Genomic DNA, 72,089 nt, shown 5'->3' with positions numbered 1-72,089 from the left:
AATGCAAAAATCAATGTAATAATGAGCAATACAAATGGGATATTTGTCACATCCCAAAACCCAGCCTAGTAGTTTTGGGTTAGTAAACCGGGTTTGAGTTAGGTATAAAAAATTAGGGTCATAAATGAATTATTAAATAATTAAAGTTACATATTTGGGCTTTTATTTTATTAACTAGCTAAAAAAAATTAAATTTTGAAGTCTAATTTGAAAAAAATATATATTTTAATTGATTTAGGAACTGTTTGGAAAAAGAGAAGAATTAGGAGTGTCCTAAAGTGCAAATTGTCTAATTTTTAAAAATCGGTCTCCTACATAGAGCCATTCACGTCTTCCCCTTCTTTTCAAAAACCGCAAGTCATTCAAAAGTTTTCCAAAACTTAAAATTAGAGAGCTTTTTCAAATTCAATTCATTACTTCAGATTTATTAACTTTCCAAACACTAGAACAACCTTAAATTTCAAAGGAAAATCACATTTTCTTCCCCAATTTTGTCATTGTTCTCCTTGAGTTCAAATCCTGAATTAACGTTGTAAATCATCGTTTTCAACAAGTTAATGGTTTAAATATAAAACTAAATGATATTTAGGATGTTCGAAATCGAAATTGAGGACTAGAAATGAGATTAGAAGGTTGAAACTTCAATTTTGGCAAAACTACCTAGTTTTCAGTAGTAAGAAATGAGAGGCTTAGATTGTGCTTTCCTTGTTTGGTCATGTTCAAGGCTGTTTTTGATGAGTTTGGAATGTGTTTGTTATGTGTGTAAAGTTTTAGATCAATCGGGAACCACTACGAGCAAGTCTAAAGGTAAAGAAAAGTTGTTTGTGCTTCGACTAAAGGGAAACATGATCGTTGAGTGTTCAGAGTCGCTACTAGTATGTGTGATTCGTAGTGTTAATCGGAAGCTTATTATTGTCCTAAACCTTATCCTAAGTTTAAAGAGCAAATATTTTTTTATAATTTTTGCCTTGTTGTGAGTTTATGTCTAATGTGTGATGAATTATGATATGTGATGATATTATGATAGGTAATATGTGACAGTACTTATAAGTGATATGTGATAAACTGATTTTAATGCACACATATATGGTTTGATATATGATGGCTCAATGAGCATTATTGTGGCACTTAAAGTGCAATTAAATGTGAAACTGATAAGCATGCATTATGTACGAAATTGTGATATGAATTGATGAATATGAACATAGGTTATGTACATTAAAATGGTAATTAATAATTTTTAATTATGGATATTCTGTTCTTGTGATATCTTGAAACCATTAGACATAGTCGGCATGCCATAGGATTGTGAGTACTTACATTTGTGTTTTGTGATTTGGGCGTTGAGGCCCAGGACAAGTTGGAGAGATAAGGGAATGTCGAGCTAAGCTTCATTCATTAGGACATGTTGGTTTGGTGGAGAGTGTTCAACTTAAAGCTACACTTATGGGACATGTTAGACTCTTTAAGTCATTGGTGTGATGAAGATCCATTTGTCAATGTGTGATGATAGAGTCTACTTTTTACGTTTCATAATCTCAAGTTGCCAAATTATCATTAAATGATTTATATATGAAATATGTTGTTTGGAAATGCATGTGAGAGTATATGCTAGCCTTGTGAGATAATGAAACATGGTTATATTATTTTGCATTGAGGAATATATGGTTGTGAATGTGCCTTAGTATGTTCCTGCTTAACTTATGCTGTTATGTATACTTTGCAATTATTCCAAACATTCACTAGGCTTATTTAAGCTCACACAATCCACATTAAAATTTTATAGATAAATAACATTTTCAGTGTGAGTGGAGTGGCAAAGGAAATAATCTAAAGCAAGACATAATTTTTGAATAGGTGGTTTTGCAATTCTTTTAAACACACTGGATAAAGGTAATGTGGGTTATAGTTTATAGTTATCAATATCATTATTATTATTTTGGGATTAAACTTATGAACTGTTAATGTTGTTTTCGGACTTTGGATGTAAACATATTTTTATGCTTGAGATTGATATTAGTAATGCATTCTATAGTTGCTTGACGAATATGTGTTAATGTAGCATGAAAAATGGTTGAAAGCTTGGTTGAAGTAGACATTATTTGTATATTGAGTAGGAATATGCTTTAAGCATGAAAAATATTTCAACTTGTGAATTTTTAGCATTTTGGGTAAAAGTAGCGATACTCAGGCTGGATTTCAAAAATTTTCAAAATGGTCCTTACTTATCAAATAATTCTATTTCTATTATTTCCAATTAAATGTTTAATTAATCATGATTACATCTCTAAAGGTTGATAGTGGTAGTCGTTGCTCTTATTTGAAACTGTGTATGCATGTGTATAAGTTCCGGTAGTTTTAGTAACATCTTGTAACTCGGGTCCAGCGACCGGACTCGGTCAGGGGTGTTACAATATTCCAATATCATAAATTACTGGCATAGTTAATCCTTTTTAACGTTGATGAAAATTATTACGAATAAATTGTGGCATAACTAGTGAGTTACTAATGTTTAATTTTAACTTACCTTCTCAGGCATCGTTACAATAGAATCATGTGAGTTAATAGTATAAGTCTAACTTGGAACAATTTAATCACTAATAAGATTATCTTGAAGTCACTACGTTTAGTCTTATAGGTTCATCGCATATCTCTATGTCAAATGCAACTCTAAAGACTATGTGAAGTAACAAAATTAAGTCTTTATTGAAACAAATTTAATCACACATTCCTGAGGTTATGTATAGTAGGTACCTCTCAACATAACTACAAAATTAACTAATCATCCTTAATTAATTAAACAAACACCAATTAAGCATCGTGTCAACAACCATCTTCTCAACTAAATATACTAACTTTGTTATTTATTTAACATCACGTAACGTCAATAAATATAAGTATGATTTTACTTAACTGCATAATACAACTAGATACACAGAATAATTTCAACAAGATATTATTAAATATAAACTAAAAATTCATAACAATTCTAGCATTAACAATATTAGAACATGGTAATTAACAATAACACAAAGTAATAATGCTTTCAATAGCATGAACACAATAGAAAAAAATTAAGGAAAGAAGAACTCTTGGTTGTTCACGGTGGTTGCTCGTGGTGGAACACATATCTCTTCCTCTTTTCCTTCTTTGGAAAGCTACAAGAAAAGCTTAAACAAGCTAATGTTGAACTACTCTCACTTAAAGAATGCTCTCTACTCTTGAAGAAAATGAGAGAATACTTGAGAGAATGGAAATGTTTGATGAATGAAATATGAGAGGAATGATGCTTGAGTTATGAAGTGAATAGCAACTTGATCCCCTTTTTACACTTGAAGCCCTCCAACGTCCATGGGTAAAAATAGCATGGAATTCCTCTTTTTGCTCCATGTGGTTACCGTCCATGCATGTATCAAAGAAGAAGTTTGAATGGTTTCTTTGAATCAAGTAAGGGGTTGAAGATGTTGAGATTTTCTTTGATTTTTTCTTCCCTCCTTCTAAATGTAAATAAATGGCACTGGTAGGCTTTAAAACGCACCAACAAAAAAGGAAAAACATTCATTTCTCTGAAGTTTTCAATATTACTCTAACAAAAAATAGTGGTAATTTATTTTAAGGATAAATTCTATTTTCTGGGAATTGAAATTCTACCGATTTCTATTTAAAGAGATTTACTTTCCCACTGAAAGTAAAGAAAATATTTTTGGTTCTGCATTTGATTCTATTTGTTCGAGTCTACACTCGAAGTAGTTCGTGGTATGAAAATAACAGAAAAGATCATTTTGTTGAAAACCAGGAATGACAAGGATCCGTCTATCCAAAAACACATGTATGATTTTGATCTAGGGTTTATTGCTATAAATATCACAAACCGAGTCGATTTTTAAAATTTTTATTTTCTGCTGTGTAAGAAATTCATTTTCAAACTAGTTTTTTTCGACAAGTACATGCTAGAAACCTTGTACCATTTCCATATTTGATTTTCCAAGTTCTAACTTTACAAAATCCAAAGATTGTGAACATCACTATAATATGTGAGAGGAAAGTTCCTGAGCTTAAGTTTTCTATTAAGTGGCTGAAGTTGAAGCATGTTAGTTTAGAGCCAGCAAAGCAAGCAATTGGAGAGAATGCTGAGCATATAGAACAAGTAAACCATGAAGCAATAACTACTGCAGTGGAAACAGAAATGCCGACTGGCCCTTTGAGCAATGATGAAGGATCTAACATAAGGATGATTGATCATCTGACATCATCCATTAAAGCTCATAATAGAGTGATAGCCATGATGAAGGCTGAGGTTGGGATCATACTACAGATAATGGATAGAAGCAGTAAGGAAGGATCTGTAGAGCAAGTGATCCCTGCACAATTGTTCGCTCAATCTTGTGATTTGTACTCCTGATTAGGTGAACTGACTTACTCCTACCTAGTTTTATTGTTTTAATCCTCATGTTCTTCAACATTTGTTTTACCTTGGTCTAGTTATTAAACAAAAAGGGGAAGTAGAGTATAGATGATGGGAGTAGTTAAGAATCTTTAGCATTCTGATTCGTAATTTTGTTGTTTTGTTGCTGTGTTGTGAGTGTTGTTGTATGGGAAGTAAATATCATTTTGTTGTTGGATGAAGCTGCTTACATTTCCTGAAGATGTTGTTGATTTTAAATATGCATAAAACTTTATGGTGGTTAATTCTTTTTTACTTTAGAATTCTTATTCCATCTGATCTATATAAGTGAGATAATGGTACTTATTTGATGATTCTAATGTGAATGTTGCGACATTTATTATTTTAAGCAAACAAATAATTTAAGGTAGGACCAAACACTTTTAATTGTCGGTATTGTACTTAATAATAATAATAATAATAATAATAATAATAATATATCAAATATGGATAAGAGAATATGCATAGATTAGTTTTGGCTAATGGCTAACAGCACTTGGTAGGGCTCCACACCACCATCTTTCTGAGTTAATTATGACATGAAATATATCCGTTAAGATGCTGAAAAGATAGCTCGCTATATTCTATACTAAATTAATTGAGATATTTAAAATTGATAAAGGTTATACTGTTTTTTTAATTATAATTAATTTTGGTTTTAAAAGATATTTATTTGATTGTTTAAATGGATAAAGAAAAAGTTATGCAAGTGTAGCAGAAGTATATTTGTATATCATTAATCGTTGGCAGTGTATGAATTCAAATATATTCAACATAATATGATTTTTAAATTTTGTTATTCTAGTTTAAACTTGAGAAAAACTTAAAGAGTGTTGGCTTAATTCTCCATTTTGGTTTTTAAATTATATTTTTTATTTTAGTATTTAAAATTATTTTGTCTAATTTTGCCCTTAAAATATACTTAAATTCTTAAGTATGCCTCACTTATATTTTTAGTCTATTCTTTTGCAAATGCTAAAAAATTCTTATAACTAATCACACAATCATGTGATGTCTTTTAAAATATATTTTCTTTTATTAAATATATATATACACATTAAAAATAGAAGTAAATATAAAAAATCATAATATATATATATATATAAAATCTAAAAATATATATAAATTATAAAAATATAAAAATAAAATTTAAAAATATATCTAAAAGAAATTGTTAAAATTAATAATATTACTAAAAAATGTACAAAATTATAAAAAATTGTAAATAAATTTAAAATTTTTAATAAAATTATAAAATATAAATAATTCTAAAATTTTAAAAAGTATTTAAATTTAATTTTTTTTGCAATTACTTGAAATTTTAATACATTTTAAATTTTATAACACCTTTCAATTTTATATATTATTTTAAATTTAAAAAATTATAATTATATATTTAGAATTTTATAAAAAATTTGTTTTAAACTTTTAAAAAAATTATATATTTTATATATGATATTTTATTTACATTTTAATCAACACCGTCAACAGTCAATGCTCAATCAAAATCAAAAGTATTTTTGATATTTAAATATTTAAAATTATAAATTTATTTTCTAATTTAGATTTAATATTTTATTTTTAATAATCTTAACTGTCACATGATTTTTTATTAGCAATATACGGCCTCGTATAATTTTATTGGTTAAAATTATTTAACAATTTTTTAACTTTCATTATAAAATAGATAAAAATAAAAGGAATCTATACTTTGTATATTAAAAAATTAAATATTAAAGTGGAGAATAAATATATTTAAAGATTAAGAAAAGATTTAGATAGATGATTAGATGTAATATGTTTAATTTAATTTTTATCTTATAATACAATATTATTATAATATTTACGACTATTTTATATTAATAATAAATAAATACACCAATTCTAAATCTTTGAATTAAGCCTAAACAAAATAACCAAAAAGCGGAAAGAACGAACAGTTGCTTTTTGACCAGAAAAACCAATCAAATCAAGGCTGAGACAATGAAACGATAGGGATGACATGCTCATGTCTTATCAACATTTTCCTTGGAATAATAATTACTCCCTAACTCAACCTAATACAATAGATTTTAAACATCCAAACTATATCCTTAAAACAAATAAAACTCATAATTACACATAAATTTTAATTTAATATTTAATTTAATACATATATATTAATTTGATATAATTATACAAATAAAATTTTGATTGTGGTTGTTAAGAATATAGAATACTTTAGTATCTCTGAGTTGTTAAGGAGTTGTTAGTCTGTTACTAAGTCTGTTAGATTGTTAAGCTAGTCATAACAGTCACGTATGTACTCTATAAATACTACTTATTCGTCTGTAATGTATATGATTAGGTTTCAAGTCTAAATTCAGAGATTCCTTATTTTTGAGTAAGCATATTCTTTTTACCTGAGTTCATTACAGTGGTTCAAATATATATATGAAATTTTAATTTTGATTTAATTATACACATTTAAAGAAATAAAATATCAATTTATTTTCATATTAATAAATATAATAATTTGTGTATGAAATATATGAATATAAAATGATGTTACATTAATAATTATGTTAATAATTTATAAAAATTAAATCAAATCAAAATTTCATATATAAAATTGTTCAAAATCTAAGTTTATGTGTAAAATACATATTAAATCAAAGTTCATATATAATTTTAAAATTTATCTCCAAAAGTCCAAATTATATAAACTAGTAACGTTTCACCCATTATTCACGTTGGATTGATTTTTTGGATTAAATTATAATGTAAAGATTTAAATGATACAATATGCTTGTACTTTTTATATAATTAAAATTTAGCCTTCATATATTTTTCAAGAACTCGTTCATTTATTTTTAAATTTTAAAATTCAAGTTTAGTTTGTAACATCGCTCCTCCCTTCACTTCGTAAATATATAACCAGTTGTACCAATTAAATTAAAATAAAACAATGTTTTAAATAAATAAAACTTTGTTATCAAATCATATGATTAATGATTGTGTTAGGCACGTATTGTTTTAGATCAAATTATGGTTATGGCCCATATACTGTGTTTAAATTTTATGTCATCATTTTAATCAAAATAGTGGATTAACTAATCTCATTACAAAAGTAAATGACCGAATCAAATTAAAATATAAAAATTAAAACCCAAATGTAAGCATAGCAAAGAATTTAAAATGGTAATATTATCAATATCTTAAAATAAAGGAATCATGACTAATTCAAATAATTAGCTACTTTAATAATTTTAGTAACTAACATGAGTTTTAAAAATAAACAGTACATTGACTTGGACATTTGCAAGTCAACTTTTTCTTTATAAACTTTGAGGAGAGTTACAACTCGTGGATAAATTCTTTATAAAAGAAAAACTCATTTTGTTCCTTTCTTCATTTGGGCTTTGATCAAGGGTTATTTAGATTTGATTTTGGAAAGAAATAGTTTGCTTTAAGAGTTGTCGGGACTTGATTTTAAAATTGAATTTGGCGAGATGCTTACTTGAGAATTTGATTTAGTTGGATTCAAAAGATTTTTAAGATTTCATCTTGAATTAACTGTCTATTTTAAAGGTTGTTGACACTTGATCTTGAAAACAAATTAGGACCTCTTTTCATAAATTGAATTGAATCGAAAGACAACTTTTTTTAGAATTTTTTTAGAAATAATTTTTGACTTTCCTCTTGACTAAATTGAATCGAAATGTGATTTTTCTTCAAAACGAGTATGGAGTTTGTCAGAAATTCTTCAATTTCCACAAAAAAAATTCAAGACTTCTTGAACTTGTGTCAGTCAATCAAATAAGGCAGAGTTCTTATAGAATTTAACTTTTCATTTGAGTGTTTTGCAAGAATTAAATTATTTTATTTATTATTATCTCCTATTAATATAATAAATTGATGATAAAAATCATTTAGTATTATCACACAATTAATTTAATTTAATAAATTTTTATTATTTATCTCTTAATTAATTAAAAATAATTATTAGACTAAATGATGTCATTATTTTCATCCACAATAATTTTAATTTAACCAACGTAATTTAATCCTAACAAGTGACGCTTTATAATTAATCCAAAGAAAAGTTTTATCTTCAAATACCACCTCTCAAGTACATAAAATTTGAGTTAGTTATTGTTGAACATCAAATTTTGGTCGGATGTGTCGTTTAATAATCAAATCATTCCAACAATGAAATGACATAAGGCAACTTTAAATTTGCATTTCTTGTAGATTCCACGTAAACAACCCAATTACTTCAACAAGCCATGCAAGTGATGATCATTTATTCTCCTACACATATACAGGTCTAAAAGCCTTGCAATAAGAATATGGGCTATCCACGCCCAACCCAAACCAAACTTCTAGCTGCTATCCCTTGCTACGGAAAAGGAAGAGGGATTATCGGAGAGAGAAAATCTGAGAGGATTGGCGAACAAACGGCTAGAAAATCCACACCGAAGAGGAGCCAAAGTCTAAGACAGAGTCATCTGTCATCGCCTCCGTCGAGCACGTTAAGGACACCGATGGTTGTAGATTCAATGCCTTCAAAACCGACTAGCGAAGGTTCGGTGCAACGTTATTGGCATCTCCATGTGCGAGCCTTTGAGGCCAAACGGCGACGGCGCACCACCTTGAGTAATGACCTTGTTGGGGCATTCAAAACAAAAACCGAAATAACTGGAATCGGTCCAGCGGCAAGAGAAAAGAAAAAAAAACTTCTAGGGAAGCAAGTTGTCACCATACGCCGGCAAAGGAAAACCGACACAAAAGAAAGGACAACTTCTTAGTTATTTTGTTTAGAAGAAAAGCAAAGGAAAAATGATCAATTACAGCGGTCGAAAATGTGAGTGGTACCGACCCTAGGGTCGGGCGGCCGCTAGAAAGGCCAAGGCAACAAAGGTAGGAGAAGGAAGGATTTGAGAGGGAGGAGAGAAAAGTCTTCTCAGTTAAAAGATTATCAACTTTTAATCTTACTAAGACCGGAACTATTGTAACAAAATAAATGCTTTCAATAAAATTTAAACTTAATACTTTTTATATATTAATTTATTCTTTAATAATCAATTTATAATTTACACAAATTAATAAATGATGTATGAAAATATAATAAAATATTTTAATATTAAATATAATAAATAATAAAAATAAGATGATTATTGTATACACATTTTTAAACTCCCAAGTAAATTATTAAATAAAGAACTCCACAAATAATGTAAAAATAATGTTCCTAAAATTAAATATAATATTTATTAAAAAAGAAGAAGAAGATATTTTTTTAACAACTTATTCTCTTAAATCTCATTTTGCTTCTTTTGAATCATATTCTTTTATATTCATAAACTTCGTTGAACAATTAGTTGGGATCATCAAAATCCCTAAATTTCTGTTTATCCATTTTATTATTTGATAGACTCAATTAGTTAAATTAATTTAAACAAAAATTAAGTAACATTTATATAATTAAAATTAACATGATAATATGAATTTTTTATAATGTGGGATATAATTTTATTTAATACATATTATATTACAAAAATAGTATACACACGTTTAACTACAAATAATATATTAATTTTATATATAAGTAAATTATGAATGTACAATAATTATTATATAAGTACGATATTATAATGTGCATTGTTTTATTAATGACATTCAACCTAAACCTTAAATGTGAAAATAATTTTATGGTAGATCATAATATATACAATTAACATTTTTATAATTAATGTATATTACTAATGATATGTATCCTATATACAACTATGTTATTATAATGTACATTTTATATTAATGATATGTAAGCTTAAACCCTAAACGTGTAATTAACTTGTGGTGATTATAATATTGTTAGCTTTGACCTCCCAAGCTTTTAATATACAACATTTAAGACAAATTTTATATGTATTATATTTCCTAAATCATTTGGTGAAAATATAATTAAAAATTTTATCAAGCATTTTCAAACACATGCAATATAATCAATAACAAGTTTTAAATGTGTTTTAATTTATCTAAATATTTTTGAGTTAATTCCAAAAGTGTTTTAAGGTGTCCAAAATGTTTTTAAGAGACTTTGATATGTACGTCTTGAGACATAAACATGTTTGTCTCAAGACAAACAAACTTCAAAGCTAAGGGTTGCTTCAGAGGAGCCATGTCTTGAGACATTTGAGTAATTGTCTCGAAACATATGGGCAAATGTCTCGAGACACATTAGTCATGTCTCGAGGCAACCTGCCAACAACTATGTAATGTCATAGTTGTTATTCCTGACTCGAGACAAGGGTTTAATGTCTCAAGACACACTGATGTGGACTGCATTAGATGAACGAAATAAATGCACCTAACGGCTAGAATTCATCCCCAACGGTTATAAACGTCCACAAACTTGTTCCTTGGTTTAAAAACAAGTCAAAGACACATCAAGACATAATAGATAAACATCCAAGTATAGAAATCAAGAGAAAAAATCAAATTCTTTATTTCTTCATTTTCTCTTATACATGTCTCTTAGGTGTTTATTGTTAGATCTTTCTATCATTCTCATTTCAGTTCTTTGAGATAGAAAAAAAACACTTGTAAACACACATCTTTGAGAGGCCTATTGGGAAAAATCCAGTCTGAAAACAATTTTCTTGCATAACAAAAAATTAAAATTTTGAAAATTGACCCGATTTGTGATATTTATAGCAATAAACCTTAGATCGAAATTGTACATGTATTTTCGGATAAACGAATCCTTAATACTTTCCAGCTTTCAAACAAATAATCTTCTCTACTATTCTCGTACCACAAGCTACTTTGAGTGTGGGCTCGAACCAATTGGATCAAAACACAAAACTAGAAAAAGTTTTCTTTTCCTTTTGGGGTGAAAACGAACATTCTCTCTTCTTTAATAGAAACCGGTAGAATTGCTATTATGGATAAATATATCTAATAGTTAAGAATAAATTCTCTCTATTGTTTGGCAAAGTAACAATCTCTTAAAGTTGCATAAATAGCTCTACCGGTGTTATCTATTTATAGGGAGAGAAGGTAGAACCCTTGTTGAATTGTAGAGGTTTATTTCAAATAGAAAAACAACTTCCTAGTTCAACTAGGAGAGGGAGAGGAGCTAATCAAGTGTGTTTTCCCTCATATGTATTATGATGGGGATTCAGGCATCTCATTGTGTTGGGTCTAATTATATGTGTTTTCTGAACTTTTAACCAAACACATATAATTTAATCCAACCCAAAACATATTTTTCTATTTTCCAAAATAAACATTAAATTTTCAATTAAATAATTTTCTCATTCCAATTTTACCTCCAGTAAAATTATGACGATTCCTGGTAAAATTTCCAAGAAAATATATTCAATATTTCATAACTCAAATTGTTTACTACGAACAAATGATTTATTTTCATTTTCGGGCTTTAAGACTGGTCAAAAACATGAACTTATTCTTCTGATCATTTTTTAGTAATCCATGCACATTTGGAAATGAATCATTTCTCAGTTTCATTTTTATTTCAATTTCCATTTTGAGAAGACCACATTCATTTCCAAATGATTACATTTCTCCATTTTGGAGAGAATATAATCATTTCCGAATGTTTTCCATTTCTCTATTTCTAGTCATTCTGTTCATTTTCGATTCAACACAAAATTCATTTTTGGTTTCAACGAACTAGCGAAGGGATCAATTAGACATATACAATTAGAGCTTAAATGATTTATAGTTAAGTTCTGGCTTTTTGCTTATTAATTATAACTCATTTAGTTACGAAGTCATTCCAATATAGTATCATGACTGAGTTCTCCCTAACGACAAAACCATTACGAATGCATCTACTTAGTGCTCGTCCAATGACCTTGTCATAAGTGTGTTACCCTCATAGAATATTCTTAATCTCTTTAGGATAATATCTGCTCTCTCAATATAATCATTTTTATCTCATGATAATCATTACATCTTTCTTCATTAAAAGTCAAATTACTATCAAACAGTAATCAAGTCATTCATCACAAAGGTGAATGACTCGTGACCATGTTTACTTTTCATCAACCATGAAATAATAATTGAAGGATATCATTTACCCATGTCTCGGGCTATGAATTCCACTGTTATGAATGACATTACATACTGCAGAAGTCGTACACCCAACGCACCAACCTTCGGTTCCTTATCTATTCTAACTCAGGCTTTTACTTACATCAAAGTGTACGAGTCACGCATACAAAGTCTGACATCCATTCAAGATTTAGGTATGTCACACTATGAACATCATAAGTGAATAAATCCATAAACAGATTCAGGATCTATTATGTTTGGGTCCAGTCCGATGTATTGTCAATCTAGTTAGTCATATCTATGTCTCTATCTTTTGGGAGTCATCCGCTCCGATGCCCAAGACAAAACATCTCCCCAATTAGACTTGGTAGACGACATATTAGTCTTTCAATCGGTTTGCTCATTTTCGATTAGACTAAAGACATTTTTAGGTTTGTCTACTAATATAAGTTGTCCTTTCGTATTACGATCCGACCACGTAATACTGCTTAGTATAAGTTAAACATTAGACAACCAATGAGAAATTTACTTCTATTTCGCTTTGCGTGCAAAAACCATGTGAGGACAATATACAAAGTAGTAATGTAATTCAAGAATAATTTTATTAATAAATCTGTTCTAAAAAATTACTAGTGTACTTAGACGAAAATACTACACTTAGAGCACCAGATCCAATAAGACCTTGATTTTTTACATATTTTCTTGTACTTACAAAAAGCTACTTAAGGTTTTTGAGGTATATAACCTTAAAGGGTTTTAGCTGATCCACAAAAACTAGGAAGGGTTCTAGTTTAACCATAAAAACTAAGGGGTGGTTCTATCTTAGCATTGTAAAAAATATGGGGATTGTAAATGTTATACCTTATCCTTGAAAGGTATCAATTCAAGTATAGTGAATTAGAAAATCCTTGGTTGAGGTAGACCAAGGTAGTAGAGGTAGGCTATTGGGGCCGAACCACTATAAATCAAAATGTCCAAACTTTTCTTTCATTTCTTCATCATTTAGAAAAGTTTGCAAATATTTTCAAAATACCAATTCTCCCATCTATTAGTATTTTCGTATCTAAATAATATTATAATGTACATTTTAATATTAATGATATTATAGCTACCTTACCTTGTCTATTTGCTTAAAATCAAAAGTGCAATGGAAGTGTTAGACTGTGATGGCCACTACGACTTGGCATTGAGAAAACTTTGCAAACACGAACTTAAAAAACACAAAGGTTTGTTACGCAGTTCAATTTCCCTATGTTAGCGGAGCTTAGCTCAGTGAGTAATTTCACTATATTTAATCCACAATACAACAAGTGATTCACACCCTTCCAAGTATAGAGATCTCACCTTTGTACCTAAAAACTAGAACAATCACCTCCAAATCCTCCCTCTAAGAACTTGGGCAGTAAACACTCAACAATGCTTTCAATAACAATTTGCACTCTCTTACAAAAATAGTTCCCCAATAAAAAAATTAGAATGCACTCAATAAGCTCTTATCGAAACCTATATAAGCCTCAAAGCATAAATCAATTTCGGTTTGCTAATATAAAACCTATGTGAATAAAAGTTAACTCCTTAAAAATAGCTAGTACATCAATAACAATCAAAGTACAATCAATCAAAAATATGCTCTCCAAAATTAACAACACTATCTTGATCAAATCTTCATATTCCAAGGTCTTTATTGATTCATATGAATCCAATCCAATCTTCAAATGCCAAAGATTGGTTTTCATATATGGACCAAAGTATCTTCAATGAAACAATACATAACTAAGTCTAGATTTTCTTCATTAAATTGGCAAACCAAATAAGGTAAGTTTTTAACCACCTTAGTGGCAGTCTGCATTTGGCACGTTGAGTACCACTTAGCAACTCTTAACTCATTTTGCCTCAATATTCTCCCCCTTTGGCAATTTGATAAACAAAATCAAACAATATAGGAAGCTAACTACCATAGTAAATAATAGCTCCCCCTCAGCACAAACCTATCTCTACTTAGCTCAACTTACTACATAATATAGTAATTTTAACTATCAATGATATATCTAGAATTCACACCAACAATCAAAATAATAAACTATAACTAAGAAGCAAATAAGATAAAGTGCAACAATGTAAAGCATACATCATAAAATAAAATCATCATAGTTCCAAAATAATTCGGCAATGCCACAACATCCACAAAATCAATATCAGAAAATAAGTATCATCATCTCACCTATACAAACCAGTTCAAAAGAAAAAAAAATCACCACTACAAGGTATGATGCATCTTCAATGTCTTCAACATCATCTTCTAGAAACATAATGTAACACACTAAACCCAGCCTAGAAGTTTAGACCGAATCCTGGATGCTACATTGATCGCCGAAGTGATCATAGGTAAATTTTTACAAATAAATTTATATTTTAGTTCATAATTCTTAATCGTTTAAAACCAGTCAGTAAAATTACAGTTAAGCTAGTATATATATATATGTAAGCGGAATAAAAACGATTAAAACTTAACTCGAAATTTGTACCATAACTTTATAAAAATCTTATAGTTCTAAACCAAATAATCAAATAGATACTGAAAATGCAAACCGATAATAATTTATTTTCACCGAGACTGTCCGAGACCTCTGCACATCGAGTCTAGCATTAGAATTCAGAAAAGGTACCTGAAAAAGAAACACTAAGAGGGGGTGAGCTACATGAGCTCAGTGTGAGTTCGATCAATATAAGAGATAGAATTATAGATTTTAAAATAGTAGCGTAACAGATTTTCAAAATACACAGAGTGAGAAAGCATACCTGAAACTAGTGACCCAACAGAGCTTAACAGTCAGAGCACATCAAGTTCACACAAAAGTTTCAGCACAAATGCTATTCAGACCAACAGACTATAGACAACTAATCTTACAGTCAGAACTCATAGATAGATGCGAATAAAATGCAATCAAATAAAAACCTACGTACCCAGCCAACACACCTCTCTGTCCCCCGATCGCACCCCAAAAGAGCTATCAAACTCATCCAATCCAACACATCAATTAGGACCTCGAAAGGCCCATCCAACCCTACACACCAAAAATGTGGACTAAGCCACTCAGATAATAATACGCAGCAGGGCTAGCGTATGTGGTGTACTGTGCAATGCGGTAGTCCGCTGTACAAGCGAGTTGCAGTTTAAACTGCCAGATCAAATAATAGTGCGCAGCAAAGCTGACGCATGTGTGGTATAGTACAATAAATCGTTATACGTATAAATTTACAGTTAAACTGCCAGATCAAAACAGATACAATCTTTATTCTCTTCACAACCCAACCCAAAATACTTTATGCAAATGCATGAATGCATTCAATCTCACAGAATAGTGGCACATTATCAGACAGTTAAACAGAACAGATATGTGCATATACACCTTGGCTAGTCGGGTTTAGAGTAAGACATTACACACATCAATCACAAATAACACTTAAGCTGCAGCCCAAAACGGAATCTTAACTACCCTTGTTTAAGTTTAGCCAAGGGTTAAAGCACGTAAACACATTTTCAGATCAGAAACATACACAGAACCAATATAAGTGTCTTAGGACCACACGCCTGTGTACTCTGGCCGTGTGGTAGAGGCACACACCCATGTGAAGAGAGGCATACAGCCGTGTGACTAAGGCACATGCCCGTATAGACCAGGGACATGACCGTGGGAACAGGTCGTGTAACTCTTTGCCCATATGCACTAAATTTGAATACAGAGCTGACACAGTCATGTGAGTTCCACCAGACACGGTCGTGTGACACAAAATTACTCAAACCCTGATTCCCAAACTCACACGCCCATATGCCCAGGGTATACGGACGTGTGAAAATCGATTATTTTTCCCAAATCGACCATACGGTCGTGTGGCACCAAAACTTGCTCAGGAACCCTAATCTCTAATTTTACACGACCGTATAAATAGGCACACGCTATGTGGCCACCCGTGTGGTCACAAAACCACATCAAAATTTGCTACCGATCGTGTCTTTGTTGTCGGAATGTTCTAAATCCTTAATTACGCAGAAAAATACCAAATTCACTCCTAATTCTAAGTTATTCCACTATAAGCGCTCGCTTTCTAAAGATCGATTACAAAATCACACAACAATTTTTAATTCCACAAAACACAACTACAAATCAATAACGAAAGTCTCAAAGGTTCGAACCCACACCTGTTTTGATGATCAAAAACGTCCCAATGCTGACTCGATGACAAAGAAGAACGAAGCTCTGTCGACCACCACACCACCGATTCAAAAAGATAAAAACCAAAGAAATAAAACAAAGCCAAGAAGTAGAAGAGAAAAAGAACAACGTGAAAAAGAAAAGAAATAATAAATAAATAAAATCAAAATAATAATAAATAATAAATAATTATAAAAATTAACTAAAAACAAAACAAAATTCAAGTCTCTCCAAAATGAACACCTAAAGACTCGAACCCCATACCTTGAGGTATACTAACACTCACTCAACCACCAGACCAGCATGAACATTCTATCACTTACACGCAAGACCAAACACAAAAGCACACCTTTCTCTCAGACCCTAACCACTGGCATCATAACTTCTAACCCCCAAAATTCGGGGTGTTACACATAAGTAACTACATCAAATTACAAAAAGACATATACTTCTCATATAACAATACTCAAACCAGCAACTTCCATATTCATATCTACTTCTACTCCCCATCATCTATACTCTAGTCCCTATTTTTGTTCAACAAACTTGTCATTCAAAATGTTAAAGATCCTTACTTTTTTAACTGGACCAAAACAAAATGAATATTAAAGAATATGAGTATTAAAATAATACAACCAAATAAAAGGAAGCCAATCCATCGAATCAAGAGTACAATATCATTGGATTGAGTGAACAATTGTGCAATGATCGCTTGCTTTGAAAATCATTCCTTAGTGCTACCTCTTTGTCCCTAATTTGCTATATGATCCTTATCCTAGTTCTCATCTTGGTTATCACTCTATTATGAGATTCAATAAAGGATGTCAATTTATCAATCCTTTTTTTTATTGAATCCTTCATCATTGCTTAGAGAGCCAGTAGAAGTGGGCACTTCTGCATCCACTGCAGTAGTTGTTGCTTCATGGTTTGCTTGTTCTGTTTGCTTAACATCCTCTCCACTTACCTGCTCTGATGGCTCTGCATTAACACGCTTACCTTCCAACCACTTAAGAGAGAAATTCAGCTTAGGAATTGTCCTCTCAGATCCTTTGGTTATTTTTACAATTATTGGATTTTGTAGAGTTAGAACTTGAAAAATCAAATATGGAAAATGGTAAGAGGTTTCTAACGTGTACCTTCTCAACATTACTCGTCACATGATCAAACATCAACTAAATCATATCAAACTCAATAATCTCCATTACTTTTTTTATTAGCACAACTACCTTAGGAGTCACTGAATCCCTCTATGTGTTTGGAGCTCAATTTCTTGTTGCAATGGAAAACAAGGTAGTATATATAGTGGACAATGAAGAAACTCTAATTCTTCCTTTTTGATGTCAAGACTAGTAGATGTTGTTGTTAATTGCAGTAGTTGTGGCATCCAAGGATTCATTTATTTTAACCATATTTCTATTGAAGCATTTAAGCACCCTCTGGATTAGCTCATGGTTAAACTTATACCAATGGCATCTGACATACACGTTCTAGTACAATTGGGTTGGTTAGGGAATTAATTATATTCCCATCCTAGTCGCAAACTAGCTTGTTCGTCAATGCTACTAAAGTTAATCTTAATCTATCCAGTCCAGATTTAAACCTTAACTTTCTCTTCTAAGACAAATTAAGGTGATCAAATTAATTCAACTTGGTGGCCAAGCAAGCAAATTAAATAAGCATATGACTGAATAAATAATTAGCATAGATCAAAATAATTGAAGAGAAAAATTAATTAATTAACTAAGAAATAGGATCCATCATCATTCTAAGAAAATAGAGTTTAGTACAGCATGAGTTGAGAAAACATCACACAAAGAAATTCAAAACAAACTTGTATCAATAACATGTAAAAGAAAGAATCTAGAGAAAATAGATGAAGAAGATGAATCGAGCTCCCTAAAGCTCATATTCTTCTTTCTTTGCAAGCTTAAAGTTTCCTTTGGTCAAAGAGATTTTTCTTTTACCTCCAAGTGATTTCTCCCTCTTTTGTTACTCTCTTAGGCTTTATAACTTGTAACCCTTACTTTTTGTTATTTTATTTTATTTTGGTGCTCCACCGAATAAACCATTGCGATGGAGCATATTGCTTGCTATCAAAATGTCTAAATTGGAGCATAAGACTTCTCTACACCATTGCTAACTTTATGCTCCAACTCTTTCATTATTCGTTCGGGACCTATAATGGAGAAAAAAATTGTAGGTAAATTCAAACTAACTTTAAAATGATGATGATTAAATAAAATTCAAATAAAATCTAATTAATACAAAAAAAATATAAAACAGAATAAAGACTAACCTAACGCTAAAATTTACTCCTAAAATATTACAAAACTAAACTAAAATAACTGGTGAAAGTGATAACAATTTCGAGCTTTAAAATTAATCATCATATTTTGTGACTATTTTCATTACCACTTTTCGTACACCAATAATCCATAATATTATATAATAAATTTACATTTAAGATAATCACGGTTATGTTGCTAGTCATATATGAAAATCTTATTCATATCTAAAACTTGATACAATATGGTAATGAAATCTGATAATTAATGCAAATGAACATGGAGACACTTGAGATTCTTGAGAATAATCATATCTAAAAGGCAGAAATCAATTCAAAGCTTAACCTCTGATGAAACACATAAAGGTTCACAAAATTTTGTGTGCAAGTGACTTTAGGCAGCTTCTTCAAAAGTGTGATGTGCAATCCCATGATCTAAGTCAAATAAACAAAGAAATTTACTATCGAATTATGAAATAAAGTTTTATAAAGAAATAAAAGAATGGTTAATATGTAATTTATCTTTTTGAACGTGTTTAAAAGTATTTAGTTGGTACTTAATTTTTTTATTTCGGATCTAGTTGGTACTTAAACCTGTATTACGTCCCACAGGTAAGTACTTTTGTACTAACACTTTAGTTTGTAGTAACACGACGTTGATAACCAATTTGATATTAACAAGTGGTAACCTCTCAACATGCCACATGGCAAACATAAATAGATAAAAATATTAATATCTATAAATCAATTAAAAAATATATTTTTAACATCAAGAATGAACTTGGACAAATGGTTGTTCAGATACATTTGAATATGGACACCACCTATCTGTCCAAGTTCATTCTAAAATTGTTTTTAGTAAGTTTACAGATTTTTAATTTTTTTATAAAATATCAATTTTCTAAGTTGTTATTATTATTTTCAAAATCTATAAAATAAAATTTATAAAAATATATCCAATTAAGAATATATATGTAAAAAACTTTTAGTATTTTAAAAAATACAAAATTATTATATATAAATATATAAATTCATAAAATAACTAAAATTTATAAATTTATAAAATATTTAAATATATGAAATCACTAAAAGCACCTTTAGAATCAATACAAAGTAAAAAAATATGAATCATTTGTTAATTTTCCATAATTTGCATCATAGTGTCATAAATCCCAATTAGGGTTTATTTGTTTTTATTGTTTGTAAATTGAATTATGTGTATTTAAAATTGGATGCTGGTTTTGGATGTTGTAGGTGGGATGTGAATTATTCAATATATAAATTGATTTATAGATTTTGATTTATGTAATTATATATATGAAATTTTTATTTTGATTTAATTATGTATATTTAAAGAAATAAATACATCGATTTATTTTTATATTAGATAAATATAATTATTTATATACACAATATGTGAACAAAAAATAGTGTTGTATCAGTTATTATGTGAGTAACTTGTGAAAATTAAATAAAATCAAAATTTCAAATATAAAATTACACAAAATTAAAATTCACTTACAACATTGTACATTAAAATAAAATTTATTTATAATTTTGAAATTTACCCCATTTTCTTATCATTCTCGTAGGCTTCACAATTTCACATGTTTAAATAGAGTGCAAATTAATTGATGATAAAAATATAATTTAAATAATATAGAATATTATACATGATAAAGAGAGTAAATATAGAAAATAGATTACATATAACAATTTATACAATATAAGTTAGGATAAGCTATCAAAATAGTCACTTTTGTTTACCTCATATTACATTCTAGTCACTTATGCTTGAAATGTTATATTTTAGGCATTAACGTTATTGCGTTGTAACACTTTAGTTACTAAGCCGTTAATTATCATTAACGGTGTAACAGTAAGCTGATGTGGCACGTTAAATTATCATTTCAAACAAAAATTTTAGGTTAATTTATACAATCGGTCCCATATTTTTTGTTTTGAGCAATTTAATTTTTTTATTTTATGTTTTTTTAGCCTTTTTTTTTCAATTCTCTTCTAATTCTCCCTCTGTTTTCCTCTCTTCATTTCTTTTAACGTAGTTTTCCTATGTTTTCCATTTGTTAAAACTAGTCCCTATACTTTTATTTTTTTTGAACAATTTAATTTTTTCAAGTGAGCGAACTTGTAGACTGGTTTTAACAAATGCAAAACATAGAAAAATAGGTTAAAAAAATGATTAAGAGAAGAAACAGGGGGAGAAGCAAAAGAGAATGGAAAAAAAAAGAGAGGAAAGTTTAAAAGAACATAAAAGAAAAAAAAATTAAACTGCTCAAAATGAAAAAATATAGGGACCAATTGTATAATTTAACCTAAAATTTTTATTTGAAATAATGATTTTACATCGTTAACGACAATTAAAGGCTCGGTGACTAAAATGTGTCAACATGATAACGTAAGTGACTAAAACGTAACATTTCAAACATAAGTTTTTAAAATGTAACCTGAGGCAAATAAAAATGACTATTTTAATAGTTTACCCTATAAATTATTAATTAAAAAAATACATATTTTTCTTTTCATAGAAAAATTTTAGTCATTTAGTTTTTTTCAAATTAAAATCTTTGTTTCGGCGGTGGTAGCTTCAGTCTTTGGGCTGATTACTGGATATGGTTTCTCCAACATTTTTTTGCAGTTTTATTTTGTTTTTAATTTTAGTCCACATTATCATGGTTTTATCCACAGTTTCATGATTCTATTTTGTCTATATTTTTCGTGGTTTTTGTTTTGTCCATTTTGTATTCTTTGAAAGCAAAGGTGATTTTATATTTACTTTTTATTTTTTAATTATATGTTGGTGTATATGTGAGACTTGTCAATATAATGGTGTTGCTAGATCTATTAAGAACCATTTTTAAAGGGCTTTATCATGATAGATCATTGTGATAGTGATAGCTTCGAGAATATGAGGAGAATGATGGACCATCTAAGACTTAATCTTTTGTGCATCATTGATACGAAGGGTCTCTTAAAGCTTTTGCCAGTTTTTTCTTGGTAGATCAATGTTCATCATCAGATTGATTTGATGATGACAAGGCTAGAATGTAAATTTTAACAAATTTAATGTACCTTGATTTGTTCTTGAATTAGTTTAGTGTTGTAGTTATTCTCATTATCTTTTCTTTTAAAATTATTTGATAAATAATACATTTATACATTACTTTACAGTTAATTATTTATCGTTTATATTATAGGTGATGTTTCATTGTTCTATTTTTGAAATTTATATATTAACATGCTGCCTATTGTTTTTGTTGGATGGGTTGGGCTTTCGCTCTCCGAGTCTACCTTTCAGGCGTCTAAAAATTTGAAGCATCTTCTCCTATTTCATTCATTGCATGATGGGTACTTTCTGCTTGATAAAAGAAAAATAATAATCTTTTTATAATTTTTTCTATAAATTTTAATAAAAATAATGATTTCAACTCCAATAAATTTCTTCGAAACATTTTGTTTTATCATTTATAGCACAAACACATATATCATATTTATTACTTTTAGTAAATATTAATTTATCTCAATTCATTTTGTTAAACTTATAATCAATTATATCAATTAATTTAATTTGATTTAAAACAATTTTTATAAAATAAATATCAATTATTTTATTAAATCAAATTATAAATGATTGTATTAGACATATATTGTTTTAGATAAATTATGTTTAAATTTAAGGTTTAATATCTATATTTTAATACTATATAATTCGATTTCTCTAATGATATTGAAATTTGAAATAGTTGATTCGTTCTTAAAAATATCCATTTCAACTTCATGTTTTATATATATATATATATATATATATATATATGTGCGCATGTGTTAAAAAGTTGTTTTTAAGATTAGCTCACATAATCATTTTAATATAAATAATTAAGAATGTTGACTATTTGGAGTTACTAATGCCATTATAAAGTAGAGGACTGTGACATCCCAAAATTGACCCTAGTCGGGATGTGGTTTGGGACTATAAAACTGAGGCATAAAAATAATTTATAATTTATTTTGATGCCTATAATATGTGTTAATTCATGTGTGACATTTTGATGTTTCGATTTAGAGTTATAAATGTGAATTTCACTAGAAAGGGCCTAGTAGTAAACATTGAAAGTATGATGGGAAATGTGGGATGACTAGTTGATAATGCATGCAAAAATAAGGATTTGCATGTCAAATTTCCCCTAACATGAAGTGGCCGGCCATGACAAGGAATCATGGGCTAAACATGTCATGAAACATGTTTTGTTGGTGCACTAGGAGAAACAATAAACAAATGAGTATGGGTAATAAAGAAAGAAAAAAAAATGTGTGTGTGTGTGAGTGAAACCCCCCCCTTTGCCGTGCATTGTGGAAGAGAAAAGAAAAATTTTGTTCATCCATTTTTCTCTTCTTTGGCCGAAAATACTAAGGAAAAAGGGAGGATTTTTGCTTCATGCTTGGTTTAGAAGAGAACTAGAAGGAGATTTGGCTATATTTGCATCAAGATTAAGGTATGTTTGAGGTTGTGTCATGAGATTCATGCTTGTTTTGGTTGCTAACTTGATGTGCATGTTAGCCATGGTTCAAATCCTTGTTATGCCATGGAAATGGTATTTGGCCAAGGTGGATTTTGTGTTAATGCCATTGCATGTTAAATATGAAGCTTGTTAATGGTGTATGTGATGGGGGATTGATGGCTCTTGGACTTTCTTTTTAGTGTTTTTGAGTGAGACATTAAGTTCTTTGCTTAATCATGACCAAAATGATGGTGTTGTGATGTATTCGGTCATGGTATATCCACAAGTATGATTCATGCATGTTGCATGGTAGGTAAGATTTGAGCTTTGAATATGTGTTTGCACATGATGAATTGGTATGACATATATACTATTTCAAGGTATATATTTGCTTGGGATGATGTTTTCGGTTATGTAGTACATGAGAGATGTGTATTGAGCTACAATATGTAATCGTTAGTTAGTAAAATGCATGCTGTTTTGTGTGGTATTAAGTGCATAATCGGCCTCAACATGGACATGCATATTCGCCACATGAGGGGAAATTGGTGTGCATGCATTCGGTTAGAGGCAAGCATATTGATGCCTATTCTTGGCTTAGAAAATTCGCTAAGAGGAATACTAACTAAGGTGTTGAGTTCGATTCATGATTTTGTACATATGCGACTTTGATGCCTAATGAGTAGATATTTATATATTGGCTAGGCATCTTGAATTCCTCTTCCGATGCTCAAATGATAAAACCAATTTATTTGTTAAATTTAGCTCAAGAAGCTAGAGGTGGAGAATCAAGCAAAGGCAAAGGAAAGATAATCGAGTAGTCGATTGGAAATCGTTTCATCCAATATAAGGTAAGTCATTAAGCATATATTTGGTGTTGATGTAAATGACCATAATATATACACAATTGTGTTTAAATGAATTGATGTGTAAATGGAAATGTATGTGTATGGAATGATGCCATTGTTGAATGTATAAAGGCAGCAAAATGCATAAGGTATTGGTCTCGGCACTAAGTGTGCGGGTATAAATGGACACGGTGACAAGATTGGCACTAAGTGTGCGGGTTTAAATTGTACAGCACTAAGTGTGTGCGTTTGATTATATAGCACTAAGTGTGCGAGCTGAAAATTATATAGCACTAAGTGTGCGAGCTGAAAATTATATAGCACTAAGTGTGCGAGCTGAAAATATATAGCACTAAGTGTGCGGATTCACTATATGCTCTTGTATTACAATTGGCACTGAGTGTGCGACATTATCGAGTTAATCCGGACAGCGGATCGGGTAAGTACCTCGAGCTCATGATGAATAGAAAATACGTCCATGCTTGGGGTTGAATTGGTAAGCCTTAAATCTATGTGATGATTGAAATTGTATGGTTGTGCTGGAAAATGAGTTAATGTGTAAAAATGCTTGATTATCTTGTTGTGTAGAATATGGAATGTGGATGTATGACTTGGTGCGAGATTGGACCGAAGGTCCGAGGTATTATGGTATAGATTCGATATGGATGAGTACCTAGCCTCGTTTGCTGTACATGTTGTAGTGACTTTATTAGTGGATTGATGAATGCTTATGACTTACTGAGTTGTAAACTCACTCGGTGTTTTCTTGTCACCCATTTTAGGTCTCTTGGACTCGTATTGTTGCGTGCTCGGAACCGTCGTTGAAGTCATCACACCGGCTGAAATCTTGTGGTATTGTTTTTGTTGTTGAAGAACATTTGGCATGTATAGGCTATTATATTTGGTCGAATTGTGGGTTGTAAACTTTAAGCCATGTGAAAATGGCCTATGTGGTCGTCGAGTGGGATGCTAGAACCTATAGCCACGAGTCTTAGAAACTCAAATTTTGATAAGGTGGCCATAATTTGTGTCATGTATGATGGATGATTAAGGCCAAGGAAAAATTCACGAAATTGGCATAGTCTACTGCAGTAACTGTTGCGGACAGCAGCAGTGAGATGAGATTGAAAAATCACTAAAAATAGTAGAAGTAGAATTAAATAGTGAGTAAATTATGGAACTGAACCTTGATGAATCTATTTTATATGGACAAAACGAAACGACCATATGAGCAGTATACTGGGAAATATTAAAGTTCTCGTGAGACAGGGCCAGAACGGTTTCTGGGTCCCCTGTCGCGACTTTGAAAATTTACCATAAATTATCCAGAAAGAATTAGGAGTCATGCCTTATATGTAAAGATTCCATTTTGAGTCTAGTTTCATTAGAAACAAACGGCACCAGTATTAAAGCCCTGTACAGAGAGATATTCAAGTTGTAACACGCGAAGGTCAGAGCAGTCGGTCCCTGTAACATGGGTGACTTTAACTAATAAACTGTACCAATTGGCCCAACCAAAATTCTAAAAATAAATCCATGGATGGGCATATGAGTCTAAATTCAGGTAAAATTTACGAAACCAGTTTCCGAGTTTTGAAACTCGAGATATGATTTTTAAGGCGACGGTGACGCAGTTTTCCAGCCTGACTGGTAATGTCAAATTGGTTGGTATCTTGAGAAGGTTTGGTCAGTTAACCCTCGTGTCCGACAACGAGTCGGTCACGAGTTAGAAATGTTACAATTTTATTGGTATCAGAGCTATGGTTTAGTCGGTTCTAGGACTACCATAGCGTGTGAGTCTAGCTATACATGCCAAATTGTTAGTGCTGAATAATGTGATGACTTGACGGTTGAAATTTTTATTTTAAATAGCAATGGAACCCGGATAGAGACCCTTGGCGGATGACGTTGAAGGTGTAGCGGCTGCTCCGCACAAGGGACACCGCCTGTTGAGCCTCAGTCATCCGCGAATAATCAAAATGAAGGGCGAAACAAGCCTTCTTCACCATGATGAATGAGTGGGTCGCGTAATATGCCCGAACCAACCCGGCTGTCCAACCATTCCGAATTTAAATACTCCACCCCAAGAGCCCGCAATGCCTCCAGTTATTGATCTGTGAGGCTGAGTAAACGACCTGTGGACTTGATTAGGAAGCGCGGGCCGAGGAGTTCAAGGCCATAGTTACCGATGATGCCGAAAAGGTGAGTTCGCTCGATAACACCATTAGAGTGTTAGATGAACTGTCATGCACACCGATGAATGTCTTAAGTGTGCTATATCCTTGTTTGAGACTCACTTACTATTGGTGGAGGACTTTAATTTCCATAATCCCAAATGAACGAGTTACTTGGGATTTCTTTCAATCCAATTTCGAAGAAATACATTAGTCAACGGTTCATCGATCGAAGCGTAAGGAATTTTTGGAACTCAAGCAAGGCCGGATGACCGTATCTGAATACGAATATGAGTTCGTAAGACTTAGTCGGTATGCTCGGGAGTGTGTGGCTGATGAGGTTGCGATGTGCAAAAGATTTGAAGAAGGATTGAATGAAGAGTTAAAGTTACTAGTGGGAATTTTGGAGATAAAGGAGTTCGTGACACTAGTCTAACGAGCACGCAAGGCGGAAGAACTTGGGAAGGAGAAGAAGAAGGCTGAATTTGAAGCAAGAGATTACCGTAAAAGATCGACGAGTAAAGCTCCGTTCTCGGCTGTAGAGAGGTTCAGGAGGACACCAAGAAGTCGAGGATGATCAAGGAATTTCCATTAGAGCCCGACCATTGACGGACTCCGAGCTACTTGATAGCTAGTGTGGGCAATAATCGTCTAGAGAGACCTGAATGCCCCCAATGTGGAAGACGACACCTAGGTGAATGTTGGGGTAAGTCATTAATAGGGCTGTTATGGATGCGGTTCAAGGACCACTTCATTAGAGATTGCACGAGCTAGATGAGAGGAATAAGACGCAAGGTACAAGACCTAGTGGAACGACGGTGGAGGTAGGCCCCGAGAATCTCTGGAGGTAGGGGTGGTAATCGAGAGGAGCCTCTAATACTGGCTGTCCGATCCGAGACCCGTACTCTGCTAGAGCATATGCCATTCGCGCACGAGAGGAGGCATCCTCCCCGACGTTATCATGGTACTTTTACTCTCTTTGATACTAGTGTGATTACATTGATTGACCCGCTCTACTCATTCATATGTATGTGAAACCTTAGCATCCGTAAGACTCTACTGTTGAGTCTCTCGAGTTCATAATTCGAGTGTCAAACCCTTTGGGTCGATACGTACTCGTTGATAAAGTGTGCAAGAGATGCCCCTAATAATTCGAGAATCTGCTTTTCCTACCGATCCGATGCTTCTACCATTTAATGAATTCGATGTTATTCTTGGTATGGATTGGTGACCGTACATGATGCAAGAGTGGATCGCAAAAGGAAAACCATTGATTTGAGGAGTGCAAATAATGAGGTAGTCCGAGTCGAGTCTACTGATTTAAAAGGAGCGCCAGCGATAATATCTTCTATGACCGCTCAGAGGTATGTGAAAAAGGGGTGTGAAACATACCTTGCGTATGTGTTTGAAAGTAAAGAGACTTAAATCTGCGACAAAGACGTTGGCTCGAGCTGTTAAAGGATTATGAGCTGATCATTGACTATCACCCGGGAAAGGCGAATGTGGTTGCGGATGCCTTGAGTCGTAAATCGTTATTCACTTTACGAGCGATGAATGTGCACTTGTCTGTCCGATCCGACAGTGTGTTAGTGGCTGAATTGAAAGCCAAACCATTATTGACACAACAAATTCGAGAAGCTCAGAAAGTCGACGACGAGTTGGTTGCAAAACGGGCTGCATGTGTTCGAACAAGGACTCGGAGTTTCAAATCGACGATGATGATTGTTTGAGGTTCAAAAGTCGTCGTGTGTCCCAAAGAATTGAACTCATTTCGATAATTCAATGAAGCCCATTGTAGCCGAATGGCAATCCACCCGGGAGTACTGAAGATGTACAATGAATTGAAACGTCGGTTTTGGTGGCATGGTATGAAGCGAGACATCTCCGACTTTGTTTGAGATGTCTAATATGTCAACAAGTGAAAGCGGAACATCAGTGCCTTCAGATTACTTCACCAATCACGATACCCGAGTGGAAATGGGATCGAGTCACAATGGACTTTGTATCCGGACCGCCATTGTCGACAAGTAAGAAGGATGCGGTTTGGGTCGTGGTAGATCGATTGACTAAGTCGGCCCACTTTGTCCCCGTACGTACGGATTTTTCAATGGACAAATTAGCCGAATTGTACGTTTCTCAGATTGTGAGATTACACGGGGTACCGATTTCTATTGTGTCGGATAGAGATCCGAGATTTACCTCGCGATTTTGGAAGAAATTTCAAGTAGCTTTGGGTACCAAGTTGCATTTCAGCACCGCCTTTCACCCCCAAACCGATGGTCAATCCGAACGGATAATTCAAATACTCGAGGATATGTTGAGATGTTGTATCCTTGAGTTTAGTGGTTCATGGGAACGGTATCTGCCTTTGATTGAATTCGCTTACAACAATAGCTTTCAATCAAGTATTAAGATGGCGCCTTACGAGGCTTTATACGGTCGTAAATGCCGTACCCCATTATTCTGGACTGAACTTAGTGAAGGTAAATTCTTCGGGGTTGATTTGGTGAAGGATGCCGAGCAAAAAGTTCGAATGATTCGTGAAAGTTTGAAGGCTGCTACGGATCGCCAAAAGTCGTATGCGGATTTGAAAAGGAAAGACATTGAATATCGGGTTGGAGACAAGGTATTTCTCAAAGTTTCACCACGGAAGAAGGTGCTTAGATTTGGCCATAAGGGCAAATTGAGTCCGAGGTTCATCGGTCCGTATGAAGTATCTCGAACGAATTGGGCGATGAGCGCATCGATTAATTTTACCCCGAGCTCGAAAAGATTCACAACGTTTTCCATGTTTCGATGCTTGAAGATATAGGTCGACCGACGCGCGTAATTACTCCATCCGAGGTCGAGGTTCACCTAATTTGAGTTATGAAGAAGAGCGGTTCGCATTCGATGCGTGAAGTAAAAGACCCACTGAAACAAGAAAATCCCATTAGTGAAGGTGTTGTGGCATAAACACGGAATTGAAGAAGCCACTTGGGAACTTGAGGACTCTATGAGAGAGCGATACGAGCCTATTTACGGTAAGATTTTCGGGACGAAAATTTCTTAAGTGGGGAGAGTTGTGACATCCCAAAATTGACCCTAGTCGGGATGTGGTTTCGGGACCATTAAAACGAGGCATAAAAATAATTTATAATTTATTTTGATGCCTATAATATGTGTTAATTCATGTGTGACATTTTGATGTTTCGATTTAGAGTTATAAATGTGAATTTCACTAGAAAGGGCCTAGTAGTAAACATTGAAAGTATGATGGGAAATGTGGGATGACTAGTTGATAATGCATGCAAAATAAGGATTTGCATGTCAAATTTCCCCCTAACATGAAGTGGCCGCCATGACAAGGAATCATGGGCTAAACATGTCATGAAACATGTTTTGTTGGTGCACTAGGAGAAACAATAAACAAATGAGTATGGGTAATAAAGAAAGAAAAAAAAATGTGTGTGTGTGAGTGAAACCCCCCTTTGCCGTGCATTGTGGAAGAGAAAAGAAAAATTTTGTTCATCCATTTTCTCTTCTTTGGCCGAAAATACTAAGGAAAAGGGAGGATTTTTGCTTCATGCTTGGTTTAGAAGAGAACTAGAAGGAGATTTGGCTATATTTGCATCAAGATTAAGGTATGTTTGAGGTTGTGTCATGAGATTCATGCTTGTTTTGGTTGCTAACTTGATGTGCATGTTAGCCATGGTTCAAATCCTTGTTATGCCATGGAAATGGTATTTGGCCAAGGTGGATTTTGTGTTAATGCCATTGCATGTTAAATATGAAGCTTGTTAATGGTGTATGTGATGGGGATTGATGGCTCTTGGACTTTCTTTTTAGTGTTTTTGAGTGAGACATTAAGTTCTTTGCTTAATCATGACCAAAATGATGGTGTTGTGATGTATTCGGTCATGGTATATCCACAAGTATGATTCATGCATGTTGCATGGTAGGTAAGATTTGAGCTTTGAATATGTGTTTGCACATGATGAATTGGTATGACATATATACTATTTCAAGGTATATATTTGCTTGGGATGATGTTTTCGGTTATGTAGTACATGAGAGATGTGTATTGAGCTACAATATGTAATCGTTAGTTAGTAAAATGCATGCTGTTTTGTGTGGTATTAAGTGCATAATCGGCCTCAACATGGACATGCATATTCGGCCACATGAGGGGAAATTGGTGTGCATGCATTCGGTTAGAGGCAAGCATATTGATGCCTATTCTTGGCTTAGAAAATTCGCTAAGAGGAATACTAACTAAGGTGTTGAGTTCGATTCATGATTTTGTACATATGCGACTTTGATGCCTAATGAGTAGATATTTATATATTGGCTAGGCATCTTGAATTCCTCTTCCGATGCTCAAATGATAAAACCAATTTATTTGTTAAATTTAGCTCAAGAAGCTAGAGGTGGAGAATCAAGCAAAGGCAAAGGAAAGATAATCGAGTAGTCGATTGGAAATCGTTTCATCCAATATAAGGTAAGTCATTAAGCATATATTTGGTGTTGATGTAAATGACCATAATATATACACAATTGTGTTTAAATGAATTGATGTGTAAATGGAAATGTATGTGTATGGAATGATGCCATTGTTGAATGTATAAAGGCAGCAAAATGCATAAGGTATTGGTCTCGGCACTAAGTGTGCGGGTATAAATGGACACGGTGACAAGATTGGCACTAAGTGTGCGGGTTTAAATTGTACAGCACTAAGTGTGCGCGTTTGATTATATAGCACTAAGTGTGCGAGCTGAAAATTATATAGCACTAAGTGTGCGAGCTGAAAATTATATAGCACTAAGTGTGCGAGCTGAAAATATATAGCACTAAGTGTGCGGATTCACTATATGCTCTTGTATTACAATTGGCACTGAGTGTGCGACATTATCGAGTTAATCCCGGACAGCGGATCGGGTAAGTACCTCGAGCTCATGATGAATAGAAAATACGTCCATGCTTGGGGTTGAATTGGTAAGCCTTAAATCTATGTGATGATTGAAATTGTATGGTTGTGCTGGAAAATGAGTTAATGTGTAAAAATGCTTGATTATCTTGTTGTGTAGAATATGGAATGTGGATGTATGACTTGGTACGAGATTGGACCGAAAGGTCCGAGGTATTATGGTATAGATTCGATATGGATGAGTACCTAGCCTCGTTTGCTTTGTACATGTTGTAGTGACTTTATTAGTGGATTGATGAATGCTTATGACTTACTGAGTTGTAAACTCACTCGGTGTTTTCTTGTCACCCATTTTAGGTCTCTTGGACTCGTATTGTTGCGTGCTCGGAACCGTCGTTGAAGTCATCACACCGGCTGAAATCTTGTGGTATTGTTTTTGTTGTTGAAGAACATTTGGCATGTATAGGCTATTATATTTGGTCGAATTGTGGGTTGTAAACTTTAAGCCATGTGAAAATGGCCTATGTGGTCGTCGAGTGGGATGCTAGAACCTATAGCCACGAGTCTTAGAAACTCAAATTTTGATAAGGTGGCCATAATTTGTGTCATGTATGATGGATGATTAAGGCCAAGGAAAAATTCACGAAATTGGCATAGTCTACTGCAGTAACTGTTGCGGACAGCAGCAGTGAGATGAGATTGAAAAATCACTAAAAATAGTAGAAGTAGAATTAAATAGTGAGTAAATTATGGAACTGAACCTTGATGAATCTATTTTATATGGACAAAACGAAACGACCATATGAGCAGTATACTGGGAAATATTAAAGTTCTCGTGAGACAGGGCCAGAACGGTTTCTGGGTCCCCTGTCGCGACTTTGAAAATTTACCATAAATTATCCAGAAAGAATTAGGAGTCATGCCTTATATGTAAAGATTCCATTTTGAGTCTAGTTTCATTAGAAACAAACGGCACCAGTATTAAAGCCCTGTACAGAGAGATATTCAAGTTGTAACACGCGAAGGTCAGAGCAGTCGGTCCCTGTAACATGGGTGACTTTAACTAATAAACTGTACCAATTGGCCCAACCAAAAATTCTAAAAATAAATCCATGGATGGGCATATGAGTCTAAATTCAGGTAAAATTTACGAAACCAGTTTCCGAGTTTTGAAACTCGAGATATGATTTTTAAGGCGACGGTGACGCAGTTTTCCAGCCTGACTGGTAATGTCAAATTGGTTGGTATCTTGAGAAGGTTTGGCTGTTAACCCCTCGTGTCCGACACCGGAGTCGGTCACGAGTTAGGGGTGTTACAAGGACTAAATTATGTCAAATTAAAATATAAAGATAAAATCTCAAATGTAAATATAGTAGAGAATTTGAAACTACAATTTTACCATTATCTTACAATGATTAAAAAATAAAAAAAAATAGTTGTTATTAGTTACTTCAAATAATTAGCACCATCAATAAATTTGATCTTTGATGTGATTTTTTAAAAAGGGCACACTTATTCCAACTTATTATGTCAAACTAAAAATTAGAATAATTTTTTCTTAAAAAAATCCATGTAAAAAATTTACTTAGAATAGTTAAAGATATTAACTATTTGAACTAACTAATTTTATTGTAAAAATAAAGAATCAAGTTAAAATATAAATATTAAATCTCAAATGTGAACAGAATAAAATGATCAAAACTAAAATTTTACTGAGGTGTGTCATGAGAAACGACTTAAATCATGAAGATTAAATTCTAAATTGAAGCATTATATAAGGATTAAAACTAAGAATTTACCAATATGTATAATCTGAAAAATTAAAAAGGTGACATGTACACGATAAATAAGCCTTTCGACTATTTAATCTATAAATATAACCCGAGTGGATGAAGTTACGAGGGCAGATTTGGTAATTTTGGTTCAAATATGATATTATATAAACACATTGAATAATCAAGTGACTTTCTATTAATAATCGGATTACATATTGTTTTTATTAAAAATATATAATTTAATCTATATACGTTAAGATCAAATAATAAATTGATTATTTTAATAAAATTTTATCTATTTTTATTGCTAAGTGATGATATAGTTGATGAAGCAACTAGACAACTATACATAATTTACTACATGTACCTTATTTTGACATGATATTTTGCACATCAACAAATATTTAAAATTAAAAATCTAAAATTAAATAAAATTTTAATTATGATTGTTTAAATTCATTTGAACTTGGGTTACTTTTGTCCTAACCCATCTTTTAAATAATTATAAAATATTATTTATTATTTAGTATATTATTTATTTTAAAATATTACTACACAGCATAAGAAAACGAAAAATATCACGTTTTACTATTTTGATGCTCTTTCAATCACGTAGCACTTAATAATAAAATTGATAAAATTTTTAGTAGAATGGTTAATTTACTATTAATATTTTAATATAATAATAATTTATTTAATTTGAGTTAAAGTCTAAATAATGAATTATGTTAGACTCTTTTCTTCTCCTTCTTCTTTTTTAATAAATTATATCGCCGTAAAATTTTTAGTGACCAAGAACACGTTTTCATTGACCAGACTTTTTCTTTTTTAAAAAGTAAACGGAAAAAATTGAAAAAAAAGAAAAAAAGAAAAGGAAAAGGCAACCGGATCTTAGACCAATAAACATTGTACGTTATTAAACAAACAAATACTAAACAAAGAAATTTAATTTAGGTTAAAATATGAGATAAGTCCCTACATTCTTAAAATTTTGAAATTTAGTCCTTACACTTTTATTTTCAAAATTTAGTTTGTTTATTTTTCAAATTTCATGTTGAACTGTTATGTCACACCAACAAATTTATTAATAAAAAAGTTAACAATATTAACAATCAAACTTGAATTTTAAAATTTAAAAATTCGACAATAAAAATTAACTTTTCAATTTTGTAAAACACGAAAGACCTTATTATATTAAAATAAAGATGTTCATTTTAAATTTTTAATAGAAAGAGCTACAATTAATAATTAAATCAATGAGTAAAAATAAACTTTTCTACTTAAATTTCATAAAAATTAAGTTTTTTTGTATAAATAAAAGATTATTGTATAATCTTTTAATACAATGAATTAGAGTGAATTCTCTTGACCATCAAACTAAACACAAGAATTATTTGTAAAATCATTATAAGTTGGTAGCAATTGACAACTGTCAAAATTATTTTTTGTTGACCATCCATATTAATGAATGGTGGTTAAAATTAATTGATGTCCCTAAGGTGTGAACGGTGGCCTTCAATTTCATTATTTTATTCACTCACTTAGTCTCACAATAATATTCGAAGTGAATATTTTATGTAACGCCAACTATATATTATATCATGTTTACATTAGCTCTTCAATTTATTCCAATATCTATACTTCATTATTTATACAAATATGACACTTTTAGTCTTCAAATTTAATACACTTAATATTTGGTTTACATTTTCTAATCTTACCAAATATATATGTGCTTATTTTATTTTATTTTATTTTTGTGTTAATTGTATAAATATTATTCAACATGATATTATTTGGATATTAATTATATTTAAACCATCATATTAATCATGTTAGGTTAATGAGTTAATTAAGATTAATTTATTTTTAAATTACATTTAATTAGTTTTAAGCAATGATTTGGGGTTATTTAAAATTCGTATAATTTGTGTAATATGAAGGCACAATCGGGACGAAATGGAAAATTTTTTCATTTAGGCTCTTTGATATTTTAAAATTTTAAATTAATAAATGTAAAATTACACTTTAACTCCCTCTAAAAATGATAAAAATTTGATTTTATCATTTAAAAATTATTAAGATAAAAATATTAAAATGGTGAAATTATATTTTTACTATTGTAAAAATTATAATTTAATTTCAACCCCTTAAAAAAAAATTCTGACTTTGTGCACAAGATAAACAATTTGCTAAAGCAAAGGGTTAGTCCATGAGGGCCAAATTTAAAGACCTACCTTCCATATAAAATGCCATTTTAACTAAAAAATTTGGCAATTAAATGAACCAAAAAACTACTCTTTTGTTATTCAATAATCTCTCTCATCATAACTTGTCTACAACTCAATATATCAATTTTTTTCAAATTATATGTACTTATAAATGAAATAATTAATGTATCTTTTAAAGGTATAATTAGAAATCACCATCAATATACCTACATATAATTACAATTAGGAATCAAATTATTGCATGCACAAAAGAATGGACATATACTTGTTAATGGGTGGAGTCACCCGGCCTGGCCCGAAAGTCCGATCAAAATGTGAGAGGGTTTGAGTAAAAATATAGGCCCAAAAATAGGCTTGGACAAAAAATAAAACCTGTTAAAAAAACGGGCCGAGCCTCAGGTAAAGGGCCGAGCCTCAAGTAAGGCATTCACTAAAGGACAAAAAATATACTTTTTTTTTGTTTTTTAATGTTATTTTCTTGTTGTTTTTTTTTATTTTGCTACTATTTTACTATTATGTTGCTACTATTTTATTGTTATTGTTTGGTTATTGTATACATTTTGTTTTATTGTCAATTTTGTTATTATTTTAGAGATATTTGCTTGTTAAGTTGCATCTATTTTAGTGTTATTTAAGTATACATATTTTTAAAATTTATTTTCAATTTGTTTGGAAATATTTATTTTGATGTTTTAGTATTTTTGATGTATTATATATTTAAAAATAATATAAAAAATTAATACGGGCTGAGTTGAGCTTGGGCAAAGTTTTAAACCCATTTTTTGGACTGGGCCAGACTTGAACCTAGCAAACAGGCTTGAATTTTTAGTTGGGTCCGCACATGAACATCTCTAATTGGACAGACCTAAACTAGAATAAATTTGGACAAGCCAACACATAATATGACTTAAACTATAATAAAATTTAGACCGAGAATCTACGTACATGTTTATGCCCATAATGAAACTCAAATTTAAACACTAAACTCAGCTTTTGCCAACACTATTAAGACCAACAATTATTTAATATTATAAAGTTAGAGTTTACATTTGATGGATTATTGGTTTATAATTATTTAAATAAAATGGCAAATATTTATTTGAATATAATAAATATAAGTCTATATATAAAAATTGAAATAGTTTGAAGGATTTATATTTAATCTAAGTTAAGTTTATCATTAATTAATAAATAGTTGTTAAAGCTTCCATATCAAATTTTATCATTTTTTTCGAAATTGAATCTATAATTTTAAGGAATTCAATACATTTTGGTTACTATTAAATTGATAGTATAAATTTTGGATTATTACATTTTTCAAGGATAGAAATGTCAACAAAATTTAAAATCTAATTATAGCAATCAATATCAATATTAAAAAAGTTGCTTGAAAGTAGTTCAAAGTAATACAAAAGACAATGGTTTTTTTTTTCTTAATGGTAATCATAGACTTCGATTGAAACATAAAAAAGTAGCTGAAAAATATAGTTGCCTAACCTGCCCTCTAGCCCATACATTATTTCTTCGAGAAGAAGGGGTAGTTTCCGGGAATTTGGTCCCCTACTCCTTATATAAAGCCTTTGCCTCATCTCCCTTTAGCTAATGTCATGAATCTACTCTCCAAAAGCTTCCTCTCTGTTTTTCTTCAAATCCCTTTTTCATAGCCCAACAGAGAAGATAACAAGTATGGAGATTCTAAACAAAAAACAGAGAATTCAATTGATCACCACCTCTCATTTGGTGAAGCTACTCACCAAGATTTTGCTCCCATTTTCACTTCTTTCTGTTATATTATCCTACCCTTTTCTGTGCAACTTCCAAGCTTTGGCATATGGTTTACAACTCTTTAGTTTCAGTGTAGGCAAGAATTACATGTTTCTGCTCTGCAATGGGTTGCTTGTTTTCATTGCCACCAGCTCGGGTTTGATCGGTAGTAGTTGTGAAGAGACTGGTATTAAAGCTGAAAAGGCTGTGAAGATCAGTAAGGGAGGTAGTCAAACAGAATTAGAGGTGGAATCATCAGAGCCAAAAGAGAAAGTTGTTACAGAATATGATCAAAAAGAAGAAGAGGCGGCCTTGGTTGTGGAACTAGAAGATGAAGGCGAAGAAGGCAGATCAGATGAGGTTGTTTCAGCCGAGGAGGATGAAGATGAACTTGGATGGATGAGTAATGAAGAGTTAAACAAGAAATGTGAAGATTTCATTAGAAAGATGAAAAATGAGATTCACTCTGAAGCTCGCCAACTAATTACAATTTGACACAACTCAAAGGACTCTAGGCATCAAATCTGCTTATAGTTATAGATTTTTGCAACCTTTTTTTTCTCTCTTTTGCTTGTCTTTTGAAAGCCTCTAACTTTGACAATAATTTGGTTCCCTGGTCTTCTTTCTTTCTTTCCTTTTTCCCCTCAGAAATTTGATTTCTGAGTTTTCTTTAAAATTTTGGTCTATGTAAATTAAACGCTGTATTGGGATGATTTCTGGTGCAAACAATAATGTATTGGTATTTGATAAATGGAAACTTTTTTATACGACATTAAATATAATGGATGGAATAACATGGTTCGAATTGGTGTTAAACTTGATAAAAATTTTATTTTACCTCTTACCAATTAATTAAAAGTTTAATTTCCAATTTCTGGGTTTAGTGGCAAATAAGAGGTCGGGAGGATGTCTTAATTCATTCCATTTCTTTAATATTTTGATTTTCAATTAGATATGTTTATTATATATTTGAACATAAATATAGAATATAAACTTTTTTTTAATTCCGTGTATTATTTAAGTTTAATTGTATGTATTAATTAAAATATATTATATTTATTTTTAAAATTTATTACAAATTTTATAATTTCTACAAATAATATAATTAAGAAGATAAAAATAATATAATATAAATATTTAATTTTAGAATTTTTATAGATTTTTTATGATATATATTATCTAAATATTTTAAAGAGAACAAAACTTCTATCTTTAAACATATTCAATTTTTCATATTATCAAATATGGCAAAATGTATTGTCTGAGAATGGAGAGAGCTTAAAATTAGGGTAAACTCCTCGTATAGTCACCTAAGTTTTTGTGCATTTTATTATTTTGGTTATCAAATTTTGTTATTTTAATTATTCTTGTTAATTCAATTTCATTTTTTAGACGCCCCATAATTAAAATACATTTAGTTATCAGACATAATACTGATGTGGCCTTATTTTTATTGGTAAAATAATTTTAGCCCTTAACATTTCACATAATCTATCAATTTGGTGCTAATTCTAAAAGTTTAACAAATTTCTTTCTCAATATTCGCATATTCTGTTAATTTAATCTTAATTTAAAAATTTTAAAATAAAAATATCCTTAAACATATTTGTCTTAAATATGAAAGGATATCCAGTTATGACCCAAATCCAAATAAAGATTGAATAAAAGATAAGCATTGTTTGATCTTTCTTTAATTATGTTCCCTACACGATTTTTATGAATGTGTTGGCCACTGCCCTATGCATGTGCAGGGTTGTTGCCCCGGCGGTTTCTTTAAATCAAAGGAAGCGACCAAGCAATAGCTGGGTTGACTTGAAGTCATCCCCAAAGGAGGTCAATGTGAACACTTAAAAACAGTGAGAAGACTTTTGTCAGCAATCACTTCCAAGTCCACCCTTATGAATCTACTATCTATGTTGTACAAAGAAAGTTCAAAGTTTGAATTCTTTCCATTCTAAACCTTTAAACGGGAAAGTAGAACCACAAACTATAATCTGATTTTAAAAAGACTAGTTAATTTACATACACTAGTTGATTCAAAGTGTCCCATTGGAAGGCTTGTAGTGCATCAATTTGTCAAGAAAAAAGAAAAGAAGGCAAGCCCTTTTCCCTTTTCCCCTTTGCACATGCACACACAGTCATTACAACAACATGTATATATATATATATATGAAACTAAAGAAACATATGAACAAAATGGAACCAACACTGCCATTCCATTCACTTGGAGTACCCTAGAACCCCAACAGTTACAAAGATGTTAAATTAAGAGCAAAGCTGAGTGGCAGACAAGACGTTTGCCGTGCTTGACCTGCTCCATTCTTAAGACCCCACAATTAGATTTGGTCCTCTATGGTTACCTAAAATGGATGCCGAAGAATTCAAATGGTTTTTTTTTTTTTAAAATATTTAAAAGTCATATTTTTATATTTATGTTTAAATATGTATTGTATATGAATACTTTAGACAATAGTAGGGTCTTAACAATTTTTATTACAGCATTTAGCATGTTATGATTAAATAGAAGCAGGATTAAACAATTGCTGTAGAACATATGTCCCATCCATCCTACGAGGTTATATTTTTAAACAAACAAGACAGAGCATAGTGAGGGAAATTCACTTAATTTCAAAGACAGAATAATACATACAACACTTTCACTGAAATGTTGCTGCTGCACCATCTCTCTCTCTCTCTCTCTCTCTCTCTCTCTCTCTCTCTCTCTCTCTCTCACCATTGGAGGCGAATGCACAAAAAAGTTTCTGGAACAGTGACGAAAACAAACAAATATATGTTAAGAGGAGCATGGGCAGTGGTTCTTAGTTTTTGCCATTATTTTCACATGCATATATGGGATTGGCAAAACAGAGTACTGTCAGCCTACACTCAAAGCAAAGTGTTTATCTTAGTGAATCGTTTCTATATATGATCATACAAGGTAAGATTGGTTATTAAGGATTTCTATGCATGAAAATTTTTAAGTCTTGTATACTTGCTTTTAATGTCACGCGTGATTTTCTACATTTTTGTTATTAAACAATATATCTTTATAAATTTAAAATTATATATTTCTATGAACTCATGTGATGGTACGATGATTAAGGGTGTTTGTTGAGCTAGTTGTGTTTGTTATTCGAGTTTTACTTTATTATTATAATTCACAAAAAAATCAAATAAATAATAGATAAATAAAAAAAACGAATTTAACATTGCCTACTTCGCATTGTATAAATAACTTACGAGAAGAAATTATGCTTGATACACATATTTCAATTATTCTTCCACCAAATGAACAAATTCTTTACATCAAAAGAAAAAGTGTCTCAACTCAGAATGTTATGGTTGCATGTGAATATCTCCAATTGATACACATATTTCAGCGGTGGATCCTAGGACTATGTTTTAGCGAGTCTAGTAAAAGTTTCAAAAATTTTAAGAGTTTAATGAGAAATTTTAAATATTTTAAGTAAATTTAATTAAAATTTAAAAAATAAAAAGTATAATGAGAATTTTCAAGAATTTTGAGGAGAGGTAACTAAAATTTTCATAATTTTCAAAATTTTGCCTTTTAAAACGTCTGTCTAATGATTTCATTCTTGGTAGTTTAATGAATTAACTTTAAATAGAAAATGTTATGATATATTATTTTGATAATATTTAAATTGCTTAAATGCATAAAATTGTTTTAAAGAATCATAGATGCATAGTGTACAGGCCAAATTTAACTAAGCCCAATAAGCCCAAATCTACTACCCAGAACCAAAACCCTAGCCCACAATGACTAAAAAGGGAAGGAAGAACTAAGAGAACCCTAGCCGCAGCAGGTGCTCCCTCGCTCCACCACCGAGCGCCAACATGTGCTCCCTCTGCTCCACTACCGATTTACGCCAAGACCGCCCACTCTTCCTGCAAGAATTAAAAGAAATGACAAGTAGTTGAACCAAAACCTTTTGTAAACGGCTATATAAAGCCTTTGAAAACTTTGTATTTTTTTGGAGAGGCATTCAAAAAGAAGAAAAGTCAGCAAATCAAAGCAAATAAATACCAAATCAGAAGAATCTAGTATACGGGAAATCAAACCCGAACCTAAGGTGATTTTCTTGAATTTTATATTTTTTTTAGTTTCTTTACATACATAAATATAATATAAGCAAGAAACACACCTTAAATATCGATTTATAAAATATAAAAAAAAAGGGAGAAAAAATTTTACCTCGGGCGATTTCCGGCCACCGTATACGGTGGCCGGAGCAGCGGACGGCACGGTGACGGTTCGCCGGAACCTAGACCGAACCCAGAGCACTTGCACAGAGAAAAAAGAAGGTTTTTTTGTTGAAACAAGAGGAAAGAATGAATTTTTGTTGAAAAATTTAGTTTATATAGGAGTATGAAACGGCATAGTTTTAGGGGGGATTTTGAAACCTCAAAACGGCGCCGTTTGGCCCTCAACCCGCGCAGGTGACCCGACCCGCTAGGGGATCCGCGCGTTTTTACCTTGATGGGATATTTTCCCAATAAGTCCTTCTGCTTTTGATACTTTTCAATTAAGTTTTTTATTCCTTTTAATTTTGACCCCGTAATCTATTTGGAATTCAATTTAGCCTCTATTCGAACTACGTCGTTTAGGAGGAAAAGGATTATTTCACTTTTGGGACCTCGTATGTTAGTCGCGCTTTCAAATCAGTCCCTTCCTCTTTCATTTATTTCCGGATTTGCCCGGAACTCTTGTTTTAAATTCAATATAGTCCTTAGTTTAGTTATTTAACTCCTTGGTTATTAAATTAGTTAATTTTATTATTTTCTCACTATTATTTTTTATCATTTCTTCTTATTTTCATTACTACTTTGTTATTATTATTATTTATTTTATTATTATCATTATTACTATTATCATTATATTATACCCATATTTATTTTACTCTAATACCCTTTTCACTATTTCAATTATCGTTATTATTATATATACATATATATATCCCTTTACTACCGCTTTTCTATATACATATATCTTTAAATATTATTACTATTATTATTATGACTTAACAAACAGTTATTACCTCTATTTTAGTATCATCCCTATTATTATCATCTTATTCTTAAACTAATTAATTTCATATAGATATTATATTATACACCTTCCTTTTTATATTTATTTACTTGTTACTTCATTACTAATTATTTTAACTTGTTATTATCATTATTTATTGTTATTGTAAATATATTATTTTTCTTCTTATTTAACCTATTATTACTATTGTTTTTCTTACCTTATTATTATTACTATTATCATTATTCATTACTCTATTATTATTATTACTACTATTAAATTAGTATTATTATATTTTACTATTATTATCATTTGTATTACTATTATTTTTATCGCTTTCGTCATCATTGTCACTTTTTATTTTGCCATGTTTTATTTATTTATCTACTCACGTATTCGATCATTTTATTTACCTCATGCTTTTGTTTTATATTTTTATATTACTAGCTTTGCTTTCATCCTTTTATAATTTCTCATATCGTTATTATTGACTTTGTCGCACCATTATTATGTTCTTATACACGTCAATGCTATATTTTGCTTTTACATTTTACTATAAATCGCGTTGCTTTTTGTTCAATGTATTAAAACAATTCTTTCATAAAAGCAAAATCCGTTATTAGGCAGTCCGAGATAATCGTGCCCTAACTTACTGGGTTTCGACTTTTCTCACTTAACCTAAATAACGGAATACTCTTTCAAATCACTATACGAGTTTTGAAAAGTGCTTATTCTCGAAGATACGAAGTGTTGTGCCCTAACTTACCGGGTATGATATTTTGTCATCTCGAAATAAGAATTTTGTTTCGAAATAAAGGCAATATTCGGTGTTTGAGAATTCGAGAAAACGTGCCCTAACTTACTGGGTTTCGACTTCTCTCGTTTATTCTAAATAATCGAATACCCTTTTAATAAAATACACAGATTTCATAAAAGGCAAGCTCGCTCTCGAAAATTCAAGATGTCGTGTCCTAACTTCTTTGGGTGTGACATTTCATATTTTGAGACGAGAAGGTCTTTAACACTTGAGCTTTTTACAAAGAAGGATCGTATTTTAAAATTCTTTCAAGTTTTTTTAAAATTTTCGACACTAAGACACTAATTAATCAACTAGGTACCTATTTTGGGCGTATCGAGGGTGCTAATCCTTCCTCGTATGCGTAACCGACTCCGAACCTATTTCCTTGATTTGCGTAGACCAAAATTGTTGTTTAAATAAATCAAACTATTTATTAAAAACAACCACCTTTATGAGGTGACCCGATCACACCTCGTCAAAAAGGATCGGTGGCGACTCACGTTCTTTTATTTTCAAAAATCCAGGTCGATTCCCGTTTTTTCAAAAAATAGTTACGACACATAGATTTAATAGTAATAGTTATTATATTAATATTATCTAATATATTATGTATATTCTTAAATTAAATTACTTAAATATTATTTAAATTAACTAATTTAATAGTAATTGTGTTGGTTTTGAAGTTTTAAAATTGTATTTATTGATAGAATTAGTATTAATTGTTATTATACTATTTTAATTTTTTCTTGTTAACATTATGTTTAAAAGAATTATTTTAATTTTTAATTATAATTTTTGACAAAATACAGAAAACTTTTAATAAATCAGATTTTCTTTTCGAAAACACTTTATTAATAATATCTTTTAAAAGTTAAGGAGAGTAGATTAAAAAAGCAAAGTAAGGTTAAAAAGGGGATGGTAGACTTGATTGAAATTGAATACTATACAGACGAAAGAAGTAGTTGCCAGATCAGCTCTCTAACCCATACATCATTTGGATGAGAAGAAGGGGTAGTTTCCAGGAAGTAGGTACCCAACTCTTCTTATATAAAGCTTTGGCCTCTCCTTTTAGCTTATGTCAAGTGCCTACCTAATCTCCATAAGCTTCCGCTTTCTTTCTCTTCAAATCCCTTTTTCATAGCCCAACAGAGAAGATAACAAGTATGGAGATTCCAAACAAAAAACAGAGAATTCAATTGATCACCACCTCTCATTTGGTGAAGCTACTCACCAAGATTTTTCTCCCATTTTCACTTCTTTCTGTTATATTATCCTACCCTTTTATGTGTAACTTCCAAGCTTTGGCATATGGTTTACAACTCCTTGGTTCCAGTGCAGGCAAGAATTACATGTTTCTGCTCTGCAATGGGCTGCTTGTTTTCATTGCCACCAGCTCGGGTTTGATCGGTAGTAGTTGTGTAGAGACTGATGTTAAAGCTGAAAAGGCTGTGAAGATCAGTAAATTAGAGGTTGAACCATCAGAACCAAAAGGGTCCAATTTAAATCCCAACGTTGTTGCAGAATTTGGTCAAAGAGAAGAAGATGTGCCCTTGGTTGTAGAAAATGAAGGTGAAGAAGACAGATCAATGGAGGAGGATGAAGATGAAGAACTTGGGTGGATGAGTAATGAAGAGCTAAACAAGAAATGTGAAGATTTTATTAGAAAGATGAAAGAAGGGATTCAATTTGAAGCTCGCCAAGTGATTATGGCTCAATAGCAGAATTTCTTGCAACTCGTTGCTTGCCTCTTGAAAGCTCCTAATTTTGACAATAATTTGGTTCCCAGTTATATTTTTTTCTCAGAAATTATTTCTGAGTTTCCTTTAAAATTTTGGTGTGTGTAAATTAAATACAGGGATGCAAATAATCATGGATTGGCATCTGATAATGGTAACCAAACTTTGCTGTTTGAAAATATAATTAAGTTTTTGGAGCATATTTTATATGTTAAAAGAGTTTAGTCAACCTAATTAATTAACAACCATAAAAGAATCTCCTAAGAAAATGCAAAATAATAAAATAATAATTAACACTCAATCCTAATTAAAATAATCAATTAGTTTTCTTATTAATCACATTTATTCTTACAATAAATTGATAGACCAATTAGATTATGACATATAATAACTTTTACCTCATAAAAATTATAAAAGAATATGAATATCAAAATTAACTTATAACAACTATTATAACAACTATTATAATGTTATAAAAATTCTAATAAATTTTATAAAATTAATAAAACATATTTTAAAATATTTAATATTTTTATGAAAATCATAAAATTATAAAAAATTGATATAAACTTATAAAAATCATAAAACTTAAATTGGACCAAATTACTCAGTTGGACCGATTAAACCAAAACCGGCCAGGGTATCGATTTAGAGAAAGCAATTAGACCAATTGACCTAGGAACTAGACGATTGAACCAAATTTTTTTATTTTTTAATGTTCTATTTAATTGAATTGGACAAATCATTCGAACTGACAAATCGATGGCTTGATCGGTTAGACCACCGGTTCGGTTCTGAAAACCTTGTTTAGAGAATTTCATTTTGATATATGCTAATAGTTAAATAATGAAATTTTGGTTTGACAAAAATATTTAAAAAAGAACAAACAGTTCAACCGCTTGATTCCCAGGTTAACTGATCTAATGGCTTTCCCCAGTTCGGTACCCTTGCCAATTTGGGCTAACCAGTCTAGTTCAAATTTTTATAATTTTTTAATACTTTTATAAGTTTATATCAATTTTAATATTTTTTTATTTTTAAGAATTCTAATACATATTTTTCAATTTTAAATAAGTTTTATTAATTTTAATAAGTTTATATCAAATTTAATATATTTTTATATTTTATATTTTTTATATTTAATATTCTTATTTTATTATAACTTTTCTTATTTTTCTGATTTTTAAATATTTTTATGAGAAAAATATTAGATTAAACTAGGAGTTGTCACATGTCACTATTTGGTTGGTCCGTCGATTTATTTTAATGGTCAATATTGTCAATGACAAAAACTGTTAACGGAGAGACTTAATTGATTATTTTAATTAACGGCAGAAGTGCAAAATTAATACGAGATATAAGCTAAAAATTTTAAAGTTTTAAACTATGAGTTTGGTGGCAAAGCTGAGGGTTATAAGCTGAGGGCATCTTAAATTCATTTAATTTGTTTCCTACAGGATTTTATGATTGTGTTTGCCCTTGGGCTTATGAATGTGAACAGGGTCGTTACTTTATAACCAAGCAATTGCATAGTTGACTTGTAAGTCATGCAAAAGAGGACAATATAAACACTTGAAAACAGTGAACACATGTCTGTCTGGTTTTCGTTAAAGGTAGCTATATATTTGTTGAACAAGGAAAGTTCAAAGTTTGAATGCCTTCTATTCTCATCCTGAAGATAATCAGATAAATCACTTTCCAAGAAATTATTCCCCACGCAAGGATAAGCCCCAGGTAGATTAGAAGTTTCTGAATATCTTGAGGGCATATCTGAACCTATGTTAACAATATAAAGTTTTTTGCCATGTATATCCCTCCAGAAAGTGATCAGAATATGAGTTATATTATAAATGGTTAAAAAACAAGGCTAAATCTTTCCAATTCCAACCCAAACTTGGGGGTGGGGACACTGGGGAGGGTGGTAAATAAAATGGCACAAACTTCAAGATCCTCAAATCCTATAGTCTTTTATTTCACAGTTCATATTGAGCTGCCAAGCTTTGTTTAACCCCACCACTAAATAAACATCGGCATCAACTAAGCACTAAATCAGCTTTTTTCTCGCAAACAGCTTCTCTATCCTTTATCTTCATCACATCCATATGGTTTCTAAGGGTCCCATTGGGAGCTGCATGATTATAGACTTACAGTGCTATTTGTCATTTCTTGCCCTTCCCACATGCGCACACAATAATTAGAAGAACAAAATTATATGAACGAAAAAAAAAAAATGAGAGAGAAATAGTAAGAAGGAAAAACAAATGATCAAAATGAAACCTATACTGATTTTGCTTTCGCTTTGGGGTTCCCTTGGACCCTAACACTTCAAACCATGTTAAATTGACAGCAAGGAGAGTGGCAGACCAGAGGTTTGCCGTGCTTGACCTGCTCCCATCTCAAGACCCCACAACTAGAATTGGCCCTCTAATCTATTGACTTCTCACTTAAAACAAGTCCAATTTTCACATATTACCTAGAATTGAAGTGAATATTGAATAAAAGTTTGTGTTCAACACCAATATATTCAATTTCTTCAAACTTTTTTTATCCATTTGGAGTATCATACACTTATATCTCTATCTATGCCGGATGCGAATACTATATGGTCTTAATTTTAATGACCCTCATCATCAACGATTTGATCAAACAATTGTAGTGGAACATGTCCCATCACTCTACAAGATTCTATTCTTAAGCAAACGATACAGAGCATAGTGTGGGAAATTCATTTTTACTTCAAAGAAAGAATAGATACATGATGATACATACAGCACTCTTGACATGAGTCGTTGCCGCTGTGCCAACTCTCTCACACACCATTGGAGGTGATTACAAAAGAACCTTTCTAGAACAATGACGAAAACAAACATCATCAGTTACAAGACCATGGCAATGGTTCTTAGTTTTTGCCATTAGTTTCACATACATATATGGGATTGGCAAAACAGAGTACTGTCACCCTCACACTCAAAGCAAAGTGTTTGTCTTAGTGAATCGTTTCTATGTATGACCGTACATTAGTACAAAATTAAGAAGATGACAAGATAAACAAAACTATATACATTGCTTCCTTGGTCTTCCTGTTTCTCCCATTTCACACCAGGTTTTAACTATAGGGGAAATGATTCCTTTCATTCTCATGTTTTACTTTCTATAGACAAAGAGCTTTGATTTGATACATAATTTCATCGACTTTAAATTCAAATACAACAGAGGAAAAGGGGCTACTATATCTAAATTCAGGAGAACGGTGGTGTTTAAGTTCAGCTTTGCAAACTAAAAGGTAGCATTCATCTCTGGACAAATAAGTAGATTAGTAGATATTGAAAGAATGACCTGGGGTCAACCGGAAAAGTATGAACATGATTGATTACTACTGGCATAACAGAGTGAGCATTCAATCAACAAAACAGTAAGTGTTGCGAGGAGGTGATCTCGGAAGGGAAGGACCAGAAGCTCCTTCAAATCCCAGCAGATGACGTTGATTAGTTTATAGCATTACAGCGACTGACATTGTCAATCCCCCTCTGCCCTCATCTACCTGTAAACAAATTCAGCAATATACACCATAAATAAACTTATTTTTATTAAATTTTCACCCGCCGTCTAGATCCGAGTAGTTTCCAAGACTTTGATCTGATACAGTATGCCCTCAGCTTCAGGTTGTTTCAACTAGAATAGGGGAAAAACCCTGAAGATTAGCTCACTAATTGCTTCATACTGAACCTTGAACACAATGTTGATAGAACATGCAAATAGGTATCCTTGTTCTCCATACCAAGATTGAGAACACAAAATGTCAGAAGAGATTAAACTTGTACATGCACGCATTATACACACATGAACAGTGCAGAGACAAAATGAAACAGTTCATTGTCTATATTGGAGTATGTATGCCTTGTAGAAAATGAAAACACAAGGTGTAGATATGAGGAAAGACACTTTTGCTTTTGTCTTCATTTTTTACCCTACCTTTGAAACTCAAACCTCTTCCAGTTGTTCAGTTTTAGAGAAACTTTCATCCAAACAGCTCATACCACATTTTTCCTTGTAAAATTTTCGGTTCAATGAAATTTGATGTAAAACTAAGCCTAGCATAAGAGTTGCAACTACTCCGTACCACAGCAATTTCTGTTGATACTTTTAGATATTGGAACAACTTATTTTAGAACTTGATGTATATTGTAAATCCCACTTCTCTCAGTTAGCTGCAAGTTCAATTTACAGATCTGTCTTATCAGTTCATTATAATGTTGGAACATCAATGAATGAAATAAGCATGATTTTACTAGATTTTCTACAATCCTTTCGTCAGTTACAACTTTCTCAGTCTCCAGTCAATGTAACTCCTGTTAAAAAGTTTATATCAAGTGGATAATCATTCTCCATTCTAAACTAGTCATATCTTTGTCATCCACTCTAAAAAGCTTAATAGCCTGTTTCAAAGGTTAAAGATGCAACAATGGTGCACAGTATACAAACTAAATCAGCTTGAACATTAAAACAAATGCAATCATCAACATCATCTAGGTTTTTGGGGTTGACAAAAGCTGTATGCTTTTACAAAGAACTCATTAAGACATCATCTGAAGTTCTTTGAATAGAGTAATAAGTCATTCAATTCCACTTATTTCATCAATCTGTATTATATCTACATGGAGTTCATATATTCTGTCAACTATCGACATAGTACCATATCGTTCAGTGAACATAGACTAAAGTTTCACAGGTCAACCAACTAATGTCGAGTAACAAACAGTCTTAGCCGACTAAACCATTGACAAAAAGATCATCAGCTACTGAAAATATATGTAAAACATTAATTATGCTTTATGAAGAACTAGAATTAGATAGGGTCCGCCTCTTAACAAATGCATGAAGGCTACTTAACAGACGGGCCAATAATCAAGCAAAAATATTGATTTATATCAGAGGGCAACACAACAATCTACAATCTATGGTAATAGAAAAGATGCATGAAAGCAGGTGATATGCAAACTCATCCAGACCACGGTAATAGAAAAGATGTTGGTGTCTATTTCCATTTATTGATATGACAATGAAAGTTTTTGCATGTCAACCAACTTACAAAGCAATCCAAGCTCAAAAGGAATCCACTACTGTCAACATAGCATATTGCTCTCAATAGCCAGAAAGGCATCTACTTGCTCCCAGCATAAATATTTATGACCTCTAGGAGTATCATATTTTGATTGCTTCAAAATCACAATGGAAACACAAAAAAGATGGTTTCTTTGCATCAAAAAATTGGAGAAAGAATAAAAATAAGACGTCAAAGATACAAAATTATAACAACTTCTAATACATGTATTTCTCTGAACTACTGGAAAAAGAAAATATCCAGGTCTCACCAGTTACAACAGTGGGAAAAGTGAGATGCTGGAGTCTCAACTCATGACAGTTGAATAATAAGTGTTAAATTAATGGTACATTTGAGCAAAATTCAAGCACAATCGGTGATCTCTATTATCCCCCCAGCCACCCCAACCCTTAAACCCAGCTTTATACCCTGGTTGATTCTGATATACTTTAACATCCCATTCTGGTCTGATATTAGCAACCTTATCAGTGTCATCTACTTGAACGTTCACTGATTCATTATCAATGCAAGCATTAGTCTTCCCTTGGCCCTGATGCAAACCACACTTCCCAAAGTGAACTGCACTAGTCCTTGGACCTCGTAACGTGTACACTGGACTACCAAACGAAGGATAGACGGTTGCCCACATTGTTATATCCCAATTGTAATCATCAAAGAAGCAGAACTCTTTAGCCTTCCCATGGATTTTTCTCCATACAGTCCGGTTGAAGGCATAACCCACATTTCCCATTCTCTCAGCAACCAAACTATTCCATCCTTCTCCTCTTAAATTCACATCACAGGGTGCCAGATTTGCAGCATAGCAATCTGGGCATTTGTTAGGCTTCAGTGATACAAGAAGCTGTAAGTTGCGATACGCATTGGGGTAAATGAAGTGGTCCTCCTCTATGAAAAGAATATGTCCATCATGCCCTCTAGTCTCCTTCAATCCATCCCACACAGTGTTCATCATCCACCACCAATGATGCTTCAAAGAAACTATATTTGGAGACCGGTGGTTTCCATACTGATCTGGATTCCCAACACAATGTTTCTTCCCAGCATCATCTTTTTCTTGACAGTCCTTCGACGACACACCAGGAAAACTGTCAGTAAATACATGGGGCGAATAAGGGGCAAAGATCTGTTTCAATCGGCAAAATTTGATCCCTTCCACAATCTTGTTCATTTCTTCAAAGTATCCATCATGGCTGACAATTAATAAAGTTTCACTTATCCCCACAACCTTCGACAAGCTATTAACAACTACTCGGAGATATTGAGGGCGATTATGCACGTATAAAACAATGGTTATATGATCTTTGGCTAACCTTGGATATAGATCTATATTCCTAGGGGGCAACCGGTTTTGTTTCTCCAATCGAATTGAAAAATCGTTCTCTTTAGGAAGGTTGAGTTTTTCCCTAAAACTCTGAATATTAACAACACTTTCACTTAAACCTTCATCTAATCCACTTGAACCTGGCGTTGCATTGGTCCCAAGAGAAACTACCAAAAGTGAAACCAGTAGTAGAGTACCTAAAACTACAGAGAGGTAACGTTTAAAAGCTGCATCTTTGAAACGGGGTTTCTTGTAATTAGCCATAGAACAGAACACAGACGACGTCAACCAAGTTGTAAGTCAAAGTTTGCTCTCTCCAAAAACAAGCATAAGAAAAGCTAAAAACAATTCACATTCATAGACAATCAAACGGAAAAGAGTAACAGCAACCCATTTCAGAAGAAGGTGAAGATGTAAAAGGGTAAGTGCCCAAAACCTCAAAGAACAATTCTCTAATACCGTGCTCTCCCCTTGCCGCTACTGGAATAAATGGTTTTGGCGGTTAAAGGGAAACCCCAAACCCATGAAAAATCAGAGACTTGAAGGTCGTGTGTATTGCTCTGTTGAGGGGTTCAAAGCAAGCCTAGGAAAATATTTGTAGAAGAGAGAAATTGACTTTGTTAAGAGCAGAAATTGCTTCAAAGAAGAAACGCAATACAATGGAGGGCCTCAGTCACTGTTTACTTTACAAGTTTGGCCAAAACATTTGGAAAAAAGAAAATAATTTAACCATATAATTCCCATTTTTTTTCTTCTAACCGTGGAAAAAGGTTAATTTATAAGAATATGTTTGGGAAGAAATTATTTGAGAAATTAGGTTGGAATTTTACAAATTTATTGATATACATTATTTTTGGAGAGAGAAAGAAAAAGTTAGTATCCTCACTAAGATTTGCCTCACCATCACTTAAGAGACGGCGAGTGGCTCTAATATCAATAAATATCAAATCAAATACTCAGCCCGGTAAAATATTATCCACTTTGGGCATACATGACCCTCACAGTTTTATTCTTAGGAGCACCCATACATCCCTCAAAAGGCCTCTTACCATTTAAGTGTTGCTACCCCTTTATATAGTTTAGGTCTCTCTCGTGCTTTACCGATGTAGGATTTGCCTAGGGTATTGCATTTTTTACTTAGGTAAAATTTCTTTCTTTTACTTTTTTTTTTTTGTGATTAGAAATTAGAAGTTTATAGATTTATTTTTATTCGTGTTTGAGATAGGCATATTATAGTTTTAAGGAATGTTTGAATTTACGGTGGTGTTGTGGAGTTGGGTGACGTACAAGTTTCATCTGTCATGTGAGTATAGAGCCATCACCTGGGAAGTCGGGTCGTATTGCAACTCAAGGTCCCAGTTGATGGTGATTATACGGTAAAGGGTTGAAGTGTAACAAGGGCTTCAAGTTTATAATGGTTATGTTGTTAAAGGATAGAGCATAAATGGGGTCATAGTTCACAATGGTTATATGGATACGACAATGAGTTTCTAATCAGAAAATGATGCTTTATAAAACTCAAACATAAAAATGGGGAAGAAAAATGTAGTAACGTTTTGGAACAATCAAATAATGCGCCTTATCCACCACCATTGAAGGTAGTGACCCCGTTATTATAACCTGTGACAGCATTAATGTGTAATAGATTATACTAACAAAGTCACCGCCTTCGGTAGAGATAGACAACACGAATAACTTGATTATACTGGAAGACCCCTTACGTTTTCCTTCCTCGCACTTATGTTTGAGTTTTATAAAACATGCTCTTTTGATGAGAAGACTCATCGTCGTTCCCGCATTAGCACCATCAACTACGACACCATTTATACTTCATCCCTTGATAGTATAACCTTTGTACACTTGAAGCCTTAGTTACATTTCAACTCGAGACGGTATAATCCCCACCAACTTGGACCTCGAGTTACAAAACAATCCCTCTTTCTCATGTGATGGCATCATACTCACACTGTAGGTGAAATTTGTAAGTTACTGAGCTCCATGACATCACCGCGAACCTAATCACAACTTAAAACTATAATTACGTCTCCCTCAAAGCGAAAGAGAAATAAATCTTTAAACTCGAAAATTTCAACATGTAAGAAGAAGAAAAAAATAATTTAGATAAGATTGAGATGTGGTGAGTAAGGGATGAATGAGCAATTATACAGGGGATGGGGTGGGGTATAAAGTGAAAAAATGTATCCCGGGAATCCTAGATTGCAGGGCTCAGAAACAATCAAGTTGGGGTGGTTGAAATGACCAGAGAGAAAGCGCTCCCTGCATAGGGCGTTTTCTACTAACATGTTAGACACGTGGCTTGAAAATGCGTCCTGTAGGAAGCATTTTCACTGCTAGATCAGATGAAAACACCCCATGCAGGGATCACTTTCTCTCTAGCCATTTCAACCACAAAACTTGGTTGCCTTTGAACCCCTACAACCTGGGATAAATTTGTTGAAAGAAAATGTAGAAATCGCACGTGTAGAACTAGTACACCAAAGTTAATATTAATTATTAAATTGTAGTAAAGCAAATTAAAACGCTAACTTATGCAGTGAAAACACTAATTTATTATATTCATTTATTCATTATTTTTTTCCTGTAAAGTAGGGGTGAGCGTTCGATTGAATTAAGTCAAATTGAGTGAAAAAAATCAAGTTAATCTAGTTGAAAAGTTGTATTTTATCATCCCAACTCAACTTGAAATTTTTCTGAATCGAGTTGAGTGAAATGAAATTCGAGTCTAGTCGAATCAAGTGAAATTGTTCGAGTTAAATTAAAAAATTGAACATGTCAAATTAAAATCTTATGCCAGTATAACTAATTCCTTATTAAAGTATATAAATTTGAATCCATATATATTTGAAAACGTTTTCAAAGCAAAAAAAAAAAACACTTTAGTATGATAAAATTAAATCATTAATTTAGTTAGGTCCTTAAAATTATTATTCTAGAAAATTTTTAATTTTTTAACTCTCTTTATATATTTTTTAGAATTTTTTAGAATTTTTATGATTTTTATATATAAAATCTATTATTCAAATTATTAGAATTATTCAAGTTATTCGAGTTATTTGAATTATAAAATTCAACTCAATTCTTTGCTTTTTGAAAATATTGTACTTAACAAATGGATGGAGTAAAACTTAAATGAAACAGTAACATAAATAATTGTAAATTTTAAACTTACAACTTGATTACGTACAACTCAAACCAATTTAATAAATTTGTTTCATACATTGTAAATAAGTGTACATTCCGGATGTAAATTAAAGTATATAGAAAATTACAAAATAGCATAATCATGGGCGTCCCGAATGTGTGCCACAACCAAGTGGACATCGGACACGCCTAGGGTTCTGCTGCACTATTTGGTTTGGCAGCTTGTAACGTCCTTAACCCATATTTGTCGTCAGAATAGGGTTACAGAACATTACCGTACAAACGGAACATTAAATCATTCATTTCATACGTCATTTCAAACATAATCTAACTGCATTCAATTAAATACACAACGTCCCTTAATCGAGCCCTCGAGGCCCTAGAAATACATTAGAAACAATTCAGGACTAAATTGGAAACAATCAAAAAGTTCATGAAAAAGTTAGAAAAATTGGATTGTAGGGATCACACGCCCGTGTCTTAGGCCGTGTAACAATCAAAATAGGGATACACAACCGTGTCCCATCCCGTGTAACTATCTAATTAGGGTCACACGGCCAAGCCATACGCTCGTGTGCTAGGCCGTGTAACTCTTGAAATAGTCACACACGCTCGTGTGCCAGGCCGTGTAACAGCCTGACTTGTATGCACTAAAACCTAAAGGGGACACACGGCCGTGTCAAGCCGTGTGGACATGAATTTGCCCAGAAACAAGCCAATTCCATCACCAACTAAAGCATGTACCTAAAAGCATTTTGTGCACACAATCAAAGCATTAAAACCTTACCAAAACATGCATGAAATGACCAACTCAATAGACCAAATCCATTCAACCAATATGCCTAACAAGGCACCTCAAATGCATTCATTCAAATCTTACCTAAACATGTATACATACCACATTTCAATCATGCACATCAAGTCCAGTACCTTTTCAAAACATACCCTATCTTGACCACATTGAAACTAATCCATCACATACCATATTGGCTATTGAAACACGCATCAAACCATTGCTACATTAATACATGGTAAACAGGCATAAAAAGTACCAAGATGATATAAACCAACCAACATCACATGGTACCAAAACAACTTATACATGCCAAAATAATCAACCAACATTCAACCAACATTACACACAAGTCCACTTATACATGCCATTATAACCTTGGCCAAAACATCAAAAACTACCGATATATCCGCTGGATAGTGTGATAGATCTTCAATGAGCTTCAAAACTGATCGAGCTTTCAGTTATCTATAAACATAGGAAAGAAAACTATGTAAGCACATAATGCTTAATAACACATATTAGTTCATTCAGACATAATTCACTTGAATTAACATAAGGTAAGCTATTTGTACATGAACATACTTCTTTTGAATGCATCATTTTCATGAACATAAACATACTTCCATTGAAGCCTTTACATCGTTGCTCATACGAACTGTGAAATGAGCCTGCTCACACGAGCTATGGATAGGAATATAAGCTACACGATGCTACTCACACGAGCTGTGGAATATCCTCAAAAAATGTAGGACCTTAGCCATCGATAAGACATTCAAGACCAGTACCTAAAACATGAAAATCCTAATGACATGTCATTTGTATCTTATGAATTCCTAGGGTTCAAACGGGGCTTAATAACCATCATGGCATTGTTGGATATTCATCATTTAATTATATGACAATTAACTAACAACATATAATCAAAAATATCATTAGAAATAACTTACCTAGACAATATGAGTGTAAAAACGAAGTCGATCAATCCAAGGCTTTAGTTTTTCTCTGATCTAAATCCATATGAGGTTTATCTTGATTTAAATAGGAAAATTCAATCCATTTAATACTTCCATTATTCAATTCAATACATATGTTATATTTTTAAAAATTTTTAATTTTACCCCTAATATTTTAACTTTTTACAATTTAGTCCTTAAGCTCATAAATTGAAATTTAAGCATTTTAATCCTTATCTCATGCTAGTTGAATTCACTAGGGACCTATATCAACCCATAAAAACCATCATCTCACAAATTTACCATGAAATTTGACAACTTTTACAAATAAGTCCCTGAATGATAATTTCATCATAAATCACTTTATAAAACTTATTTATTTATCAAAAATGACTCATAATCTTTCCTAAAAATCATAAAAATCATTAAAATTTTTACAAATTAATCCCGGCTAGTTAGATTAAGCTACAACGATCCCGAAAACATAAAAATCTTTAAAAATGAAATAAAAAATCATACCATGCAAGTGAATTTTAGCTTGGTCGAACCCTAGCTATGTCTTCCTTGAAGAATAGATGAAGAAGAAAGAACATGGGGAAAAGATGATGATTTTTTTACTTATTTTTTTATCTTTATTTACTATTTTACCATTTTACCCTTTCAAAACATTCAAAATTTTAATAAAACCTTGCCATGAATGTCCATTAACTATAGAAATGGTCTAATTACCACCTAGGTCCTTTCACTTTAGAATTTCATATCTATTTGAAACCTTTTAACTAATGAAACTCTACTTTTGTACTTTTTACGATTTAGTCCTTTTTATGTAATTAAGCATGCAAACGTCAAAAACTTCTTAACGAAATTTTAATATGACCTTAAAAACATTCCAAAAATATTTAATTAATAAAATATTAATTCACTTTACGGATTTGTGGTCTTAAAACCATAGTTCTGATTTCACTAAAAATGGGCTGTTACACGGCTCCTCGTTGACCTTGGCTTCACCTTGATGTGCATGTTGGGGTTGATGGCTGACTTCATTTCATTCCTCTGTGGTTGACTACGATCATGTCCTAGCTGCCCATCGTGGACCCCTACAGGTTGATCGACAGTTGCGAAGACAACAATGATGCTGGAGGTGTTTGTAACACTATCGACAAGCTACTATATGGTGCTACATGCCTCGATTAAGGATAGAAGGTGGGAATTGAAGGCAATATCAGATACGTTGGTGTTGTTGGTGGGATTGAAATGTAATATGGAATGATGGGTAGGGGTGAGCGTTCGATAGAATCGAATCGAATCAAATGAAAAATTTTGAGTTAATTGAGTTGACGAACCATATTTTATAATCCTAACTCGATTTAAGATTTTCTGGAATCGAGTCAATTGAGATGGAATTCGAATCGAATATATTTGTTCTAGTTAAATTTAAAAAATGACTTTGGTGTTTTTTATTTTTATGTAATCTTTTTTAAAAATCTTTTTTAAAGTTTTTAGACATGCCCATACAAAAAAGATTGAAGTGAACAAATGTAAGTAATTGATAAAAAAGAATGAGAGGATTTTGATTTTTAGGAAAATTTGGAGGTAAAGGGGATAAAAAAATTTCGTGGGGGATTTGATTTTTGGGGTAAAAGGGAAAGGAAAGTAAAAGCAATTGGAGAGAAGAGTTGGTGGTTTAGAGGTAGGGTAGTTTGATATTAGGTTTATTCAAATTATTCGAATTCGAAAACTTAACTCGATTCAAAAAAAAATTGAGTTGACTTGATTAACTCGATTAACTCAATTCGAATAATTCAAAATTCACTTTTTTTTTTAATTTTTTGAGTCAAATCGAAATTTGCTCACCCTTAACGATGGGTGGCGGTCGTGCATAATATATCCTTAAAGAAGGTGTTGATGTGAGGAATGATGCGACGTGCTGTGGTGCTTGTGTAAAATAAACTGGTGCTGAATGTGTTGATGTATGGAATGATTATGCGTGCTATGATTGTTTTGTAAAATAAACAAGAATTGAAGGTGATGATACAAGGAATGAGTGTGTGTACTATGATGCTTGTGATAAAAAAAAACTAGGTTAGAAACAAAAATAAATAAACCACACAGACAGGGAGGTTGCACGACAATCGAGTTTTCCGATGCAGATGGAGCAAATGTCGATCCCATCGCGTCTTCATCTCTCAACCTAGGATTGATATTGACTACTCTTGTCTAAAGCTAGCAGTAGATACAACATGCCATTATGTCTCAACCAATTTATATAATTCGAAGAAGTCACCAACTCCGGTGTAAAAAATGGTTCACGCGTTTGGGAAGAAATTGTACCTACGCCCCCACATTTTGATATATTTTTTGCGGAATGTTGGCCGATCTTCCTTGATTCTCCATCGTAAGTCGATCTTGTGTAGGTCATCAAGCTCCTAAGGTGACGGCAGCATACGTTGCATGCCCTCGAACTGTCGTATGACTCGACTGGATTTGTGTTACAACATATTTTTTGTGAAATTGAAACAATGGTTTCGGGACCACAAATTCGAGCCAGAAAGAAAAGTTATTTTAATATTATTGCATGGTTCGTATTATGATAGGAATGTCATATGAAAATTATGATAAGAAAAAATTATTGATTATGTGCTTAATTATGAAAAGGACCAAATTGCATAGAATGCAAAAAATGAATTCTAGTAGCTAGAAGGATCAAATAGCTATGGAATTCAAAACTTGAGGTCCTTATATGGTAATTAGACCATTAAAGAAAAGTTAGTAGATATTTTTGATGAATCTTCCATGGAAAATTAGAAAAAGGCAAGGACTAAATTGGAAAGTAGAAAAAATTAACGGATGATATATAATTAAATAGAAATATTATCATTTTATATCATTTTCATCCCCAAAATTTGCATGGAAACCCTAGGAGAGAGAAAGGAAACTAATCAAGCTTAATTAGGTTTGTTTTCTTGTCTCATTTTTAGTCATTTTTATATTTTTGAGATCGAGATAGTCTAATCTATATATTTTGGGGATTAAAAAGTTATCAAAGTAACAAAATTTTCTCATGGATGAATATGCTGAAATTTTGAAATTTATGGTAGGAAATGAAAGGTTATTCATAGATAGACAACTTTTACAAAAAGAATTTTGATGAAATCAATATTTTGGGACTAAATTGAAAAGTGGTAAAACCCATGGAAAAATTTTGAATTTTTTGAGATACAAGTGCTGCGAATGTTATATGAAAATTTCGGTTAGGCTTGGAATAAGGATTAAATTGCATGAATTTCATTTTCCGAGCATAGGGACAAAATTAGAATTTATGAAAAATTTAGGGAAAAAATGGTAATTTTTCCTAGAGTGTAAACTGAATCCAGTTAAATATGAAATATGATAAATTGATAATTAAATTCATTTATATAGATCCAAATAACTCAAATTCAAAGCTAGATCGAGGAAAATAAAAAGTTTCAGATTAGTAGATTTTCATACACAAACAAGTGTCAAGGTAAGTTCGTATAACTGAATTGTGTTTAATTATATGCTTGAATTGAATGTGGTATGTGATTGTATGAATTATATAAATGTTAAAAATAAATGAAATAATCATATGTTCAATCATATCCGGAAAATAATAAGTTCTGTTTAAATAATGAAATTCGATTGATATATGTGATTTCCCATATTACATGTGGTCCTGCATATGTTGTAGATAGAATATAGCTCGGATGAGCAATCCTGTTAAAGCTCTCTCCAGCATCCTGATAAATAGTTCTTGCGAGCATCCTGATCGGTAATGATCATACATGTGTTGCGCACTACCGCAGCTCTATGTGAGCATCTTGTTACATGATTCGATTGGTTGTGATCCAGCATATAATGCGGACACAAACGTAGCTCTACATGAGTGTCCTGATATAAGCTATTATGGGCTTCCTGACATGGCTCGCTTGAACTCCTTGTTACCTTATCTAGTGCTCCCTGATGTTAACTCTTCTGAGTTATCTGATAAGCTCTATGAACTCCTTGAATAAAACTCTTATCAGTTTCTTGTTTAGCCTGGATAATTGTCCTATTACATGGCTCATCTGAGCATCCTGATATGTGGCTTGAGAGTGTGCTCTTTGATTAAATACCCTAATGGGAACCCCTGATTATGAGTTGACGGTTTATAGCTTTGTACACCCTGAGTGTACTACCTGAATATCCATCAATATTTCAATAATTCAACAGAATAAATTCCTGACATGAGAAATTGTGAGACTAAGAGAACTATATCTCGAATGCTTCTGAAATACCTAAAGGTTTATAGCAAGATGAGCTCATTCATGCTTACTTGATGTACATGTGAATTTGTGACTAACTTGATTACTTGAATGTATGTGGTTAGGCAAATTTACTAATTTGTTGGAAAGCATGATATTGTTATGCTTATTTAAATGAATATGATTGGTAAGTTACTTCCTGTTATACAAACTTACTAAGCATTAAATGCTTACTAGGTTTTATTTTCTCTATATTATAGCGCTCAAAAGCTCGCAAAGGTTAGAGATTTGTCAGAGTATCATCACACTATCCACCAACTTATTTTGGTAAAAATAGCAAACTTATTTTGGTATAATGACATGTATAGATTAACTTGACCAATTGATGGCTTGTAAATAGATGTTTGTAATCTAGCCATTGGAATGGCTAATAATGGTTTGTTTTGGTATATTATTAGTAGGTTATATATATCATGATTAACATATATGTATGTGGTTGGATAAATTGAATTAGGATAAAATATAAATCTTTACTAAAAGGTATGTAACGCCCCAAAAATTGGGCCTAGAAAGAATTGGGCCTTAAGTCTGGGATTCGGATAGAAGAAAACCTGAATAATTAAGAAGTTTTAAATATTATCGTTTAAGAAAAAAAATATATACTGTATGTATGTTTGAAAAATTTTTAAGAAAATTTTTATTTACTGTATTATTTGAAATTTTTATTATTAGATATATTTATAAAATTATTATTATTGGTAATTAAATAAGTAACAAAGGGCTTATAGTGTGGGGAAAAGTCCAGGGTTCGGCCCACAAAATTCTTAAATTTGGCCTCTTAAGGAAATCTGGGTAGTAGGCCTTATTAATAAATTAGGCTGAGTTTTAGCATGAAGGAACGCCTGGCCCAGTGGCTAAGCACACTAGGAAAGGCATGGGAGGTGCCTGGGTTCAAGGCACGGCGTGCGCAAATGGTTGTTTTTTTTACAACCAAGAATTTCCGCAAGAGGGCCTTATAAATATTTCGAGAGGAAAGGTGACACAAAAGAGGCACGTGGTCAAGTGACAAAGAGGCGTTAAGAGTGTGCATGTGGTTAGGAGTTCGAGTCTGGTAAGTAGCATATTTTGTTTTATTTTTAAACAAAATCAGGACTGCAGCAGATAAGTCTTAAGATTAGTTGTGAGCAGATTATATCATGAGAAGAGCTTCAGTGCAGTGGCAGCAGCGCGTTACAGGGACTGAGAGGGCACGAGTTCGAATCCAGGTGTTGGCGTTATTTTGGTTTGTTTTTAGGTGGACCAAGACTTCAGTAGGTAAGGTTTAAAGTTAATTGCGACTGTCATATATCCAAGAGCAAGCTACGATGCAGTGGCCAGCAGCGTGCCTATGCGTGTGGAAGGCCCAGGTTCGAGCTGCTGAGCGCGTGAATGCCCCTTTTTGCTGCATGCGCATGGGAGAGTAGTAGAGTTGGACCAAAACTCTTCCCAGGCAGCAGGCTGAAGTGATCAAACATTGGATAAGGCTGCTAGGTGGTTGGATGAATTTCAAATGGCTAATTCATGGAGCAAAGCAAGGGAATTTGAAATTAGAAAGAATTTTTAATAAGCATTAAGTACCGTATTTGTTCTTTTAATTTTGGATTTTATGAATTATTCCCTTTTTGTTCATCTTTCCTTCATCTATAATAACCGAACCTATCTTCTTCTACTCTTCTTTTCCTTCTTTTCTTTTATCTCATCTCTTCCTTCTTTAATATCCTTCAAAGCCGAATCTGTACTGTCATCTCCTCTTTTCTATTTTTCTATTTTCTCTTTTTCATTATACTAAAATCCGAAACATCCATACTTTAGTGATTAGGAATTAATTTTAGATCTATTTCCTACTTGCGATTAAGATAGATTCACAATGGATCTAAGATTTGAAAAGTGTTGGAAACGCTTCGACAAGAACGTCTTTGGTGGTAAGCATTCAGATCTTATTTTTCTTTATTTAGTAATTGAGGATAAGTGAAAACCCTAAATACTTTAGGGAGACTATCGATTTTGCCAAGATTAAAATTAAGTATTTTTCATTCGATTTTTTTTTATATATAAGATCGAAGGCTAGCGATCAAGATCTATTTGGAGGCTAGTAAGATCAACAAGGTTAATCGTGGGGGAGATCTCGTTAGCGAATCGTCATAAAACAGGTGTGTAAACGACACCCACTCATAGACTAGATCGGCAAAAGTCGAAAAGCCGAAAAGCCAGCATTTGTGAACTTGCGAGCGTGCGAGCGCTTGTGAGGTGGTTTGGTTGTTAATTTTGGTAATCACAAGCAGTATGATTGCAGAGTGCGCAATTTCGTGCACTTCGGTATATTTGGGCTTAATGGGCCGAAAACGAGTTAATGGGCCAATGGGCCCAATTCCGTAAAAACGCTCGGTAAGTGCTTCTGTTAATGTGTTAATGGTTAGAATATGTATGTAAACTCTAGAATAGTAAATTTTATTAAACTACACCTAAATATGAAAATTACCATTTTATCCCTAGGTGCAAAATGACCGTTATACCCCTAGGGTTAATTTTGACTGAAATGCATGATATTCTGATTATGTTTGTTGTATGCCATGACATGTATATCTCATTGCATAGGGTTGGGTTTTGTTATGGAGGAAGAACTGTTCGGTGGTCGTGCCACATATTACGATATAAGCGACTTTCTTTGCGGATTATAGTTAGTCAGAATCGGTGCTAACACTTGTAAGTGTAGGGATGGCGTGGGTGATTTATTCCCACGGTGAAGTGTAGGGATGGACGGAGGCAAGTGCAGGGTTGGATGGGGTTATCATGCATTAATCATATGAGACTGTATTGAAATGGGCCCAACTGTGTTGATATGGGCTAGGCCCAATATACTTTGATACTGTAAGGGGCTATGGCCCAGATTAATATTGATATGGGCTAAGGCCTAGTTAACACTGATTTCTGAATAGGGCTTAGGCCCAGTAAAGCTTGAACTGATTTGGGCTCTGGTTGGGATACTTTACACACTGAGTTTCCAAACTCACCCCCTTCTTTAACTTTGCAGGTGAGCCTTGAAGTGGGGGCTTGGAGCCGGAGGGGATTCAGAGTGGCCACGGTGATCGCTTTTGGGCTTTTGAAATAAGTGATTGGTTTTCTTAAGTTACCTTATTTATTATTTATTTTTGGGTTGTAATAAGGCCATTTTAACTTTATTTTCTTCTCTTTTCTGGGATTATTTTATTTTAGTAACTTTAAACTGGTTGATAATAATTCAAATGGACTTAGGGCGTGTTTTCAAAACGATACTCGTTTTCAAATAACACAACATCACGATTAATTGGTTTATCAAAGATATCCACTCAAATAAATTTCAACTCGTTATAACCAAGTGTGGCAATGGTTGTGGGCATGTCTAGGATTGGATCCAATCGAAGAGCTTGGTACTTAAGCAGCCTTCATGGCTCACTTCCTCTGTTATAGATACCTACCTGGTGCCCAGCTTCCATTCACTTTTTTAGCTTAACAAAAGTCAGTTTTTAAAACACTAAAAACGAAACATGGATTTTAAATTTCAATGTGGCACGTCGAATTCGGCCATAACGTCTGGGCCGGGTTTGGGGTGTTACATTTAGTTGTATCAGAGCCTAGGTTGCAACAACTCAGCTATGGATCGGGTTCAAAAGTTTTTATAATTTTGAAATCTAGTTCTATGGAAAAACACTAAAATCGATTTTGTGGAAATGTTAGAAAATTCTTTTAAATTTTGTTTTCAAAATGCACAAAGAATAAATTTGAATTCTTGATTTACGAAGAAGTGGCTGCTGAATCCCCGCACCAAGTCTGTAAGTACCTTTTCTGAACTTTACTAAGTATCTGTTATATTATTGAGACTCTGCTATGACATTGTAGTTAAAGCTATATAGAGACTATAAGATTGAGACTGTAGCTAGGCTGAGATTTGCGAAAGCGAACTCTGAAACTCTATCTGTGCATAAAACTCTTAATACAGACAATTCAATAGATACAATGAGCACACGTGGTACTCGTGGACGGGGTACTAGGGGCCGTGGTAGAGGCCGTAGAGGGGTTCGAGCTGAGTCCCTTGCCTCTGATACTATACCTGTAGTGGAAGCTAGTGAGACACCGGCATCACCTACGACAGATAGTGGGACAAGACCGTATGATCGTACTGCTAGGGATGACGCACTGTTCCAAGCCATGCTTCGTATTTTGGAGAGGGTCGCTAGACTCAACACTGGTACCGGAAACTGTGGGTCAGTTTCGGAACGTCTCCGATCTAATGGAGCAGAAGTTTTTAAGGGCATTTCTGGAGTAGCCCCGAATGTGGCTGAGCACTGGTTGGAAGCCACAGAGAGAATAATGGATGACCTGGATTGCGGTGAACAAAAGTGAAAGGCGATATCACTACTTAGGGAGGAAGCTTACGGTGGTGGTTGACTGTGAAAGAGGGTACCCAACTCGAGCGGATTACCTGAGAATTCTTTAAATCCGTATTTCAAAGGAAGTATGTTGGGGCAAGTTATGTAGATGCCCAGAGGAAGGAATTTTTAAACTTAACTCAAGGGGATCGGTCTGTGGCTGAGTATGAGGCAGAGTTTTTGCGACTTAGCCGATATGCCCGTGGAATAGTAGCAATAGAGTATGAACATTGTGTTCGGTTCGAGGATGGCCTCCGGGATAGTCTACGGGTATTAATAGCTCCACAGAGAGGAGCGAGATTTTTGCATTAGTAGAAAGCTAAAATAGTGAGGATGTGAAGCCTTGTTGAGCGCCAGAGCTGGGAAAAGAAAAGTAGTAGAAACAAAATAGATTTAAAGCCCTCCAATTCTGATCAAAGGCACAGGAAAAGTGCCAGGGCAGATGGGCCGGTCCGAGCTGAAGCCCCTGTTGCTGGTGTTAGATTACAACCTTGTGTTGATTGCGGGAAAAGCCATTATGGCGAATGCTGGAAAAGGATTTAAGCATGTTTAAGATGCGGATCGATGGAGCATCGTTTGAGAGTGTCTTGGAGACTAGATTATGGACAAACCACTGATACGGGTAATATCTGCCGAGGGGTGGTCGCACTGAAAGAAGAGGTCAGTAGCAATGGAATGGGTCGTGGTCGTGGAGGACCAGATAGGGTATGGGACATCTTGGCGAGACTGACCGACTTTGGTCTATCTGAAGATGTCGCAGTGTGAATGGAGACGCTCGAAGCGAGATCTTTGGTACGTACTTCTCTCATGGTGTATTAATTACTTAATTTACAATTAGAGCTAGAGTCTTGCAGAAGCATAGTGGTTTGACTTGAGTAATACGGTTAGTTGATAGTTGGAAATTTCGAGGACGAAATTTTTTAAGGATAGAGTTGTAACGCCCAAAAATTGGGCCTAGAAAGAATTGGGCCTTAAGTCAGGATTCGGATAGAAGAAAACCTGAATAATTAAGAAGTTTTAAATATTATCGTTTAAGAAAAAAAAATATATACTGTATGTATGTTTGAAAAATTTTTATGAAAATTTTTATTTACTGTATTATTTAAAAATTTTATTATTAGATATATTTATAAAATTATTATTATTGGTAATTAAATAAGTAACGAAGGGCTTATAGTGTGGGGAAAAGTCCAGGGTTCGACCCACAAAATTCTTAAATTTGGCCTCTTAAGGAAATCTGGGTAGTAGGCCTTATTAATAAATTAGGCTGAGTTTTAGCATGAAGGAACGCCTGGCCTAGTGGCTAGGCACGCTAGGAAAGGCATGGGAGGTACCTAGGTTCAAGGCACGGCGTGTGCAAATGGTTGTTTTTTTTACAACCAAGAATTTCCGCAAGAAGGACTTATAAATATTTCGAGAGGAAAGGTGACACAAAAGAGGCACGTGGTCAAGTGACAAGGAGGCGTTAAGAGTGTCCATGTGGTTAAGAGTTCGAGTCTGGTAAGTAGCATATTTTGTTTTATTTTTAAACAAAATCGAGACTGCAGCAGATAAGTCTTAAGATTAGTTGTGAGCAGATTATATCATGAGAAGAGCTTCAGTGCAGTGGCAGTAGCGCGTTACAGGGATTGAGAGGGCACGAGTTCGAATCCAGGTGCTGGTTATTTTGGTTTGTTTTTAGGCGGACCAAGACTTCAGTAGGTAAGGTTTAAAGTTAATTGCGACTGTCATATATCCAAGAGCAAGCTACGACGCAGTGGCTAGCAGCGTACCTATGCGTGTGGAAGGCCCAGGTTCGAGCTGCTGAGCGCGCGGATGCCTCTTTTTGCTGCATGTGTGTGGGAGAGTAGTAGAGTTGGACCAAAACTCTTCCCAGGCAGTAGGCTGAAGCGGTTAAACGGTGGATAAGGCTGCTAGGTGGTTGGATGAATTTCAAATGCCTAATTCATGGAGCAAAGCAAGGGAATTTGAAATTAGAAAGAATTTTTAATAAGCATTAAGTACCGTATTTGTTCTTTTAATTTTGGCTTTTATGAATTATTCCCTTTTTGTTCATCTTTCCTTCATCGATAATAACCGAACCTATCTTCTTCTACTCTTCTTTTCTTTCTTTTCTTTTATCTCATCTCTTCCTTCTTTAATTTCCTTCAAAGCCAAATTTGTACTGTCATCTCCTCTTTTCTATTTTTCTATTTTCTCTTTTTCATTATACTAAAATCCGAAATATCCATACTTTAGTGATTCGGGAATTAATTTTTAGATCTATTTCCTACTTGCGATTAAGATAGATTCACAGTGGATCTAAGATTTGAAAAGTATTGGAAATGCTTCTGACAAGAACGTCTTTGGTGGTAAGCATTCAGATCTTATTTTTTCTTTATTTAGTAATTCAAGGATAAGCTGAAAACCCCTAAATACTTTAGGGAGACTATCGATTTTTGCCAAGATGAAAATTAAGTATTTTTCATTCGATTTTTTTTTATATGTGCGCATCGAAGTCTAGCGATCAAGATCTATTTGGAGGCTAGTAAGATCAACAAGGTTAATCGTGGGGGAGATCTCGTTAGCGAATCGTCATAAAACAGGTCTGTAAACGACACCCACTCATAGACTAGATCGGCAAAAGCTGAAAAGCCAAAAAGTCGGCATTTATGAACTTGCGAGTGTGCGAGCACTTGTGAGGTGGTTTGGTTGTTAATTTTGGTAATTGCAAGCAGTATGATTGCAGAGTGCGCAATTTCGTGCACTTCGGTATATTTGGGCTTAATGGGCCGAAAACGAGTTAGTGGGCCAATGGGCTCAATTCGGTAAAAACGCTCGGTAAGTGCTTCTATTAATGTGTTAATGGTTAGAATATGTATGTAAACTCTAGAATATTAAATTTTATTAAACTACACCTATATATGAAAATTACCGTTTTACCCCTAGGTGCAAAATGACCGTTATACCCCTAGGGTTAATTTTGACTGAAATGCATGATATTCTGATTATGTTTGTTGTATGCCATGACATGTATATCTGTTGCATGGGGTTGGGTTTTGTTATGGAGGAAGAACCTGTTTCGGTGGTCGTGCCACATATTACGATATAAGCGACTTTCTTTGCGGATTATAGTTAGTGCCGCAACCGGTGCTAACACTGTAAGTGTAGGGATGGCGTGGGTGATTTATTCCCCACAGGAAGTGTAGGGATGGACGGAGGCAAGTGCAGGGTTGGATGGGGTTATCATGCATTAATCATATGAGACTGTATTGAAATGGGCCCAACTGTGTTGATATGGGCTAGGCCCAATATACTTTGATACTGTAAGGGGCTATGGCCCAGATTAATATTGATATGGGCTAAGGCCTAGTTAACACTGATTTCTGAATAAGGCTTAGGCCCAGTAAAGCTTGAACTGATTTGGGCTCTGGTTGGGATACTTTACACACTGAGTTTCCAAACTCACCCCTTCCTTAACCTTACAGGTGAGCCTTGAAGTGGGGGCTTGGAGCCGGAGGGGATTCAGAGTGGCCACGGTGATCGCTTTTGGGCTTTTGAAATAAGTGATTGGTTTTCTTAAGTTACCTTATTTATTATTTATTTTTGGGTTGTAATAAGGCCATTTTAACTTTATTTTCTTCTCTTTTCTGGGATTATTTTATTTTAGTAACTTTAAACTGGTTGATAATAATTCAAATGGGCAAGACTTGCATTTTCAAAACAATACTCGTTTTCAAATAACACAACATCACGATTAATTGGTTTATCAAAGATATCCACTCAAATAAATTTCAACTCGTTATAACCAAGTGTGGCAATGGTTGTGGGCATGTCTAGGATTGGATCCAATCGAAGAGCTTGGTACTTAAGCAGCCTTCATGGCTCACCTCCTCTGTTATGGATACCTACCTGGTGCCCAGCTTCCATTCACTTTGTTAGCTTAACAAAAGTCGTTTTTTAAAACAGTAAAAACGAAACATGGATTTTAAATTTCAATGTGGCACGTCGAATTCGGCCATAACGTCTGGGCCGGGTTTGGGGTGTCTCAAGGTAAGTTTGATTATATGAATGCATGTGAAGTTATTTCATACATGTTATTGATGTTTGCTTGATTTATATGACTTGAATTGGTCGGAAAATGTATGCAAATGTTATTGTAGGTTGAAGGTTAAATTTGGGTGAGAAATAAGGCTAAGAAATAGCCTTATTTTGTCTACACGGGTAGACACACGGGTGTGTGTCTTGACCGTGTGTGACACACGGCCTGACAAAAGGGAATGTGGTTTGGCCGTGTGTCCCCTGCATCTTAAAATTGAGAAATAGAATGCTCAGATTTGGACGCACGGGCAGAGACATGGACGTGTGCCTCAGCCTTGTGTACTACACGGCCTAGAATACGGGCGTGTGTCTTGGCCGTGTGAAACCTGCACTTAATTTGTAAAAATTAAATTTGACCACATGGCCTACCACACGAGCATGTGGCAGGCCGTGTGGCACAAGTCAGAGAGTTACATGGGTAAGGACACGGGCTGTGACACGGTCGTGTGCCTCACATCAAATGCCCACGTGGCTTGAGACATGGGCATGTCACTTGGCTGTGTGAGCCACACGGCCTACTCACACAGCCGTGTGACCCCTGTATATAAGAAAAATTTTAAAATTTTTTGAAAAATTTTTTTAGTTCCCGATTTAGTTCTGACTTGACTCTAATGTTTAAATTGGGCCTCGAAGGTCCATTCAAGGGGACAATATGATTAATTTCTGATACGAAAAGTAAATGACATGAATTATATGAAATTACTCAGTAAACTCCGGTAATGCTCCATAGCCCTATTCTGGTGACAGATACGGGTTAAGGGTGTTACAATTCGTGCATCTCGACCATTGCAAAAAGGACCAATGGCACTTTGACATGCCAAATGTTGCGATTGGCCAAAAATTCCGTTGAGACGCATTCTTGAATCCTCGGATCCGCATATGGCATCCATACAAACTATATTACGAATTTATAAATTTTAGAACATGCATATTATTTAATTTCAAGTGCTAGAATATATATTATATAACTTTGAAATTCATAAACTAACCTTCTCTTAGGTTTCTTGATCTAGATCTAATTGGATATCCTCGAGCTTGGTCGGTATGCTGCTGTGTCTTGCGGGGTTGTTTCACCTATTCAAATAATGTGTTATTTTAAAATTACAACAATGAAAAATAAAAACGATAATGATATTGTGGAATGAATTTTACCATATAAAAAGTAGGAATTCATAAGAGAGTTCCATTTGAGGGCATAAAATGGTAGTTGAAATCATGCTCACGATTGGAAAAGGAGCATGCAACCGTCGATTTTAGCTTTATCCGGTGTTGTTGCTTGACATATTTCTCAGTACAATACCGCCAACACCATTAATCCCCAACTAAGTCATCCCAATTCTTTAAAGTAGGCTAGTAGTGGTAGCCACTTTAAATATACCAGATTACGAGATTTTTCTGGCATTAGCATTCCCCCGATCAACCTTAAAATTAATGCGCACGTGAATTGTTCCTTTTCAATGTCACTTGTTGAAGCCTCAATAGTTTGGAAGTTGTCCTAAAAAAATCTCATCTCAATCTGGCTACCCTAAACTCGACACCTTCCTTAGTAGTTGCTCACACGTTGCATTCCAATCGACACTAATAACTGGCCCCGTAACAACATCCCCATCAACTGATAGACTGAGTTGTAAATTGACGTCTTCGAGTGTAATTGTATACTCGCCACAGGGAAGATGGAACGTGCGTGACTCTGGTCTCTATCTCTCGACCAAAGCACTGATGAGTGAGGGATCCAATTTAGCCTCTTTGAGCATGCAAGCTGCGTTTAAAAAACCTGCATCTCGCAAGTGTTAATAAATGACCTCTGGTGCACATTCGCTTAAATTGTTTATGTACGTCTCCAAAATCTGATTTTTGGGTTGAGTATATAAATATAAAAAAAGTAATAATATAAATATAAAAAAATTAATAATCTAAACAACATAATAATTAACTATTAAAATTTAAATAATTTAATAAATTTTCTTGTCATTTGTAATTGAATACCGAAATATGTTTGTCATCCAAATGGATAAATTGATTTGCCATTTAAAATTTATAAGAAAAGAATAATATTGAAGAGAATAAAATTTAAAAAATTAAAATATAATTGTTGATTAATGATTTAAAATTCAAAATTCAAAATTCAAAATTTAAAATTCAAAATTTGAAGATTGAAGATTGAGGATTAAAAATTTAGGATTAAAAATTTAAAAAGGAAGAATGAGTATGGAGTATTTGAGTGAAAAGAATGAAGTTTGGAGGGGATTATATAAGAATTTTTATGGCTGTTGGAACCTACTAGTAGTTGAAAAAGTTATCATTGGAATAATTACCATTGAAAGGAAAGGACGTGTTTTAATTCTCTCTTTTAAAAGCGCGTCCTATGTGGCGTGTTTTCACTAAAGTGGTAGTGAAAATGTGCCCTGTAAAATGTATTTTTTTTTCTCTCCAAAAACAACATAATTCAATAAATTTGTAGAATTTCAGCCTAGTTTCTTAAATATTCTTTTCAATATATTAATATAAATTAACCGGTGGAAAAATAATAGAGTTTTGATATTAAACTCATTCATATCTTATAATTATATTGTATCTTTAACAAATTTGTAATCAAATCAAATTAAACTCTTAAACGTATAAAACTTTTTTAACTTTATTTTTTCAAAATTTATAATACTCAATTTTGTTTGATTAACAAATTTATTTTTAACAATTTCATTTTCCTCCCCAATAAAAAAATAAGAAAATTAACCTTAGACTTATTGTTTAGGGAAACTATCTTCTACCTATTTACGTTATAAATTGATCTGACATGTCAGATGGTTAAGTGATTTGCCCTAACTCCAACTATTATTTTTCTACATCGGACTGCTTTAATTTATTTTGGTTTAGAATTTTTTTTTAATAAAGGGGAAGATTAATAAATCCATTTTCGTATCTCTGATGATTTATATAATAATCAGGGCTTCCATTTTAAATACATATTCTTTTTTTATGCAGTAGAGGGGTATAAAAATCCATGAGAAACAACTGGGTATATTGTATGTGTCAATTACTATTTAGCGAATAAGCCTGTGGATATTAAAGTTCCACAAGTGGTACTTCCTGGTACAGTATTCGAAGCGGTTGTTAGAATTCCTTAATGATATACAATTGAAACAAG

The 72,089-nt window shown here is 32.9% G+C and overlaps 3 protein-coding genes across 3 annotated transcripts; 2 read left to right on the top strand and 1 right to left on the bottom strand.

Moving 5' to 3' along the window:
- Positions 1-37,033: 37,033 nt before the first annotated feature.
- Positions 37,034-38,003, top strand: LOC108483658 (uncharacterized). Its single transcript, XM_017787175.2, has one exon. It carries the CDS (start codon positions 37,144-37,146, stop codon positions 37,714-37,716), a length of 573 nt encoding a protein of 190 aa, XP_017642664.1. The 5' UTR covers positions 37,034-37,143; the 3' UTR covers positions 37,717-38,003.
- A 6,110-nt stretch (positions 38,004-44,113) lies between these two features.
- Positions 44,114-44,987, top strand: LOC108483112 (uncharacterized). Its single transcript, XM_017786333.2, has one exon. It carries the CDS (start codon positions 44,231-44,233, stop codon positions 44,783-44,785), a length of 555 nt encoding a protein of 184 aa, XP_017641822.1. The 5' UTR covers positions 44,114-44,230; the 3' UTR covers positions 44,786-44,987.
- Positions 44,988-50,083: 5,096 nt separating this feature from the next.
- LOC108470762 (alpha-1,6-mannosyl-glycoprotein 2-beta-N-acetylglucosaminyltransferase-like) lies at positions 50,084-51,982 on the bottom strand. Its single transcript, XM_017772211.2, has one exon. It carries the CDS (start codon positions 51,508-51,510, stop codon positions 50,245-50,247), a length of 1,266 nt encoding a protein of 421 aa, XP_017627700.1. The 5' UTR covers positions 51,511-51,982; the 3' UTR covers positions 50,084-50,244.
- Between the last annotated feature and the right edge of the window lie 20,107 nt (positions 51,983-72,089).

This window comes from Gossypium arboreum, chromosome 7 (assembly GCF_025698485.1).
Source record: "Gossypium arboreum isolate Shixiya-1 chromosome 7, ASM2569848v2, whole genome shotgun sequence".
In the NCBI taxonomy this organism is placed as follows: domain Eukaryota; kingdom Viridiplantae; phylum Streptophyta; class Magnoliopsida; order Malvales; family Malvaceae; genus Gossypium; species Gossypium arboreum.
Note: the sequence above shows the minus strand (reverse complement) of the source record. Positions and strands in the feature narration are given on the sequence as shown.

What these genes read in the sequence shown, in the direction of transcription:
- LOC108483112 (XM_017786333.2), top strand. Translation starts at nt 44,231, where the DNA reads ATGGAGATTCCAAACAAAAAACAGAGAATTCAATTGATCACCACCTCT.
- LOC108483658 (XM_017787175.2), top strand. Translation starts at nt 37,144, where the DNA reads ATGGAGATTCTAAACAAAAAACAGAGAATTCAATTGATCACCACCTCT.
- LOC108470762 (XM_017772211.2), bottom strand. Translation starts at nt 51,510, where the DNA reads ATGGCTAATTACAAGAAACCCCGTTTCAAAGATGCAGCTTTTAAACGT.